At 42.7% G+C, this 72,089-nt stretch overlaps 1 protein-coding gene across 1 annotated transcript; it reads left to right on the forward strand.

Annotated features, from left to right (window-relative positions):
• Positions 1 to 7,067: 7,067 nt before the first annotated feature.
• PRAG1 (PEAK1 related, kinase-activating pseudokinase 1) lies at positions 7,068 to 38,898 on the forward strand. Its single transcript, XM_088465273.1, has 6 exons — positions 7,068 to 7,173; positions 17,782 to 18,192; positions 18,829 to 20,360; positions 26,619 to 26,788; positions 31,365 to 32,104; positions 36,000 to 38,898. Exons 2-6 carry the CDS (start codon positions 17,854 to 17,856, stop codon positions 37,032 to 37,034), a joined length of 3,816 nt encoding a protein of 1,271 aa, XP_088321399.1. The 5' UTR covers positions 7,068 to 7,173; positions 17,782 to 17,853; the 3' UTR covers positions 37,035 to 38,898.
• Positions 38,899 to 72,089: the final 33,191 nt, after the last annotated feature.

Here is a 72,089-nt window from a genome sequence, read left to right on the forward strand (position 1 = left end):
TCAGGGAAACAGGGCCTCAGTGAAGCAATTTGCTACAAATGGCATCATCAAGTTCTTGCCCACTTCACCTTTGCCTCTGATCCTGAGAACTCCCTTAATTTTGTTAAGCTCCCAGACATTCGGGAAGAATAGACAAGTATGCCTTTAGTGTACTGCTCTGCTAGATGAACAAGCAAGGGCACTTATAGCAAAAGCTGGTCATACACATAAAGATTATCTTTCCAACCATCCAACTAGTTGGTTGAAATTAAAATATGGTAATGTATGGGCACAAATGACAATTAACCATTTGCTCCCAAACACTGGAAAATTGATAAAAATGGTCATTCAGACAAATTGGTTAAATCAAATAGATTTAACTGATTTGTCTGCAAACATTTTTTCATCCATTTTCCAGTGTTTGCTGATTGTCATTTGCTCTCATACATTCCAACCAACTAGGGGGATGGTTAATCTTTAGGAGAATAGCCAACATTAGACAATTTTATTGTTCAGAAGGTATTACATCCACACATTCTAATATTTTAGTATCATTTGGCCAGTCAGTGGTATCTTACTGCCTACTGTAGGTACTTTTAACCCAGTAGAGGAACATTATCGCAAATTCCACCCACATTATTGAATACATAATACATGAAGGCCTAGGGAAGGCAAACACCTACCCTTGCTAGATGGAGGTGCAGTTACAGGTACACTTCTCAGGACAGTTTGCCCTGGTATTTATAGCTTTAGTTTTTTTAAAGGTAATTCATGCCGCTTATTGCCTTTAAGAAAATCACTGCTGTAAATCTTATTTAAAAACCCTGGTGTAAAATAACTGACCAGTAACTTTAGAGTTTAGATTTTTAAATACTTAATTCAACCTTGAAGTTGAGAATGAAGATCGATGTGTTCTCTCCACACTTCCTTAAGAATAATATTTATCTTCTTGGAGTCAGGTGGTTTCACCCAATCAGAACAATTACTTCTTACACCGTGATAAGCAGTATTTAGGGGTCTATTTTCTAAGCAGTGTTAGGAGACAGAGTGAAAAGTGATAAGAAAGTGATAAAGTGCCAGCCAATCAGCTCCCAACTGCCATCTCACAGGCTGTGTTTAAAAAATGACAGCTGGGAGCTGATTGGCTGGCACCTTATCACTTTCTTATCACTTTTCACTCTGTCTCCTAACACTGCTTAGTAAATAGACCCAATAGTCTTTGGTTCTGATTCAAGGCATCAGAAGTTTGCATCTCTCACATCTCAGTCCTTATTTTAAAAAAAAAGGTGTTACTACTGTTACATGGCTCTAGTGAAACCTCAGTTCAGGGAATATTCCGGCCTCCATCTTAGACCAAATTTACTTATAGTAAAATACAGTCTACAGATATACTTCATGCACAGTGTTCTGCCCCTGTTTGATACAATAGCTCATGATTTGCCCAAAAATCAGTCACTCCTCAAGCGTCCAGAGTGCGCAGCAATTCTCTAAACTGGACATACTTTGTGGCTTTTTAGAAAAAAATATAGAAATTATTTGAAAACTAAAGTAAACATAACAGAGATTATAGATTGTAGAAATTTATGGAATTATCTGTAGCAAAACTAGTGATGTGGATGGGAGCACAAATAGAATCCAGTAGATTATATTTTAGAAAACAAATGTAAATTCTGAAGTACAGCAATATCAGTAGAACATTATAGATCGATCCTACGTGGAAGTCTCAGTTCTATCATCCCTACTCCAGGCCCAGGTGTACCCCAATACACATATATGACATTTATCATTCTCATTATTGCAAAACACAACTAGGCACTCACAGTGGGCAGTCTAAGGATGGGATGTATCGAAGCCATTTTGCCGTAAACCTCGGAAAAATTGCAGTTTCAGAGGGTTTACCGCATCTATACACAACCCTATATGTAAGTACAGCGACCACAGCAGATATCGGCGGCACAGCAGTCCCCATACAATGTGCTCTCATGAAACAAGTTTAGGAAAGTGTACCTTTCCAAAGCTTGTTCCCGATAGCTAACACCATAATTGGATGATGTTAGCCATTATAGCCTATTGGTTACAATTCCGTAGAGTGGCTTGGCATTACATCACCTGGGTCATAAGCATGCAAGTGATAACACCGCTAGGACAGCTGGGTATCTTGGAGCTAGCTGAAAAAGAAGATTTTCCAGCTGGTAAGTAGGCGAAGTTATCCGTTGATCACATTATAAGTGAGGTCATATTATTCTCTCAATAAAACGACTGCCTTTATAGAGGAAACTGTATAGCATAGCATTTTATTTTTAAACACAAATATGGAAAATTAGCTAACCGGGCATAGATTTATTTATTGCAAGCATTATTGAAATATTGGGGCAAAAATGTTGCTATGTATTGAGAACATGGCAGTGAAAAACATATGTGCGAGCCATAGATTACCCATGCCTCTGATCTTAGTTTTAATTTTAATATTCAGTGCACTGCATGCTGGCAATAAGTAGGTTTAACTATTCCCAGATGCTACTGAGAGCAGTACCATTGCTTGCTTTCGAGCAACTTTGAGAAACAGATATTCTTTTATCCTAATCTATGGCTATGCTGGTATGGCACCTACAACAGCTGAGGGTGTCTAATGTGTCTAGTACAAGGTTCACTTGGAATATAGGGCCTGATTCAGAGTTGGGAATAGAGTGAGATATCTCTCTCAACTGTGAAACTGAACAAACCATGTTGCAATGCAAGGGGTGTAAATACATAAATTATTTTTACATGTGGGGTAAATACTGGCAGGGGCGTAGAGAGCCACGCGGGGCCCCGGTAAAGAGGGGGCATGGCCTAATAGCAGAAGACGTGGCAACGCCCCCTTGAAAAAAAAGTTGTGTTTTGCAGCGCCCCTCAGCCCGGCGCAAAGCCAGTGGGGGGCGCGATCAGTGTGATCGCTCCCCCCTTCAGGCATAGGAGATTGCTGTGGCTGCTGCTTAGCAGCCGCAAGCAATCTCCCACTGCAGCCCAACACACGCTGTGTGCTGGGCTGCTGCAGAGGGAGGGAGGGAGGAAGTGAGGGGGGGGGCAGCGCCAGACCCGGGCCCCCGCCGGGCCCCTCTGGAAGCCCGGGCCCGGGTAAACTGTAGCCGCCCCCCCCCCCTCTCGGCGCCCCTGAATACTTGCTGCTTTTGCATGTAGCCCACAAATACTGCACAGCTTTATTATTACTCTACAATTTAGATGTCAGTTTGGAAACACTCCTCCCAAATCTAAATCTCTCTGCACATTTTAAATCTGCCCCACCTGCTGTGCAGCATGGTTTCACCAAGATGACCAGTTGAGAGAGATATCTCACTCTGGGCCTGATTCAGATCCAGTCGCAAGCGCTGTGTGCTCGCAACCGGGTTGATGGTGGGCCAGTGCGCACGCGCGGCGCGCGCTCTGCGCGTGCGCGAGCCACGGAGCGAGCGCAAAAAGCGCTCGCTCCAGGACTCACAACAAAAGGGGCGGCTGTCGATGTTGATCGACAGCTCGACCCCTTTTGTGGCCGGGGGATGACTTCACAAACGGAGGCGTTCCCAAGCGAATGCCTGCCGTTTGTGGGCGGCCTCACTGGCATCACCAGTGATGTCAGTGAGAGAGCTTCCGGCTCTGTTAGAGCCGAAAGCTCTCTGGGGCTTGCGGCCACGAGACCCTACCACAAGGGTCTCATCGCAAGCCCAATGGTCGCGATGGTCTTGACCATCGCGACCATCATCATGGCCGCTCGCATAAGCTGTGGGTGGTAACCACAGCTATGCGAGCGGCCTAGAGGCCGCAACTTCAAAACCAAGCGCCCGCCCTGATTCAGAGCGAGCGCTCGCTTTTTGCGAGCACCTCTGAATCAGGCCCTCTATTCCCAAGTCTGAATCAGGCCCATAGCATTTTTGGTAGACCTCTACAATGTATTCCTGTATTCTACTTAGTCAAGTGAAACTTGAATTGCTGTACATAACAAAAGAATGAAAATACAAAATACTGGTATGTGTCACATTAGCTTTCTGTGGCCTTGAGGTAAAAGGAAACGGAAAAAGAGCAAAGAGAAAAAGGAAGCATTAGTAAATATGCAGATATTGCAATTATACCCTGGGGAAATGCTGACACTATTTCCCTTCCTGGATAGAAAGTACAGAGTTTATTGTATACATTAGTTCCTGTTTACATCATGAGACATTATAGTGGTTCACATCTATCACAGAAAAAAATCTCTATGGTGAGAAACTCCTGTGTCATTGTACTTTGATTGTACGAACATTTGGGAATATTCATATACGTATTCATATATTCAGTGACAATATATTGGAGAGATTGCTAATCCAACTTCCATTGTGAAACATTATTCTATATTATGGTGTGCCTTACAGTTTACATTTAGTAGTCCTAAAACTACCACATATGGGCACATTTTATAAATGATTGGGCCCTAGATCCGATAACTATCATTTCCTATCACCGTTATTCACAGCAATAGGACATTAATGATTGCCTGGGTGTACACCCACAGGGACATGGACTCCGAAAGGAGCCCGTCCCTGTGGTGTGTTAAAAGTGAACTAAACGTAAATTTTCCTTCGGGAGCTGGACGCACTACTGTGCATGCATGGTCTGCTGATGGTTCATGCATGGGTGGAGAGTGCCTACGGATTCCTCTTCCTGCAACTCTTGCAATCTCCAGCTCATAGACTAGTACAGTGGCTAACGCCATTTGGAGCTACCAGGGCCAAGCTCCAGAATGCATTGCAGTCACCACCTATCAACACCCAACACTTGGCCGCCCCATTTCTGATAGCAATTCTATCCTCCGGATCGCAATAGAATCATTGAGCGTATACTCTATATAACACATTGGTCATAGGGGTTGTCAGGACTTTTTGCACATGCGCAGTGGCAAATAATTGCTCAACTACATGAATATCGTCATTGTGTGCACCTCTGCCCATTCTGCGTAAATACATTCATAAGTATTAATAAGTAACTGATAAATAGTCCTCATAGATTAGAGCCATAGATTAGTATACAGGTTGCCAAACAGTGCATATTTTCCAGGTCTCCTTACAGAATCACGTTAAATAATTAGCTCCACCTGTGGATCTTTTAAAATGTGTCAGCGAGTAATGAATACACCTGTGCACCTGCTGAGTGACCTGGAAAAAGTGACCTGTGTGGGGTCCTGAGGAACGAGGGTCTGATTCAGAGCCGGACGCTCTGACAAGAGCGCTCGCTCTGAATCAGGGCCCTCCTACCTAAAATTGGAGCGGCCTCCTGGCTGCTCGCATAGCTGTGGGTGACCACCCACAGCTTATGCGAGCGGCCAAAAAGATGGTCGCGATGGGTCAAGACCATCGCGACCATCGGGCTTGCGATGAGACCCTGTGGTAGGGTCTCGCTGCCGCAAGCCCAGGAGTGCTTTTGGCTCTATCAGAGCCAAAAGCACTCCCACTGACATCACTAGTGATGTCAGTGGGGCCGGCCCCAGACGGTACGCCATTATTTGTACCATCGCCTCTGCTTTCTGGGGGTGGCGAGGACCGTGACTGCATCTTCCGACGTAAATTAACTCGCCTCGGCAGCGGAGATGAGGCGACCATTCTGACTAGACTTCAGCCCCGTACACACTGGACGATATTTATGAACGATAGCGATATATTTCAGCAATATATCGTTTTAATCTTCCAGTGTGTATGCACTTACCGACAAACGAAGCGCGCTCCCGCGGGTCGTTAACAATATCCCCACTCGTCTGTACATGCAGTCCAATCTGGAGATATCGTTAATGATGCCATGCTGCCGAATGCAGCAAGGTCCCCCCCCCACTGTCATTCGTCGTTGCCAGCATCTGCAAGTGTATATGCACTTGCCAATGCCAGTATACCCGCCGGATCCACCACATCCGACATCGCTGGGTACACACATCGTCCAGTGTGTACCCAGCATTCGGCACACTCAGATGACCGATGCTGCGATCATTGATCATGAGATAGATCCAATGCTGTGTCTTCGGATGCAGCCCTCGGATCTTGCAAGCCGCCAGTTCAAATCCCAATGAGAGAAACCCGACAGATGAAAATGCTGACGCCGGCTCGTAAGTATATTTAACCCCCCCTTCTCCCCACCTAACCCCCTCTTGGGGGTGCCCAACCATAAGACTCGGGGGGTGGTGCCTAACCCGAAGTCCCCCTCCCCCGTGGTGCCTAACCCTAACCCCCCTTCCCGCACCCTAAACCAAACCCTCCCGGGGGGGTGCCTAACGCTAACCCCCCCTTCCCCTAGCCTAACCCTCCGGTGGGGGGGGGGGTGCCTAACCCTAACTTCCCTCCGGTGGTGCCTAATCCCCCCTTCCCCTAGCCTAAACCTAACCCTCTGGGGGGGGGGTGCCTAACCCTAAGTCCCCCCAGGAGTGCCTAAACCTAACCCTCCCCCCCCCCCCGCAGATAACACGTCGTGACGCCCGGTTAACCTACATTCGGTATGCCGAGTGTCTGTATTTAGACACCTATCATTAGTCCCATGCAGGGCTTTCAGTGTCGGGATTCCGGCGGTCGGCATTTCGACCGCTGGCATCCTGACTACATCCCGATGCCGACACAGTATGCATCTTTTTACACTAGATTCCTCGCTAAAGTGTCCATCTCTGAATCAGGCCCTGAATTCTCCCCTATGATTGTAAACTGAAATGTCTCTTCTCTTTCACAGCAAATCCAATAGAAAGTCTGGAAGTGGAAGCGAGAACAAGTTATACGACGTTTGATGCAATTAAAGACACAGTAGGAGTTATTCCTCCTCCATCCTCTTTTATTTGAAATCCTTTTATTTATTTTTATTCATAAGTGACTATAATTACATTGAAATAAATTAGTTAATGCAAACACAAGTCTCAGAACGTTTCCCGGTGGGAGGAGGAGAGCACAGAGCAGGGAATAGAGCAGCAGCAAGGTCGGGGTGTGGAAGAGATGGTGCTGCTCCTCCCCAGTGTCTCCACCTCTGGGTCTAGTCACTAATAACCAGTCACACACAGTGTAGTGCTGCTGCTGCTGCTGCTGCTGAGTGTTAGCTCCCGGTCTCCTGGTGGCTGCGTGTAGTGCACTCTGACTGTGCCTCCTCCATTCAACCTCGTCTACGGTCTATTTTGTTCTTCTGTCGGTGCTTGGATCACTGTACAACTACTACAGACAGGTAATGCAGTAACTTTTCTGTGAATGATGTGCACATGGTAGAACGCATAGCCACATTGCCAGTTTCATAAATATGTACTTTCACTTCCAAACAGATTGGATTTGTATGGAGAACTTGCCTGAGCAACAACACTTTCCCCTGACACCTAGTCCTCACCCACCCCTTCCCCCGGGCTGCTGCTGACATGGGAGCAGTCAGAGGGTTACAGTGGGGCAGGTTTCTCTCAGTTACTGCTGCTTATCCTTAGGATGTGGGGGCAGGTCATGAAGGGAACTTTCCTCATATACTGAATTTCTGTAGAGGCCACTGATCAACTTTATACTGAGGATCCTGTTGAGAAAATATATTAAAAAAAACAAACCAGCAAACCCAGCTGGGTCATTAAGCTCAGACATGATAATCAGGTGATGTCTAAAAAGGTTTCCTTTATGAGGTTTACATGCTGTTGTATTGGGTGCACTCCAGGCACAGTGGGGTTATGGGGGACTGAGCTATTGCCCTCACCTTGGAAGTTTTTTATTGCCCTGACTTTATAGCCAGGGTGGTGAGTCTGCACTGTTATCACAGTAGGCACAGAGTCTGACTTTATAGACAGGGTGGTGAGTCTGCACTGTTATCACAGTAGGCACAGAGTCTGACTTTATAGCCAGGGTGGTGAGTCTGCACTGTTATCACAGTAGGCACAGAGTCTGACTTTATAGCCAGGGTGGTGAGTCTGCACGGTTATCACAGTAGGCACAGAGTCTGAACTTGGACACTTCTTATCACAATGTATTGAACGGTCAGTAAGAGAAGCCTTGAGATTTATCAGTGAAACAAAGTCTAATGTACAATTTAACATCTACACATTATTTTGGGGGGAGAAAAACGCTTTTACTCTAAAATGTCTATACATTAGGTAAGGTCTCACTCCCTGATTGTGGGCAGTTTACAGTGACTTGGAGAAATTGTTTCTATTTTCACTAATTGGGGTCTGAGTTGAACGTATGCCTCTTTGCGTAGCATAACCTGCTATTTTTCGCATTACGCATGAATTGGAACAATGAGTTTGCAAGTACAGACTATTCAGAGTTGTACACATTTCAGTCACACATACTTACTGAAGCAGTGTAACGGAGAGCTCTAGGAAAGTTCAGCAAGGGCATGTCAGCAGAACTGCAGACTATGCAGAGCTAAATGTAAGTCTAAATATGTTTATTGGGGGAACACGCACCATAAAATGTATAAAAATTTCCTTCAAAAATAAAATTTAAAGCAACAGTATGTAACAATATTTATTTTAATGATTAAGGGGTCTATGTACTAATAATCAGGGAACTGTGTCCATATCGCCAGGGATATTATCCCCACTGTGTACAGTTGGGAACTCGCACGGACAGCGGTTGCAGTAACCGCTGTGCCTGCGAGTTATTTCCCCCGGCATATTGTAGATGTCGTTCACAGTGGAAGCTGACCATGTGCATGTGCACAGTGTCCGCTTCCGGAGCTGCGATCTCTCTCCTGATCCTGGAGCCTACATAGGCTTAAAGCAGTTTACATCATCTGAAGATGGTGTAAACTACCAGTATCAAACTCCGAAAAGCTTTGATTTTTGGCGTTTAGTACATAGGGGTCAGATCATAGTCCCCATTGATAACTGACATCGATCTGAAGTGCTAGTTCGCACTTGCCAAAGATTTCTGTGTAATCTCCTGCATTGTGTCAATAGTAAATAGCTACAATACATAACATTATGCAGAAACTGCAGTTTCTACATCATTTTATGTAAAAAGAAAACCGCTTTATACATAGGCCCCTTATTCTAGTTTACGTTATGTGTTTGACTTAATTCCATATATCTCTGTGTTACCAGTGAGCCTAATTCAGTTTGATAGAAATTTTAATTACAAGACAGATTACTTGTGCTCTGCTGAGAATATCATGCATTGGCCTATTTCTGGTGTGGAATGCAGGATCCCACAAGAATGGGAATCTCCCCAGTACTTTATAACAAAGGCAGCAGTAGCAGTGCATAAAGACAGGAATGTGAACTGATCAGGGTCTGCAGATAGAGCTTCACAGGAATTCCAGTGCTGTTTTCACAGCAAGCCAGTGTCTGAAATAAACTGCCTGTGTTTACAATAAGCTTTATATTAGGCGTGATCTGTTTGCATATTGTGTTCCTGCTGTTGGTACAATTTTTGCATAGTCTGTGATCTTTTCAAAATTAAATTTTCTTAAACTGGGTACACACTGACAGATACATTGGCCGATCAATTGATCGGCCAATGTATCTGCTGCCCGTCGCGCAGTGTGTACCCGCGATATGTCGGTGAACGTCGGCGTTCACCGACAAAACGCATTGGCTGTGCTGCACAGCCGATGGACAGATATGTCTGCAGACAGCCCGTACACACACAGCGGCAGCCGCGAGGAGGGAGATGGGACACGCCCCCGATCTGGCCTCCAGGTTCCGCTCCCCAGCCGCCGGGACCCGAGGGCACAGGCAGATGATGGCAGTTCTGTATTTTTGAACAACCATCATCTGCAGATATATCTGTCAGGTGTGTACCCACCTATAGTCTTGCATTTGGTACTGTTACAACATACAGTTGAAGGAAAAGAAATTCAACAGCTTCTGAATTGCCTTGTTACTAATACATCAGTGATAACATCCATTGTCTGTCTCTGGTTTAAAGACTGATAACTGATTAAATTCCATCAAAATGACTTGCTTACATTTCCGGGTCTGACATACCAGAGCTGTTGTACAGGTTTCCATTTGGAATAATCAATTATTCCCTCTATACAATATTTAAATGAAACAGTCCTATCCTATCTGCTGTAATCGATTTTCCGTTGTTAAATACAATTATTGCCACCTGTAAACTTGGCATAGAATAACATTATGATGTGAGTAATTTTCAGAATTCTTATAGGTAAGTATTTAGGTGACATTTACAATTGTGTGCTGTCACCATATAGGTCTACTGAAGTGCACCGAAAACTTTAAAGGATTGGGCAATTCCATTTTAAAACAAATTACTTCCTTTAAACATATTTGGGTCAAACATATTTCAATACAGCATGGTACCTGTGAGCTTTAGCTTAGACTAACTTATGACATTCTCTAATGAAATATTGTTCTTTTTCTTTGGGTCTCGGGTATCTTGGTAGTATTTGGCACACCCTCTCACTCTTAAAACTTACCTTGGAACTATTCCCGTTTTGTCAGCACAGTCCCGATTTGAGGGGAGTGTCCTGTCATTGGGCATATTTGTCACTACTACCAGAAAGTTGGGTGGTGTGTCCTCACTCACTTTATTAAAAGCATTTTTGTTGGTAGGAAAGGGGGATTGGAGGCTAGGCATGGCCCTATTATGTATGTGGTGGAGCGCTCACGTTCTCCCAATTGTCTTCAGGACAATGTTAGTAGGTATGCTTAATTATGAACGGTTTTACTTTAGTGATGCTAACACATACTTGAAAAGCGAACCCCCCCCCCCCCCCCCACAAAGAGAGTCCCAGGGGGCAATCATGTCTGAGGTACAGGGGGAGTGGTGCTGCGATTGTTCATCATGGCAAGCCTCACGCCACTGTTCAAAGCTGCGATTCGTGGGCACTGGGGAGCGGGGACATGATTACACAATTTAATACAAATTGCATCACCAAACACCCAGGCCACCCTCTTCACTCGAGAAGTGAAAGGCATTCTGGAAAGTGGCCCACTCTTTCATGGGTGAAGGAGAGCCCACCGAAATTCAGGAGTGTCCTGGACATTCCAGAAGTGTTGGCAAGCATGTGTTTTAGCGGGCCTGGTCCAGATGCCGATGCTTACACAGGTCGAGTGATTGTTAGCCATTGCGCATGCATATAAGCCGCTCTGCGCACGTGCTGCGATTTCTTTTCAGTTAACTTCGCACAGAGGATTAATTCGCAGGTAGTCACCGTTTAAACTGTTGCATGGGCGTGTGTTTAAGACAGGTCAGTCTTACTCAGAATCTGTGTGGCTGCCAGATCTGTGTCAATGTTCCTGATGTTTACCCTGTACCCGCCGTTGGACGAATATGAGAAGGCAGCAGTGGGCGTCCCCAAGCTCGGGTAAGCTTTGGAGTCATTAGTAGAGTGAATTGTCCAGTGAATTAACGATTAAAGGATTTCTCATATTTAAGGGCACTGTGATACAACATAAAAACTATTTTGAGACGTGCCATCATTATTACTATGTATACTATTAAAATACATTTTTTGTTTAACGATTGAAGGAATAGTTAGAACTTTACAACCAAAAAAACAGGAGAGGTGTAGAGAGAAGTCAAGTAAATAAATAATATGACTTACAAAACATAGGGCCTGATTCAGAGTTGGGAATAGAGTAAAGCTGGGTACACACTGACAGATACATTGGCCGATCAATTGATCGGCCAATGTATCTGCTGCCCGTCGGGCAGTGTGTACCCGCGATATGTCGGTGAACGTTGGCGTTCACCGACATACCGCATTGGCTGTGCTGCACAGCCGATAGACAGATATGTCTGCAGACCGCCCGTACACACACAGCGGCAGCCACGAGGAGGGGGGCAGGACACGCCCCCGACCCGCCCCACAGGTCCCGGCCGCCGAGACCTGAGGGCACAGGCAGATGATGGCCGTTCAGTGTGTATGAACAACCATCATCTGCAGATCACTCAATCTGCAGATATATCTGTCAGGTGTGTACCCACCTTTAGAAATAGCTAGTGTGTACCTGTATAAACCGTGTTGCAATGTAAGGGGTGCAAGTGCATACATTTGTTTTGCATGCAGGGTAAATATTGGCTGCTTTTGCATGTAGCCCACAAATGCTGGACAGTTTTATTTTTACACTGCAATTTAGATGTCCCCTCCAAAATCTAATTCTCTCTGCACATTTTACATGTGCCCCACCTGCTGTATAGCATGATTTTACCAAGATGCACAGTTACTTGCTATATCCTGCTTTATTCCCAAAGCTGAATCAGGCCCATAGTCAAATAGATCTAATCTAAAGGCACACATCCACTTCTAGACATGAAAATGACTGCACGATTACGACATTGCAATTGTACAGTCGTTTGTCAGTCTGTGATGAGCCTGCACCGAACGAGCAGTCGGTCAGTGCAGGCTCATCAATCATCTGCAAACATGCTGAACCTGACGTTATCATCAGGTTGTCCAGCATGTTTGCCTGATGATAGATGTCTAAACGACCAGCGGGAGTGCACATTGCTGGTCTTTTTAGACATTTTTTTTAAACGATGTGCAAACGATTATTGACCGATAATGATATCGTTAGCGTTCAATCGCTCAATTTAATAGTCTAGTGGATGTGTGCCATAAGATTGTATGCACTAAAATTTGAAGATTACTGTATTGCACCTGAAAATGTTCATTCACTGGTGGTAGCGTTCCCGCTAGGCTATTTTAACAGGGTGCCACGCCCTACCCGATTTGGAAACGGAAAAATGCACCCTGCTGCTTTGGCGACGCCTTGCTGGCACCCTCCTGAAACAGCCTGCTGGAGGTGCCGGGTGTCATCCCCACCCACCGGCCACAGTGTCCCACACGGGGGGGGGGGGGGGATTGGGGTGCATCGCTCACCGCCGGTGAATAGATGCTATGCTTTTCTCATGGCCACGCCCCCTTTCCGACTCCCCCACGCCGGACCTAGAAGGAACACTATTGGTTCACTCACTGGCTGATTCACCCTATATTTTTGCTATTTTGATCCGTGAGAGATAGCAGCTGCAATGGTATTAGTGTCCGGATCTGAATCTGATGTATACTGTTATGCTGCCATACACTAGCGCACAGGTTCTCAAACTCGGTCCTCAGGACCCCAAACGGTGCATGTTTTCCAGGTCTCCTCACAGAATCACAAGAGAAATATATAGCTCCACCTGTTGAACCTTTAAAATGTGTCAGTGAGTAATGAATACACCTGTGCACCTGCTGAGTGACCTGGAAAATGTGAACTGTGTGGAGTCCTGAGGACCGACTTTGAGAACCTCTGCACTAGTACGATTTCGGGCCGAATGCCCAATTTGCAACGCGTTGTACAATGAATCGTGTCGAAATCGTGTAGGTAGGATACGATCCGATGCGCACTCCCGCCACTCTTAAAACGTATTGTATGATCAGATGTGCAGCCCATTATATCTATCGTAATCGTATGCAGATCGTGTTAAAAAGCACCAAACCGTGCTGTCGGGACTGCCGGGGAGTTCAAGGGAAAACGTACGATGAATCGCATTGTACTATATCGTACTAGTGTATGGCCAGCATTAGGACTCATGTACTCTTTGTATACTATATACTGTATATCATAGATAGAAAATTAATAACATTCTATTTTGCTTTCTCTTCACTGTAGGTGCATGATTTAATCCCTCTCTGTTAGAGCCTGAGCCTGGATATAGGTAGTTTGGTGATTAAGTCAGAGGAAAGAGACAGCCTTTAGGGGATGTAGTCAAAACATTGGCAATCACAATGTCGACACCACAATGTTGACAGTTGTGCTGATATCGGATGCATGTTGGCAATACACATTTACAATCATTGCACATAATAATGTGGTATGGTATCCCCTAGAATTTCATTTTGAAATGAAATACCTGCTGAAAACAGCTTATAGGGTTTATATCAACTCCTGACTTTATTATTGTGTATCAGGGGTCACAATAATAAAACAAAAACACAGGTGCATTTCTAATGCTGGCCATACACGCTACAATTATCGGGGCGATCCGCCTGATATCGGCGGATCGCCCCGATAATTGTAGCGTGTGTGCGGACGACCGAGGGTTAAATATTGCTCGGTTGGGCATGCAGGATTGTCCAGCATGCCCGTCCGATGCGATATTTACCCGGTAACTGTCGGCCGCATCGGGCAGTGTATGCCCAGCGCGGCCGACAGACAGACATTTCCTGTGTTCCTTCCTACGGAAGGAACAGGGAAATGTCTCCTCCCCCGGGGGCGCTGCGCGGATGTCGGGCTATACACTGTGGCAGCCGGCCAGATAAAATGTCTGTCGGTCTGACAGACATTTTATCTGGCTGTGTATGCCCAGCATAAGGAAAGTATTCTCTTTAGTTCTGCTTTTATTTAAAGATTGACTTTAAAGCTAGTGTACAGGGACTACCCAGGGAAAAAAAGAGCCCACATGCAGCAGCGAGTTCAGTTTGTTTGGCAGAAAAAGAGGGGTGATTTTCCCCCATCTATTAAAAGTGCCCGTCTGTAAGAGCAGCAGGAGGCCTGCAAGTCCTGGGTGGCAGTGCAGCTTTAAGCCAAGTAGGTCTGTCAGACATGTTACTGTAAGAAGCAGACCTCCAAATCCCACAGTGAAATATCTATTTCATTTATCCGTTTCTTAGAAGCGCTTTTTAGATCAGAAATAACAATGTTAGTATATCATGACTGCTTATTGTTAGTGTAATGGGAAAGTGCAGACCCATGAATTGCACTGTTTGGATTCAGTGTCAAGCTGAACGCCAGGTCCTGCTAACTAAATATGTTTTCAGTACAGCTGTAGTCACATGCAAGGCTTTTTATGTCTCCAATCCACTATCTAAACAGCCTAGGTGCGCCTTTTACCACTTTCATTTTAACATGTTTTTGGTATTCACAAAATGATAATCATAATACTTTTGGTGTGATCCTTTTTAGATCGTATTAATATATATTTCAGCCAGCCCTGTGCGAACATCTATATTGGTGTTTTCTTTATAATAACATTATACTAAGGGGTCCATTCATCATCACTTAATTTCAACAAAAGCAGGTGAAAAATAAAATTTTCACCTACTTTTGTAAAAATTAAGTATCGGGGCTATTCATTATAAAGGTATCACTGATATCTCCTGCTTACCTTTAAGTATTGAGTCCTAAATGCAAGCTCCGAAATCTAATTTTGACTACGGGAGCATATACCATTTAGATGTTCATAGACAATATGTGTCGGCTGTGCAGCACATCCGATGGTAGATATATCTGCATATCATGCTGTGTGTACAGGCTGCAGTTGTGAAAAACATTCACTTGCAATATATCGTTCATCAAACAAACTAACAATATATTGACAAGTGTGTACCCAGCTTAAAGCTGGAATAACATTTAAAAGGTTTTATACAGTGTACAGGGCGGGCTCTACTAAGCATCCCATCCGTGATGCTGTACATTCCTCCACTTAGCAGGTATATACATAATATTGCCGGTATGTACCTAGAAATCACAAAGGACCGCTCTTATCGAGAGAGAGACTGCCAGTTTTATGACCCAGAAGTCTCTCTAGCTTCCTTGTGTACATGTGCAGAAGGGCGTGTGCGCTGTGGGGGATGCTGGGAGGGATCCCTCTCAGGGGGAGTTCCGAATAGAAGCCCATAGGCTTCTATTGGGTAACGCCATGGCGTTACCCACTGAATCCAAGCTCCGGAGTGTATCGCATTCTGGAGCTTGGTACATATGCTGCTACATGTTCCTTCCTCCCCGTCTACCCCATCTGTGTCACACCTGTTTGTCTTTCCTGCCTTTTAGAATAAAAGCTCTTACGAGCAGGGCCCTCTACCCTCTTGTGCTTCTCCTTACATTACTTTCATCTACTTCTTACTCCCCACTAGGGCACCTAACATTGAGGCGCATATTCAATTAAGTGCGAAATGTTCCAAACTTTTCGCATGCTGGACTTTTAGCCGACATCGCTGGTTTTTCCATGCGGAAAAGTATCGCGCTCGTCCCCGCTTATCCCCGTATTTTATTAGAAATCGGCAAAAATGGGACCCGGTTAAGTCGGAACTGGCGAAAAGCCCTGTCAGATTTGGGGAAATCAGCCTGACACCCCCCAAAAGATGCACTGACATTGGGGATCATTATAGATACCCCTGAATAGGCCTGCTGAAGGTATTTGGGTTACTTAAATGATCTCAATAGCTGCCTATTAGCGTCTTTGCAAAAGTGCTGAAGAATAGCATTTAGCAGGTTTTTTTGCAGACAATAAGCAGTCCCAGCACATTTGGGGTCCACGAAAATGGGTGTTAGCATATTATAAAGTTGCTAAAGTGAAGTTTAAAAAAAAGGTAAATAAATCCACCTGCAGCAACCACCTGCAATCAAAAAACACCTGGGGCATAGTTGGGGACCCCCCTGGAGTCTATTTCGGTAGTTTAAGTTTTTTCCCCCAACTTTGTACTCTTTCGCCCCCTTTTTCAAAGTCATTCTGTACTTTTTTTCAACAGCTTTCATAGGCGAATCTTTTTCGCCTATTCTAATGCATTGACTTTCCGCACCAGCGAAAAGTCTTTGGAATTGATTACAGGGATAAGTTTTCGTCTGGCGAAATGACTTCGCCGGCGAAACTTTGCCGAAAACGGCTTTTCGCACCTAATTGAATACGGTGAATATGTGAGTGTTATGGTCGCTAATGTAGCAATGTCATTATCCATGACCTTGTCCTACATTGTATTGCATTGTACTGTAAGTCACTGGTCAGCTTTTTGTTTACGTACTTTGTAAGGCGCTGCAGAACACTTGTGGCGCCATATAAATAGATGATGATGATGATGATAAAATGGAAATGCTGCCAAAACTCTGAAAACTGTTTTTTTTTATTTTAGTTTTGACCGCATTTCACCCTTTAGTACATCCTACCCACAGTGTTCTGCACACACACTGCTCTTACTTACTAATTAATAACACTTAAAGGTCAGCACAGACCTGCTGGACAAGTTAACCTTTTCTTTAAAAGGGGCATTCTGCTGTACCTTTTTTATAGACCGGAATTGTACTTCTAGCAGTGCATCTGATATACAGGTATAAATATATAGAAGCTAAACATCGTGTAACAAAAAATGAACAGTAATAAACAAAGAACCAGTTTGTGCAGGATTTCTTGTTTGAAGCGTGTAATTGCAAAATCAATCAGACTGGAGCAGCTGTGAAATGGGAAAGCACACTTTTGATATGGTAAATGTTCAAGGTGTCACTTCTAATTGTCATTAAGCTGAGAATGGAAATGACTATTAAGAGACTGGAATGAATGGTTTGGTTACAGAACCTTAAAGAGAAGTGAGGAGCATGTAGATTGTACGCCGATACTTTACAGAATCAGAATCCCTTTAGCGTGACAATGCAAGACGTGACTATAGGGAGGATTCATGTTGGCAGAACGTATCCTATACTGAGTAATCATTCTATCAGATGACACAGCGAGTAAGGGTGATTCATAGGCACAGCATGCATCTACCATTCTGGATGCAGTTACTGTTAAGCCAAATGATCATTTTGGCTTCCATTCCTATATGTCTACAGTACTTGCATGAATCACATAAATGGTATCTTTTCAAGTTGTTTGCAAACCTTAGCCTTTTGTGTCCTCTGTTAGACGCCATATATATGGTGCACATTGGTATATATTCTACTACAATTATATTACATGTCAGGGTATACCAAAAACACTGGCCCAATACTTTTTTTTTTTTCTACAATAAAAAAAAGAGAGAAACATTTATTGATCTGTGTATAAATTTGGTTCATGCAGAAATACTTTTTTTAACATAAAAACAAACAAAAAAACACACTTGTTCAATAATTATATTATTTTTTTTATTCTAATCTAGACTTGTGAAGGAGCCACGATTTTTCCTGCACATTGCTGAGCACAAGATGAGAGAGGTGATCCTGGTCCTAACATGCACCGGGGCATCCTACTAACCAATCAGGGCTTGAGAATGTCTGTGTGCAACGAATTTGTGGAACATATTTGGAAACCTGGATCCTGCAAAAACTGCTTTCACCCGAAGAGTGACCACCGGAAGCTTCAAACATCCTCTGATGGAAAAGTGGGCAACCTGCCAGTCTTGCCAAGTCTTAATGGGATTAGGATCAAGTCTGAGAACACAAACCAAGATGATGAGATTGTAACTGCTGCTCTGTATTCCAAGCCCACCATAGCAGTAAAACCAACCATGATTACATCAGATACTGCTGAGGAGTGGGCAGATCTGAACAGCACTGAAACACCAATGCAGGTACGTACATCTGACACTACATTAATAGTTTTGAACATATGAACGCATCCTATTACCCTTTATTTGTGCATGCAGTCACCAACCACTGGATGCATGTGATCTAACTTGAAACTGAAATTACCATAAAATGGCCTCTTCTTATGAAACTTATATTCCATGTGACACATGTACTGTCATTTCTTACCAGGTTCCATGGTTATTCACAACCAATTGAAATTTTGTAAGTTGTCAAGCAACAGCATAGAATAAATTTTCAAATATTTCAATCTTGCTTCAAAGATATGTAGAAATTTTGCATTGTAATTATAAACTCCTAAATGTTTAACCGGTCTATTCATTGTATACTACCTTATCAGCCTATTTTTAGATTTCACTTGGAAACTCTAGACTGAGTTTATATAAAGGAAGCACTTCTAGTCCTTTGTAATAACCATACACCTTCTCGCTTCAGTGACCAAGGGGCATATTAAACCTAGCCGGTTTCCCTTCGTGAAAGGGATTTTTCGAATGTGATGAAAGGACTATTTTACACCACTTAGGGTAAATTGAAATGAAAAGTAGGTTTTCTCTGTCTAGTTTTTTTACCATATATTTATTTCTGCAATATTATAAAACAAACCCATTATTTTTTCCCAGGTCAGCTGGAAAGTATCTTCAATGAGCAATTCCATCCTGAAATCTGGGGATATTTCAATGGCTATCTTAGATAACTTCAGCAAACATTTCAGCCATGATTATTGCTCCTCTAGTGATACATCCAAATATATACTCAATGGAATGCTAAGTCCTGATAAGAAGATTGAGATAAATGCTGTGAATAATTTAACGTATGTCAGTCACTTTGATGTTCAGGCTGACAAAGCTGTATTTCTCAAAGATAAGTTGCCAGCACCCCAGGAGGAAGATTCCCAGGAATCAAAACAAAATGATGGTGATACTGAGAAACTGATCAACCTCCGAGAAGAATCTGCCTTGCTTTCTTTAAAGAGTAGCAGTGGTTACTGCTCAGGAACCAGACCTGCTCCAGATAGACCATCTCCTAATAGAAGTTGTCTTAACAGAGACAGTGCGGTTCGTGAGCCTCCTGTCAAAACAGGATTGTACAAAGAAGCAATGTCTGCAAATGATAATACAAACTGTTATAACTCAGATGTGAGATCTAGTAAAAACATGTACGTCAGTAGAACTAAAGTATCGCTTCATTCTGAGTCAGATAACCTGCCAGAGACTCTGTCATGTATCGGTATTAAAGATAGTCTTGCATCACCAACTATTGCAGATTCCCAGACTAAGTTTCACACATCTACAGTACCTGCTGATGGAGGAAATAATGAACCTATATATGCTGAAAGTACTAAAAGAAAATGTGTTTCAGGGACTAAAACAGCATGGCACAGGGAGAACACTAGTGCTAAACAGGAGGGGAATCCGTGCTCATTAAGCAATAACAGGATGATACAAGAATCCACAACACATGTTGCAGCTAGGATAACCGTCATGGCTGCCCATACAGAAGAAGACAACCGAACAATTTACCTGAGTAGCCCAGACTCTGCAGTTGGGGTTGAATGGACATGCAGCAGTCCTTCATCTGCAGAGAATGTAAGTTTGTCACCTACTTTTCGATGGGGAGAAAGGAACCAAGGGAAATCTGTTGATGTGAATAAAAAGTACCAGACTTCCTTATCACATAAATACCAATGTACCACCAGCCTTGTTGTGCCCCCCAAAATTACCCAATCAGAGGAGTTGAATAACTTGCCGCTGATCTCGCCAACACACACTACTGGAATCTTATCCTCCATCTCTCCTAAAAAGGACTCACTAGAGCTGAATGACAGGTGCCTGCCAACTGGAGACCGTAGGCAGAGGCTCAACCATGCAATATGGAGCCGACAGTGCAGGATTGATGAGGAAGAAGAGGAAGAGGTGTCATCTAGCTCAACACAGTCAAGTACTAGTGCTGTAGGCAATGGGCAGTCTGTTTCATCCATCACTACTAATTGTACCTATGAGGAAAGAGACAAGTTGGATGATCTGAGAGGTCAAAAAGGTATGAGTAAATCCGCCTCCTGTCCTGTTGAACTCTCAAAAATAAATAAGGAAGTTGATGTCTCCAGTCAACCACCACCACCACCACCACCTCCTCCACCGAAAAAACAGCCCAGGTAAGAACTGATCAAGATACTTATTTTACCATCATTCACACTCCTGAAGTTTCAAAAGTATTAGGAGACTTTTGGAATATGCTTTAATAACTGTTCTACTTTTTTGGCACCTCCAATACATGGGGTAGATTTACACAATCAATGTTAAGTTACACATATTACAGATTACAAGAGCGTAACTGCTGGAAAGTAAAAGCTGGGTGTGCTTATAAATACATTCTTCTAAGTACCCGTATAATTATCCTGTTCTCCTAACTCATTGGGGGCTATTCAGTTGTTTTGTGGGTGACCAAACATAATTGGTGCCTACTGGTGCAATTGAATTGTTCCTCCCCATAGGCGCGTGTGGCGCCCAAAAGCATCAGGTTTAGCCACACAAAGCGGCTAAACCAGTCTAAAGTACTGCTTTGGGCAGCCAAACTCCCGACTTATCGCACATTTCTGCTCGCCACCTTGGCAGGCTGCAAGCAGAAATGTGTGCTTCCGCGGATATTCGCACCCGAGCGGAGCAACAATTGAATTGCTCCGTCGGGCGTCCAAAATAGCCGCAGAAGTAAACAATTGAATTGCCCCAATGAGTATAAAGTATGCTTGAGACGATTGCAATACATTAGTAAAGAGCACTCAATGAAAGCGCATGTCTGCTTGTTCCGAGTTACCATTTTTTTTGCACATTGTTAGAAAATAACAACCTGTCTCTGTATCTAGTTGGTATACATTCAGAATTAATGACAAACACTCTACAGAGTCTTGCACTAGCCTGCCATTTCTTGCAATTAATGAAAAAGAATAATATATATAATAATAATATAAAGAATACAATATGCGCCCTTCTGCAGTGGCATGTGACGTTGTCAGGTTTGATGAGCTGCACCACATCAAACCGGACGATATCGCAAGCAGACCTATTCATGTTAATGAAGGACGAAACGAGTGGTCGTTCTGTGTTTCATAACATCGCTCTAATGTGTACGCGCGGTACGATATGTCGGGTCGACATATTCCGTTACATGCCGTGCGTGCAGTGTGTGCCTAGCTTTACCTATCATTTTAGTACTCATTCTAATAAGATTATTATTTTGAACTACACCTTAAAGTGTTGAAGAAATTCAAGAATTCTGAGGTCCTGTCATTTTTTTTTATATGAAAGGGAAATTTCTAACACACGTGATGTTTACAACTTTTTTAGCTTTTGATTTAAAATGTGTATTCCTGTCTTTACTAGTAGATGGTTGGTAATCACAAGGCATAAGAAAGTTGAATGCTGCCAGTAAACAGCTACTTTTTCCCCTTATAATCATAGGAATGTGGCCTATACTAATTTCTTCAGTATTTATAGCCTGGGGTTTTAAAATGTTTCTTTTATTTTTTATTGTTGTTTTTTCCCCATTACAAGATCATACTAGTCTAATGGAAGTTTAGACTGTACCAACATCCTAGAATAGGCAGGAAATTAATCCAGTCGTTTTATTTATATGCTGTCTATGATTTTATGTAATGTCATTTTTGCATTTTCATTGAGATGGATATATACAAATGTTAATGTTCAAAGCCATCTAGCTTTAAAGCTTTGCTAAAGTCTGCAATGAAGTTCAGAAAATCATTGCTGATGGGGAGAGGGGGGATGGTCCGCACAGTTGATCTACAGATGAAGCAGGCTTTATTTAACCGCTTGGTGCGATACCTTAAGAAGGGTTGGGGATAGGAGCCAGGTACTCAGGATTTCGGTTGTCAAAAGGCCGGTAGAATCCCAATGCTGAGAATCCCGACAAGGGACATGTATGTACCCTAACCTTCCCTCCTTCACCCCCTAACCCTCCTGTTCTGCACCCTAACCGTAACCCTCTCTACACCGCAGCCTAGCCCTCTCCGTTGGTGCCTAAACTTAACCCTCCACCCTTAGTGCCTAACCCCCCCCCTGTCCGTAGCCTAACCCTAACCTTCCCTCTCCTGCAGCCTAACGTTAAACCTCTGGGGTACCTAAACATGTGTCCTGTGCCGTGGTTTTGTCAGCCGGTATCCTGATGGTTGGTAATTTAACTACATCCCCTTAAGAACTGATTGCATTGCTCATGTGAAATATTCCATTTCCTGACTTTGTGCCTCTGTGGATGAATTGTTGTAATGAGACCTGCTCCACTTGTAGCGATGATTAATATATAAAGTATTGTGGCCGATGATCGTTTAACTACGTACTTTATTAGTTTTAGTTATTTTTTAAATCAGTGGTTCCCAAACTTTTTTGAACCATGCCGCCCTAGAGTATCAGCATGGTTTTCACGGTGCCCATAAGCTAAAGTTTGTTATTGAGAAATTCAGAAAAAATGCAGTAAAGTGAAGTAAATTGTGATTACCTGTCATCCTTAGGTTCAATTATGTGGTGGTGGACAGGTTTGCGCTTGTTTGTCCACATATTTACATGACATTGAGCATAAATAATTTGATATGCTGCTGGACCACCAACCTGAGGCACCCCTGCAAGTGTTCCGAGGCACCCAGGGTGCCACGGCTTATAGTTTGGTAACCACTGGTTTTTATATGTTAAGGTTTCAGAACACTATTCTAGAAGGTCATACCACTTCATTGTCGTCATATGAACGGCTGATACTGTTGATGTTCCTTTTTTTTTTGGGGGGGGATATATTCTTGTCTTCTTGAGGTTAATTATATGTAGGCATTCATCATTGCATCTTTGATCATGCACAGGCTTTACAACCATAAATTAACTTGGGTATACAGAGTTAGCCTAATACTTATAAATAAACCTCTCGGTTACATAATTCATAAGCTCCACTTTTCCTTTCCACTAGAAGCTTGTTCCTGCTAAGTCTCTAATGCTGTGTAATACGTAGAAGGTCACTTCACCTTAATGATCTGGGTAACTTTTTGTTTGATAGCAATTATCATCAACCTCTTCCCAGCAGTCCTCACAATTATTTCCTGAAGGCATTATGCAGCAAGACAACTCTAACTGCACACCCTATACAAGTGTGTGACTTGATAGCTCCTGTCACTGGCCTGTGTTATAAGATGAATGAGATCATTGACTCTGGACACACAAAAGGTTGTCTGTTTGGTTAGATCCACACATGACTGTGAACATTTATCTCTAGTTCTCACATCCCTCACACAGAAGATAATGATCATTTTCTTAAAATACAGCATTTTGCAGAAATCGCATTTTATGACTTAGCATACTAGGAATAAGACACAATTAAAGCAAGTTTTTGAGTATATTCTGAACTCTGACATCTGTTCAATTACATTTGTAAATTAGGATGACCTTGCACCACTTTCCAAACTAATATCCACATGTAGTTATAAAATACACATTTTTTTTTTAACCTTTTACTGAAAACATTACTTGTACAGATGTGCCCTCTTATACCTATTGTCTGTGTGCCATATGGCACAAGACGCTCACCGCGTCTGAGTCACTCTGAGAGATGTAGTGCACCGTCGTTTTCTTTAAATTTTGCGTCTCATCTGCATCAGATGCAGTGAGAAGCCGCGAATAGTGTACCAGAAACGCTAGGCTGTGACTTTCACCGCACAGAATTAGTTTTACACACGTGCAAAGTCGCAGATGAAGTGTGAGAAAGTCGCAGATCATAGTGTGAGAAAAAGCCACAGCTGCTATTTCGTATCACTTCAGATGCAGATACTCATTCACACACAGATATTAGGGATGTGCAGGCTCGGATTAGTTCGGATTTGCGCGCTGGGTTCGGATTTTTCCCTCCAAAAAACGGGGCTCAGAAAAAGGCAAAAAGTCATCTTTCATGGACAATCATCATCATTTATGGACTTCCTAACAATATACAGATGTCGCACATTAAATTGATCAGTGTAATCTAGCAGAGTAGTTTTGTCACTTGCAGGTGTCTTATTTATCCAACTAAGAGGCACATTTTGAATGAAAAGATGTGTGGCAGAGTCGCCCAGGATTTGGCGCACCGAGAGGGGCTGTTTTGCGTGGCTGAAGCCAGTGTATGTGGACACGTCTGTAAATCTCTTGCAGAATGTGTATTTTCTAGCTTTAACTGCATTTTAAGCCTTCAAAGATTGAGAAACATATTTATCATGAACTGATTACTCTAATAATGAGAATTTATTATGCAGATGCCTCAATTCAAATGTTTCAGTTTGAGTTCCGTTGGCAGCGCTGTCTTCACAAGATAAAATATTTATTTGCCAGCGGTACCAGTTATTTTTGTATTATAACCCATTTCTCTATGTAAATTATCAAATAAGCAGTGCTTAATTATTAAATCAAAAAGTAGAATGCGAAAGCGAATGGAGAACATTAAATAAATTCTCTTTAAACATTATAGCCCTTCAGTACAATTATTTTAGTGTTGGTGGCCACGGACGTATCTCCGGCAACTGGAGACCACCAACACCACTAATTTTCCCTTGCACCCCAAGAGCTGCACAGGAAAATCTGCAATGTTGGGGTACTGTAATAAGTTCATTAAGTAGACCCTTATGAGGCAAAAAAAGTGTGTTGGAAATGCGTTCCTGTGCCTTCCAGCACAAATGTATCCCTGTGTATGAGTCACATTTAGATGTGCTAGGCTACTATGGAGATGGTATGTGACCTACTCACTCCGTGCCAGGAAACAGTGTATAACATTTTCGGAGACTGGACCTGTTTTAGTTATAGGGTTCAGACAGTTTTTTTGGTTTTGTTTGTTTGACCAGACTTCAAAGCCTTACATGACATTTTGTTTTTAAATTCTCAATAGCAGAGCTGCGTAAGAGGGGCTTTAAGTTATGCAAAGAATTTCTTGTGCCCTTGAATCCAGAGACTGAGTCACAAAATGACATGCTACCTTCTGTATGGACTCTGCCACCTATTTCCCACAGCCTCCATGGTGAAGTACTGGAGTGAGGCCTAGTCACATTCCATTCCGAATCCCTGAGCCATCCAGTATTGTGACTGTTATTCAGTAACTGCTTACAAAAGGCGTCATCCTTACAGCCCAAAAGCCAAAGAGTAGACAAGAAGAGAAAATTAAACTCAACACTGACCAATTCACCAGTATTGTTTTGCATTCCACCGCAGAACATGTAAATATGGAAAGGAGAGGAATGAGGTTAATGATTGTTAATGTTCCAAGGAGAACAAACATTCACCATCACAATGTCTTCTTTCAGAGACATTTCTGTTAATTATACTAAGTTGCTTTTCCACATATTTCTGGAGAGATTCTAGCTTTTATCTTTTTATTTTGTACCTGCTCCAAGTCTAATCACCTAGAAATATGTACACCGCTAGCCAAGCACAGCTACACTATGGGGAGGGATCTGAAGTACACAAAAGGTTGTTGTGTCTGCATTTTTTTGCCTTTCACTTCTTCATCTAGCGTTAACATTAACAATATTGAAAAATATCTGGATGCCTTTAGCTAAAGAAAGTTCTAAAAAAAAAAAGTTTTTAATTCCATGCAAAATGTACTTTTCAAGATATACAACACAGGATTATTATTTTTGCCTAACATTTATCTTGCATGCAATGCATACATTTGCACATGCAGCCACTAGATATAAACACCTCGTGGCCAGATCTAGATCCAATTTGGCTATACATATGGACACATTGGAATATGCTCTACATTGGCACTCAGGCCAAAGGGATGGATTGTGTACGGTACAGACCTTGTCTCAACACTCATCCCACTGGATCTTATGTCTGATTTCATCAAAATGGATGAGATCCAGATCAAATGTAGATCTGTATTTACTGTGCATATGTACTCTTGTATGTGGTGAGCTGTCTCACAACTCTGTAATTTCACTGTAAATGAATATTAACTGTGTTTGCATAGGGAGGTACAAAAAACAGTGCTTTCTGCTTCATTTGAAAAGCGGATTTTTGAGGAAAGAATAACCTGTTTTACTGCTCTTTGTAACATGAGTTCTAGCACGGGAAACAGGAAGTGTCAGTTGTGAATCCTGCTCTGTTAATAATAATTTGTATTATACTACTACTAAAATGTTTTTGTTTATTTTTTTAGCTGGTGCCTTCTTCCTAGAAAATATGTTATTCCATCATATTGAAAAGTAGCAAGTTGTCTTTGTCATTTTATTTATTTATTTTTTTTGTTTGTTTTTTTTCAAATAGGCAAATTTTATTGTGCTTTTTTTTTAAAACCACTTTAATGCTTTAGTAAATGTGAAATAATTGTCTATTTTTAACCAGTATTGCAAAGATATTTTTTTTCTCTTGATAGTTTTGTCTATTATTTTCTTAAGGCACCATAAAATGAACAAGAGTAGCCCTGAACTGGATAATATGAGCTCAGTGGAGAGTCTTGGAGAGTCTTTCAAGGCTACAAATGTCAGCAGCTCAAACATGAACACCAGTGTCAGCTTCAGTACTGGTTCCATGGATAGTCTGGATTCCAGGACGTGCAGCGAAGGAGGTAATTTTGCACATCTACTTATCAAGAGCTTTGACCGGCTGAAACTATTGTCAGAAATGCTGCTATGGGTAGACTGTGAGGTACAATTCACTAATCATTGTGTAATACACCTTCTTGTGCTCCACGTCTAATATTATATTAAATATATCTACAATAGTTATAAGGAGGTCAAAGTAGGATAATATGGGGCAAATTATCCTATTGAAAAGGAATAGAGCTATACACTTTACAGCTATACACTTAACAGTTACTAATTAGCAATGTCCTCTGTGACAACTATATGGAGCAGTAGAGTGTTTGAAGACTGTTTTGTGTGGAAGAATGGGCCAAAATGAACCTGAGCAATGCATGCAACTAGTTTCTCCATACGGGAGGCGTCTTAAAGCTGTCATTACCAACAAAGACTTTTCTACAAAGTATTAAATAGATTTCAGTACGCATGTTCAATACACTTTCCCTGTGTCATTTCACATTATTACGCATAACTTAATTTATGGACATCTATGGTCTGATTACTTTGCATTTGTGGATTGCGTGGGTCGTTGCTGACATTTTGTGAAAATTTTATTACAATAGCCCCATCACAAATATATTTATAAAATATATAAAATGTTGATGTGTTCAACACTTATTGTACCCGCTGCATGTGTGTGTGTGTAGATAGATAGATAGATAGATAGATAGAGATATATATATATATATATTCTAGGTCGGGCACCAGACCCAGAAAGGGACGCCCAAAAAGGGCGTGGCCACGAGAAAAGGGGACTTGTCCTTAAGACGCACCCCCTTTTCATCACTCTTGGGGGCGTGCGCCCGTCATCCATTTAAAAGCGGTGACCGCTGCACTGCTATTTTCCCCACCTGCGGGACCCTGCGGAGAACCCGCAGGCTGTTTTAGCGGGGGGCTGCTAAGAGGGGCAGGGTGCATTCTACGTGAGTATAGCGGGCAGGATAGCTGTTAGCCGCAGGGGGAGAGGGTTAGGTTTAGGCACCACCGGGAGGTTAGAGTCAGGCTGCGTGGGGGGGGAGGTTAAAGTTAGGGTTAGGCTGCAGGCAGGCAGGGTTAAGTTTAGGCACCTCAGGGGGGGTTAGGCACTAAGTGGGGAGGGTTAGGTTTAGGCACTAACAGGAGGAGGGGGTAATTGTTAGGATGCAAGGAGGGAGGGTTACTATACTTACTATGCCCCTGTTGGGATTCTCAGCATCAGGATGATGCTGACGGTATTTTGACAGCTGGCATCCTGACTGCTGGTCTCCCATACCCAACCCATGCAGACAATTGAAGAGCTCCGGGCACTCATTCCTGGCGCTATTTAACATCACATTTAATTGAAATCCCCCTAGAATCCAACTTAGTATGGAAGTTTAGGAACCATTTAACTGACAGCAGAGAGGTTACAATACACCAAAATATCCTTGCAGCACCAAAACAACCTGTCCAGGCGACCCTGTGCCAACCCTGCCCCCTAGGCACATGACTTCATCATACAAAGGGGAAGTACAGCACCGCGGGAGCGTCCCGAGGTTACGCAGATAGGGCCGGTGCAGCTTTTCTCAGCATCAGGCAAAACTACTGCCTCCTGTCTTCTTTCCCCCAATACCCACTCTTCAGCCACTGGTGAAAGTGTGGAGATGGCATCTTAGACGTTCCACAGCCGCCGCTGTCAAATAGAAAAGTGCCCCCATAAAAAAAAAATGTAAAAAAGCACTCACACACACTCACTCCCCCCCCCCCCCTCCTCTCTCCCACTAACCCCTGGCATGTTGTAGGGTAGGGGGACACAGTTCCTTATATATAGGTATATATGGAGCTGGGAGTATTTATATAGAGAGAGATGGGGGTGTGTGTATAGGTTTGTGTATGTATGTGTAATATATATATTTATTGAGCTAGGGGGTCTCTGGCAGTACTCACCCCAGAGGAAACAGATGCAGGGGGCCCCAAGCAGGCTAATCAGGGTGTTGATCACGATTTGGGCTTTCCTTCTACGGCTTCTGCCACCTCACCCGGACACCTGCCCATCTCTCAGCCGGCAGCGGGTTTCCTCCTCTGGAACCTCAAAGTGCAAAGGAGGGGGTAAAATCTGGAGGAGAGGGGGCTTAAAAATTATTAATAAAAAATACACTAGTCATGGGGGAGGAGGGGGTGTGTAAAGTGATTTATAATGGGGGTCTATGGACACGGGGGATTTTTAAAAATACTTTTTAAAGTATATTACAAGAAAAAAAATGGCAATTTCTGACCGGTTTTGACGTTAAAAAATCTTCAGTTAAGTGGTTAATTGTGCAAAGAACAAAAAATAGGGTAAGGGTGTTGTAGTGTACACATTTGTCTTCTTTTAAATGACCTTTGAAAAGATATGTCTTTCAAATAATAAATGTTCCTCCTTTATAAGTTACAATGATAGTTGCTCTACAAATGTAAGGGCACTTATAAACATTCTCTCTTTGAGATACCTGCATAATGCTTGTAAAATGAGCAAAGTCCACCTGGTGTGTCAGTTAGTGGTAGGAGGGTGAATGCAAATGTGACGGGGCTTTCTCTGCATGTCTGGAGGGGAGTATTACAATATGGAATTGGTAACATCATTGCTCTTTGACCTCTGGACATAATACAATTTATAATCAGGGGTTGCACTTTGATCAGGTTAAATTATATTGCACACAGCAATAATACCTAGGAGCAGACTATCTACGTGATTGGTGCTAAACAATTCTCTCTGATCTGAATATAACACTTTCAACTCTTGCCCAGGTGAGTACTCTGTATAGACCTCTAATCCAAGCATATAATTGTTTTGCTAGCCGACTTGAAGTTTACAGCTTGGAAACCTTTCTTTAGACTGGTTTTCTCATTATTGTGCAAAGTCAAGTCAGTTGAAAAAAAATACTTATAGGAGTTCGCATTGTTTTTGTTTTTTTTGTTTTTTTTAAAGCAAGATCCTCTAAGCCACTGTTAAGGCTATTGCAACATCTGGTCTCTGCTCAGAATATACGCTTAAAATAAATTTAAGCTGCCAAGATCGGTGTTCAGCAAGGTGCCACTCCCTGTCTCTGTTTATAATCCAATTCCAATGAGCTCTTGTCACAAAGCAGCTTTGGAATGTATTTTACTCTCTCTACCTGAGCAACGCAAACAAAATGCAGTACTGGCACAAAAGTCATTTGCAACAGGTTTACTGGTTATCGCTAACCGATAAGGATTACAGAAACTCTGCTGTCATAGTGAATTACAAAGTTCACTATTGTTATATTGACCAGATCTAGACTGAAACTATATTTCTGTATCCTAGTTGTATCACAGCTAGGTAAGATAGTTTATATAAATGTATATAAAAGGCTATGCAAAAATACTCTTAAGGCAATAATGCAAAATTGGTGCTTAATCCTGTCAACTTTACATATTAGTTAATATCCAATCTTCCTTAAGATGGGTACATGCTGCAAACCTACTGTACCTCTACAGATCGAGTGATCTTTAGCTATATCTGTAGATGATAGTCCTTCATATACACTGAACGACCATCATCTTCCAGGCAGCTGCGCATCCCGCTGGCTGCCGCTGCATGTGTACGGACAATCGGCTTGCCGATGAACAGATCTGTCTGCAGATATTTCTGTCCATCGGTTGTGCAGCACAGTCGACGGGATATGTCTGCAAACGATGTCGTTCACAGACATATTGCTGGTACACACTGGCCGACGGGTACCCGATATATTGGCAATTGATCGCCCAATATATCTGTCAGTGTGTACCCAGCATAAAACACCTAGGCAGACACATGGGTGTAATTCCAGTTAACCTGAAAATAGAGATAAAAATGGTCACAAGGATTTTAAAGTGCTCAAAAACCAGATGTACAGTTTGTGTGTGTGTGTGTGTGTGTGTGTGTGTGTGTGTGTGTGTGTGTGTGTGTGTACATACGTATGTATGTGGACAGATCTGTTGGTCCAGATACACGAAAAAAGATGAACCCGTATTTTCCTTTGTAATAACTTGACAGTGACAAAATTAATTAGCATCCATCATTGTTTATTCAAGACTTTGCATTTTCTTTTTGATTTAACAGAATATTTTAAATAATAAAACAAATGAAAATGGCATGGAAAAAAATGTTGGGACCCTTAACCTTATATTTTGCTGCACAACCTTTAGAGGCAATCACTGCAATTAAGTGATTTCTGTAACTCTCAATGAGTTTTATGCAGCTGTCAACAGGTAGTTTGGCCCTCTCTTCCTGAGCATACTGCTCCAGCTGCCTCAGGTTTGATGGGTGTCTTCTCCATACTTCATTTTTAAGCTGTTTCCATAGATGTTCGATAGGATTCGGATCCAATGTTTTGTTGTTATCGGTTCTTGGGCACTTTTTAGCATGGAAAATGTATCTGAGCAGTAATGTGACATTTAATGGTGGTTTAATTAAGGTTCTGCTATCTTTCATCTTGCTATTGGACTAAATGTTTAGTACACTGTCATATATAATCATTTAACAGATAATGTTTCATTTTGGATACATTTTCAATAGTAAAGATCACAAGGAAAGTTATTTTAATGAATCCATCTTGTTTGCAGGTCAGTCATGTGAAGCTGTTCATTCACCAACTGTTTCATCTGGAGGTGAGAGAAAACATTTTGCCCAAGTTTCATTCTCTGTGGACTCCGGAATGGAAGGTCAGCATAGACCTGGACAGCCACCACCATTGCCTGCCAAGAAGTCTATGAATAGGGCTGTATCAGCTCCAGACAACTCTGCATGGGGTAGGGCTTTCCCATCCAGGGCAGGGATTGGTCCAAAAAGTCCTACGCTCAATCTGAGTCAGTCAGAAAATAATGTATGTGGGGATGAGACCACACTGCGAAGCTATCCTTTAAGTCCAGTGGACCGACAGGTCATGTTTTCCTCCTCTGAGTCTTTAGAGACCTGTTGCAGAGCAACTAGTCATAGAAATGAGATTAGGAGCAGGAACTGTGTTCAAAGCAGAGGAGCCCCAGCCCTATCTACTTCACAGCTAAATATTCACAGTCATACTTCCTCTGCATCAAGTCTGCAGCTCCATCACCTTCTTAGCAACATTGACAGCAAAGAAGGCATGTACGCCAAGCTCAGTGGTCTTTACGCACAGTCCACAAGGCGGTTGATGAATAAATGTGAGGATTACTTCATGCGGGAACAAAGGAAGGAACAACATTTCAATGAGAACAATTGGTCACTCTTTAAACTAACAAGCAACAAACCGTGCTGCAATGCTGGGGATGCCATTTATTATTGTGCAACGTGTGCCAAGGACCCTTCCAATAACTATGCCGTCAAGGTAAATTTGAAACTGATTTAAATTTGTCATTCGCTAGGTTGAACCAATTGTGCTTTCTACTGATACAAGGTGTATTATCATCCTTTATTTGTTGGGGATGTAGTTTGGAAGCCGACGGTCTAAGTGCCGACTGCCGGCTTCCAGACTTTCTAATCCCGGCGTGGTACTAACGACAGGCGTCAAACACGACGCCTGTCATTAACCATACGCCGGAAGACTGACGCCTGGCATACTGAACGAAGGTAAACCGGGAGCAGACAGCCGCGGGGGGGGAGGGTTAGGTTTAGGGCACCCGGGGGGACTTAGGGTTAGGCAACCCCCCCAGGAGGGTTGGATTTAGGCTGGGGGAAGGGGGGGTTATGGTTAGGCACCCCTGGGGGTAGGTTAGGGTCAGGAACCCCCCGGGGGACTTAGGTTCAGGCTGCGGGGAAGGGGTGGTTAGGTTTAGGCACTTGGGGGGGAGGTTAGGGGGGGAATTAGGTTAGCGACACTTACCTTAGGGACGGTGGTAATACCTACTACACCCATTTGTTAGCTCGCGCACACATCACACAGTGCTTTAGAGAATATTTCAGTCATTCACATTAGTCACTGTCCCAGTGAAGCTTACAATCTATATTTAGTTATCACATGGACGCACATGCACACTAAGGTTATTTTTTGTTATAAAAAAAAGTAATTTGCCAGCATGTTTTTGGAGTGTGGGTGGAAATGGGAAAACACGGAGCAAACCCAGGCAAACAAATGGATAACGTACAAACACCAAACAGATCAGCCATGACTGGGAATTGAACTCATGACCTCAGTGCTGTGAGACCATAATGCTAATCAGTATGCCTCCGTGCTGCCCCGTCCGGCATCTTCTTGCCATATAACATTTAGACTGTAAAACTTTAGATTCAGAGGGCCAATGTAATAGCTTCTGATTTGCCAAAAGTAAAATTTTTTCTGCTGGATTTAAAACAGCAATTGTTTTAAATGCAAAACCAACATGGGTTTGTCTTTTTAAATAAAACAAAGTTACTGCTTTAAATCCATCAGAAAAATTGTCACTTTCCAGTAGCAAAATAGCTGAAAAATCAGAACATTTTCAAATCAGAAACTATTCAATTTGTCCCAGAATGTATGATTGAATGGTGCAATTGGTTTAGTTAGAGAAGTGCTCATGTTTAAATATATATTATTTATATGTCTTTAAATGACCCATCCACCTCTTAAATAGTAGGTGGAGCTACCCTTCTATGGAGAGATTTAGGGGCATATGTATCAAGCCATTTTTTACATAAAATTATGCTGAAACTGCAGTTTCTGCATAATTTTATGTATCGATCCTATGTACTAAAGGCACAATGCAGGAGATTTCACAGAAATCTAATTAGCACTTCAGATCGCAGTCCCCATTATTATCAATGGGGACTACGGTTTGACCCCATGTAATAAACTCCAAAAAGCGATGCTTTTCTTCAGATGGTGTAAACTACTGTTTGTCTACGGGGGCTCTCTGTGCAGGAGAGAGATCTTTCCCCCTACAGCCCCCGGCCAGTAAAGCTGACGCTGGAAGCTGACACTGTGCGCAGGCGCAGTGTCAGCTTCCCCCAGGGGAAGTCATTCACTTCAGTAAAAGTCTTCTCCGAAATGCCGGGGATATAACTCGTGGGGACAGCGGTTACCGCAACTGCTGTCCCTGCGAGTTCCCGTAAGTACATAGCCAGGATATTTTTATTAAAAAATCCCCGGCGAGTTGGAACGTTAATTATTGCGGCAGTACCGAGATTATTAATACATAGACCCCCTTTGTCTATAAACAACATTTTATAGCATTACAGACAGGCTGTTTTGCGAATATTATCTTTGTGTCAAAGTATAACTACTTAAATAACATGATACATACAACTTCAAAACAAATTGTGCAGTTAGAGGAAATGCCCGTGTGTGGCTGGGTTAGGTATACAAGAGAGAAGTTTGCACTGCAGTGCACTAGAACAGTGTTTCCCAAATCCAGTCCTCAGGGACCCCTAAAACTGGCCACAAACTAGACCAACTTTCATCCAACCATCCAACTTGTTGATTGGTTGGAATGAAAATCTGGTAATGTATGGGAGTAAATGACAATCAGCAATTTGCTCCTAAATGCCAGAAAACAGATGAAAATTGTCGTCAGACAAGTTTGTTAAATGTTTGATCTAAACAATTTGTTCAAACAACAGTTTTTGTCAATTTTCCGGCGTTTGGGAGCAAATTGCTGATTGTCATTTGCTTTCATTACTTACCAGATTTTCATTCCAACCAATAAACAAGTTGGATGGTTGGATGTAAGTTGGTCTAGTGTGTGGCCAGCTTAACAGTGCAGGTCTTACAGATCTCCTCAGTATCACAAGTGAAATAATTGGCTCCACTTATGGATCTTTTATAATGATTACTCCTGACAACAATCAAGGTCTTCATCTGCCTGTGAGCTGGGTGTTTTTCTTAAGTGCTGCATCTGCCATAAGTTCCAGTATGAGTTGTGTGTCATATACACTCAGTGGCCACTTTAGTAGGTGCACCTTCCTTCATGGCATAGATTGAATTATGTGCTGGAAACAACATTTTAGAGATTCTTGTCGATGTGTACATAATGGCATCACACAGTTGCTGTAAATTTGTCGGCTGCGCATTCATGTGGCAAATCTTCTTTTCTATCACATCACAATGGTGCGCTATTGGATTGACATCTGGGGCTAAATTGACTAAGTGGCACTTTTCAAAAGCCACTGGATCTTCAGTGGTTTCAGTCTCTGGATTTAAAGATTTAATAGTTTTTTCCCCTTTAGGTCCAGCAACCAAAACTGCCAAAGACACGTCGGCTTAGAAAAGCGCTGATTAGTAAATTTAGCCCCTGGTGACTGTGGAGGCCATTGGAGTACACCAGACCCTCCATCATGACTCCTTCCATCAGGTACAAAATGCTCGGCTCCTGGATTTCCCACCAAATATCATTGTAGTCACCTGTGTTGAACTAGTTAATGGATGAGAGAGGTGTTTCACACAGGTGGCTGCAATCATAAATTAAAAGGGACGTCCAGGAGCAGAGCATTTTGTACCTGATGGAAGGGGTCATGTTGGAGGGTCTGGTACACTGAACTCATTGTCATGTTCACGGTGGTATTTGGACAATGCTCAATGAGTATTACGTGGCTTAATGTATCCCACTAAAACATTCCCTATACCATTACACCACCAGCCTGAACCATTGATACAAAGCAGGATAAATCCATGGGTTCATGTTTACGCCAATTCTGACCCTGCCATCTTAATGTCACAGGAGAAATTATCTGGTCTGTCGCTGTAGCCCATCCACTTCAAGGTTCATCGTGCTGTCCATTTAGAGATGCTTTTCTGCATAGCACTGCTGTAAAGCATAGTGATTTGTGTGACTGTCACCTTCCTGTCAGCTTGAACCAGTCTGGCCATTGCCCTCTGACTTCTCTCATTGACGTGGCTTTTTTTCCCACAGAACTGCTGCTCTAGATCATGTCTGTATCCGTGTATGCAGTTATTGCTACAGTATCAGCATTAACGAGCATATTCTATTTTAGTTCTCAAATGTTTTACACTATTTATACTTTGGTACTAGATATTTTCAAATTGGTAAATAAAAGATCATTTTAATCATAGAAAACTCTTGTCTTAAAATGTTGACAGTTATTTATGGGGCCAAACAAATTACTTAATTTAGTTTATGTAATTGTATTTTTTTTAATCATCACTTTTTAATGCTATCACATGTGAGTCAATGTTTTTTACTTGTATTTTGTAATTGTACAAAATTTTAAATAGAATGGTATTTTTTTAAGGGATCATTAAGTATTATTCACATACTATCGTTATAATTTGTATTTGTTTTTATTTGCAGATGTGTAGGACAGAGGACACAAAAACTCCACTGTATTGTAACCTCTCGCTTCCAGTCCACTTCAATATACAACAAGACTGTGGACATTTTTTGGCCACTGTTCCTTCAAGTTTGCTACATCCCTCAGAAATATCCAAAGGTTCTTCAACTTCTGAATCATCACAGGTTTCTGGGGTGTCAAATGAAGAGGACTGTGTGGTGGTTATCACTCGGGAGGTACCTTACTGCACAGCTGCCTACTTTGTCAAGGAATCTGTATCCAGTCATAAAACCCAACCAGAGATTTATGAGCGACAGGTTTGCCTTCTTTTACTACAGCTCTGTAATGGCTTGGAGCACTTGAAGGAACATGCCATCATCCACCGAGACCTCTGCTTGGAAAACCTGCTTCTTGTCCACTGCCAAACCTCACCTGATAAGGTTAAAGATGGTAAGTATATACCAAGACTTATTGTGAGCAACTTTTCCAAAGCCAAGCAGAGACCTGGCTCTGAGGACTTCAAACTCCGAAGAGATAAGACCAGATTAGCACCTGAGATTATGGCCGCCTCTCAGTACAAAAAGTTTGATGAGTTCCAGACAGGGATACTTATTTATGAACTACTACACCAACCCAACCCATTTGAGGTCCGCACAAGCCTTCATGAGCATGAGTACAGCCAGAAAGACCTTCCTCCACTTCCTAGCTTATCCGTTTACTCTCGTGGGCTGCAGCATCTCGCCCATTTGTTGTTGGAAGCTGATCCAATCAAACGTATCCGCATTTCTGAAGCAAAACGCATTCTTCAGTGTCTGTTGTGGGGTCCAAGGAAAGACTTAACAGATCAGCCATTTAGCCATGAGGAGGCTTTGCACTGTGCCCTTCAAAATTGGATTGACATGAAGCGAGCCCTTCTGATGATGAAGTTTGCAGAGCGCGCTTTGGAGCCCAAGTATAACATTTCTCTTGAGGATTGGCTGTGCTGCCAGTACCTAGCATCTGCAGATCCATGCTACCTTTATAAAACATTGAAACTCATTAAACTTATTACATGATCTGTGTTAAATAACAGAAGCCATTTGTAACGGCTGCAGAGAGGACTTGTAGAGTTCCTTGACGCTGACCTTGAGAAACATAGATCACGATGGCCATTTCACTCGTAAAAATAAGACCACAAGGTTTGCTTCACATATTGTTACAAACATGTGAGAAATGCAATATTTTAGATGCAGTTGAGAATTTGCAAAGTTATCATTGATCACTATGACCATTTCATTTTGATGGGCATAATAATCCTGCAGCCAGTGCACATATATATATATTACACGTGTTTGTTAATAATATTTGAAGAATACACGTGATTGTTAATAATATTTGAAGAATACTGAAAAAGCTGCTGTCCCTTGAATATAAGTACTGTAGACAAGCATTTGCTGACTTTTAACAATGAAAGCCAATATAAATTGATGTATTGTGCCACTCCCTGTCCTATACATTTTTTTTTTTTTTTAATTATTCCATTTTGGGTAATTAGTCCCTTTACCAAAATACATTCTTTTACTACTATTTTATGCAAGTAAAAGCATGACCTGGTATGGCAATAGACCCATTGGTCCAAATAATTCCATACCCGCAAGTACTTGCACTTTCATTTAGGGGCTTTTGCATTGCTCCTGGATGACACCTGCTTCATTTACTTGCAAGTGAAAACAATTGTCACTGTATATCAAAAGCATTTGCACTTGATCTCCAGCATCACTGGTGATTTAATATCACACCAGTGGTTTATATGCATTTGTACATCTGGTGCTAATAATATTTGTACAGGCTATGGGGCCTATGTCTCAAAGCTGGGAGAGAGATAAAATTGTAACAAATTACCAATCAATTACAACTTTATCTTTCTCCCAGATTTGATACATAGGCCCCTTTTATCTATGAAATCTTCCTCTTTTGTGCATTTTGTCAAAATATATATAAAAAAAAAAAAAGTGCGCACAATTATTTAAACTTTAAATCCTGACCTACATTGTCATTTTTTTATTTAAATCTGTGATTTTCCAGCCTGATCTTTCTCAGGAATCCCAGCTGAAGTTCATTAGCAATGGAACAGAATGAACTATAAATCATATCCTTGGTGTCTATAACTACTACTAATCTGCACTTTCCCGCACAACATTATATGAGCTAAACACCCCTAAGAATAATTAATAATTATTGTGACACTTAGTATATTATTTTCTCTTTTTACTCTATGCACACCAAATATCCTGTATGTAAACCAATACAGGAAACCTTACATAATAAAACATTATTGCTGTAATTTAGGCATAATACTTTTGTTATATTTCACTTTTTTTTTTTTAGGGGGTTCATGTCTCCACAGCCTTGTTTCTTTACCATCTCCCTGTTGTATACATCCCTGAAGGAAATTAACAAATGGCTGCTGTATATTGTATAGTCCACCCAGAATTTACTATGTATATACTGTACAAAAAAACATAAGTAGCCAGGGGTGCTGCTATAGTTTACACATACCTATTGTTAATATAGAACAAAGCAGTGGTATAACTTACTATATATTCCAGCATTTCTGTATGATAGATGTATATTTGTTATATAAAATTAACATGTAATACATTTTTTGTCAAGGGATCCTAATCACATTGCAGTGCAATGGTTTGTTAGCTTCAAAGTTTTTTTTTATTCTTTTTTTTATACTGTTAACTTACAGCTTTTTCATATTCTAGAAGGATATTGAAAATGTTAATTTTATGTTCTTCTGTTTTCTACTTTCATGTGCTGTTTTAGATTTAAAATAACGTTGCAAATAAAAAAGAAAACATTTGAAATATATGTGTGTGTGACCAGTATTTCAATCATTTACCAACTATTTTTACATTGTGATTCACTATCCGCTGTTTACATTTTCCCATGACTTGCTAAAGTTTAACATTTGGCAATAAAATCTGAATCCACAAGAAAATTGTAAGTATTTGTCAAATGCTTTAACTTAACAATGTGGAAGTATGGCAAAACCACTGTATACTATTAAAATAATTACTAAAATACTATACAATTCTGGGATTTATTATTCTAAATGTTTTGTACTTGGGGTGGCTATTTTTTATCATTTTTATTATTTTGAGCATCAATGACCCCAGTTTTGTATTTATTATTAAATCATTTTATTATTTATTATTACCAGTTATTTATATAGCGCACACATATTCCGCAGCGCTTTACAGAGAATATCATTTAAACTGTTCTTACATTAACTGAACTAGGACACACTCTGAGTCATACTTGCCTACTGTCCCGGAACGGCCGGGAGGCTCACAAAAATTGTGTGGCACTCCCGGCCGCCTGGAAAAGCAGGCAAGTCCCCTGGCCGGCCGTCTACCCCCTGACCTCCACACACACCCCAGCATCATCATGGTCCCGCCCCTGCTCCTTTTTTTTTTTTTTTTCTAACTATTTTTTTTTTATTGAGACCAAAATTCAGATACAAACATGTAATCAGATTACATATAATAACACAGTATACATAGTTTGATGGTGAAACAAAGTTGGCATATCAGAATATGGATGCATAAATCACAATTGTTGAATTTAATTTGAAGAGACGTTTGTTAATTTGAATTGCCATATAGTGAAAGATACAGAAGGAAATGCTAGTTTCATTTCAGATTTGCCTAATAATATAGAACAAAAGGTGCAACCGGTATAAACCACTGTATAAAATTCAGAAATATGTTCTACAAGAGTAGAGAAGTCTCATATTTTATATTTTTTGAAAATAAAATAAAAAAGTTAAGTTAAATCATACTTGAAGAATGGGGGAGAAATACAAATTAAAAATGGAAAGAAAGAAGGGGGAGGAGGGGGGAGTGGCCGAGCCAGAGCATGAGGGGCACTGTATCCCCAGCAGCCAGTCACACATCATGGATAAATTATCAAGGCGTATGTTTCATGCCTGAGGCAGGGCGTCAGCATAAGTAGTATACGACTGCAGCCATTGTGTTGATCTAAAACATCTAGATATCATATTTTTAATATCGTTAGGTTGAGAAGCTATATATTTCCCCCACACATTGAAGAAACGTTTAACTCGAAGTTCCTTCCGAAGAGAGGCCTCCATCCAGTCCATTTTAAAAATGAAAAACAGCTTCTCAAACAATTTAAGGGAAGGAGGGGAGTGAGGATATCCATTGCTGCAGGATACTCTTATGTGCCACATTGGATATTATGGTGAGGATTTTCCTATTTTCTGGAGGTGGAAGGTGATCAGACCCTAAAAAACCCCAAACCGCCCATTCCGGGGTTAGTACAAACGATTGGGTAAAATTAATATTTATATATTGCGTAATTTGTGTCCAAAACATCTGGATTGGGGTACAGTTCCAGAGGTAATGAAAGAGTGTAGCTGGAGAATGGCCACATTTGGGGCATGATGGGGAGTCCAACAACCCCACCGCACTCGCCCGAGAGGGAGATATATATCCCCTGCAAAATATTTTGTATATCATTTCTCTATATGTGGTTGCTGGTATGGTATTCAGTAAATAGGGAAGAGCGGTTATAATATCTGAAATTTGGAGATGTGGAAATTGTTGCTGCCATGCCGATATGCCTGTAAGATGTGGTTTGGAGAAACAAGGTGAACGTACTAGTGAGTAGAAATGGGAAATCGATTTAGACGTTTGGCCTGGTCTAAGAAATGACTGATCCATTTTGTTGATCCAGTCATTATCTGATAGATTATGTAAAGACGTGTTTGCATAGTGTTGCGATTGAAAATAGACAAAAATATGATTATTGAGAAACCCGAATTTTTAAATCTCATTTTGAACAGATAGCGGTTTTCGAGATGAAGTATCCATGATATATCTAAGCGAAGAAAGCCCATTTCTGGACCAGGAGCAGAAGGGATAGTTGGTGCTGCCATTTTGAAAGGCTGGGTTCCCACAACCCCCTGCTTCTTAATTCCGGTAATATTGGCATTGTGTAGCAGGGTCGGGGCCACGATCATGCATACACTCCCCCGCTCCACTCCCTAATGCCGGGTAATGTCCCTGTCCACTACCCCCCTCCCCGTTATGTCAGCTTGGCTGCCCCCTTCCGGAGGTTTTATGGTATTGCTTCAGCGCAGTTCTTTTGCAAATACTAATTTATGGGGGGTCTTGTTTTGGAAAGATATACACCGATAAGCCATAAAATTACAATCACTGACTGGTGAAGTGAATAACATTTGAAGATCTCTTTATAATGGCGCCTGTCATGGGGTGCGATATATAAGGCAGCAAGTGAACAGTCAGTTCTTGAAGTTGATGTGTTTAAAAACGGGGATAATGGGCAGGTGTAAGGATCTGAGCGACTTCGGTAAGAGCCAAATTGGGATGGCTAGATGACTGGGTCAGAGAGTGCCAAAATAGCAGGTCTTATGGGGTTTGCAGGGTTAGTACCTACCAAAGGTGGTTCAAGCAAGGACAACCAATGAAACTGCAATAGGGTTATGGGTGCCCAAAGTTCATTGATGAGCATGGAGAGTGAAGCATTGCCCATCTGGTTTTATCCCACAGAAGGGCTACTGTAGCACTAATTGCTTAAAAAGTTAATGTTGGCTATGATAGAAAAGAGTCAGAGTACACAGTGCATTGGAGCTTGCTGAGTTCCCAGGCTGATCCCTGTCCACTGCTGAAAGCTCCTGCAATGGGCACTTGCACGTCAGAACTCGACAATGTAGCAATGGAAGAAGGTGGCCTGGTCTGAAGGCAATCCGGCGGAGGCAGTGTGATGCTCTTTTAATGTTCTGCTCGCAAACATTCATGTGAATGTTACTTTGACACTTACTGCCTACCTAAACATTATTGCAGAACAAGTACACCCCTTTATGGCAACGGTATTCCATGAAGACAGTGGCCTCTTCCAGCAGGATAATGTGCCCTGCCGCACTGCAAACATTGTTTGGGAATAGCTTGAGGAGCATGACAAAGAGTTCAAGGTGTTGACTCCAAATTCCCCAGATCTCAATCCGATTGAGCATCTGTGGGATGTGCTGTAAAAACAAGTCATAGGCATGGAGGCCCCACCTCCCAACTTACAGGACTTAGAGGATCCGCTGTAAACGTTTTGGTGCCAGATGCCACAGGAAACCTTCAGGAGTCTTCTGGTGTCCATACCTTGGAGGGTCAAAGCTGTATTGGTGGCACAAGGTGGACCTACACAATATTAGGCAGGTGGTTTTAATGTTATGGCTGATCGGTGTATGTTCCTTTTAAATATTTCACGCACATCAGATAAACTTGCTTTTATTATTTTTAAGTTTGCAATTGACTTCTTTAATTAAATTTCTGATTTTTACAGTACATGCTGCATGTTGAGCACTCACAAAACACACAACACAGGAATAGCGCTTATAGCATAGTAGTAATTAAAAAAGTTGTAAAGTTCTGCATACTTTAGTAAAATTCTTTAAGGCTTATCTGAGATCCAAGGTGGTACTTCTCCATTATATCAGATTTAGATGGTGTAAATGTTTTCTGTAATTATAACTCAACACCAAATACACCCAAATTTGGGCCAAGATCAGTAGGTGTGTAGCATTTTGAATTTATTGTTCACAGTTAGAGATTAAACACTAGTACATAAAATAAATATTCAGAATGCATATCACAAAAGACATGGAAATAGCAGGATTGTTTAGCAGCTCCAATGGGTTGGGTATGGAATCCCGGTGGTCGGGATTCCACTGGTCAAAATACTGACATCGGCATCCTGATAGTCAGAATCCCGACACCCTTAGGTAAGTAGGGTAAGACTAACCCTTACCCCTAACTGTCCGTCCCCGGTGCCTAACCCTAACCTCCCCCTGCCCGGTGCCTAACCCAACCTCACCCTTTGGTGCCCAATCCTAACCTTCCCCTGCCTGGTGCCTAACCCTCCCACTAACCCCCGATATTCACCTTTGAGAGTGTCTGGATTCCGGCGCTGGTATGCTGACTACATCCCGCTCCAATCGCTGGTCCAGACTTTTCCTCAGAGTTTGTGGCTGCTTTCAACAGTGTAAAGCAGGAACCAGATGACCTATTTCATTAAAGTTGTTCAACTTACTCAAGATTTTTTGCACGCCACTGTTGTCCCTATTTATAAACAATAAACGTTTGAAAAATGACAATTGGGAGCTGATTGGCTGGAGCACCATTTATCATATGCAATGAGTTTTATCACTTCTTGTGAATGATAAAACTCATTAATAAACGAGGCCCTATGTGTTTGTGTGTAATAGACTGGTAAGCTTATGTAATAGGTTGCAACTTGCAGCCATTACAGGAACTCCAGCGAATCTTTCCGTAATTTTAAAGTGGCATTCATTTTAAAGGCATACTCATCTGGTTTTGCCTTTAAAATGATTGCCGGTTTAAAAATATGGGAAGACTTGCAGGAGTTCCCACAGTGGCATCAAGTCGCAACCTATTATACAATCCCTCCAGTCTCTCTGAAACGTTGGAAATAAATCAGATTTTTTACTTTGTTTACAGCCTCCACGTGCCGCCTCGTCTGTCGGCACCAGAGCTGTTGTTTGCAGACACAAGGGTGTTGTACCCAGGTACTTATATATAATTTTAGTATCAAGAAGTCAACATTCATAATGTCATCATAATACAAGTGTCGCTATTAAGTGTTGACATTGTGGCTGTGTTGATTTGTTACAAGTCAACATTGCGCATGTCGACATGATAAACATTTCAACATAATGTAGGTGACCTGCTGTATATTGACATTTTGATCGCTGACATAAATTATGTATCCCATATAATGTACAGTATGTGTATGTTGAAATTTGCATCAGCTGGAGGAAAAGTCTGGACAAGTGAAACTGGGGGACAGATAGGAATTATACCCACAGGGATAACAAGTCCAGAACTAGTGGTGTCCTATGGTCATGGGATCCCTCTCCCCGGTGGGCTGGATTGACAGCAATGTCCAAGTCTGAACCCGCGAATAAAGGAACAGCCTAAACTAGCACATATTGCTGATTGCTGTGTCCAAGCGACTTCACTTTGGTACATGTCCCTACAAAAGTATCCCGAATTGCCACAATATGTGGCTATAAGGATTGTTAAAATCTGAATTTTTTATAAATATGCCCAAATATGTCTTAGCTATCTGAGCAGGAGATTCACTCACCTGCTTGGGTTGCCCTTGTTTTAGGGTTACAGGGTTATTGTTACAAGTGGATACTTTAGTAACAAGCAAATACTCTGTTACCAGTCATTTTATATAATTTTTCAGAGACCCGTTACAGATCGACAGAAGGAGATTAGGGATTAGTGAAGACTTTTAATAGGCAGCCAAATATTTTATTGTCTAATCTGCTCTAAAATCCTTTTTTATGCAAAGATTGAAGCATTCACTTACTATGCCAAACCTGAGCTAAATATAGAAGACTTTAAGTAAACTCTTAGTTCAATGGTTCCCAAACTTTCTTAAATCACAGCGTCCTAGAGTATCAGCATTTTTATACACTGCACCCCTAGGTCAAATGTTTCTAATTGAGAAATTCTGCAAAAATTAAGTAAATTGTGTTTACTTGTGATCCTTCGGTTATGTGGTGGAGGACAGGGTTGTGCTTCTGTTCGTCCACATATTTTATGATGGGCAGCCTATCACATGGTCCATAAATAATTTGATTTGGTCCTCTGACCACAACCCCTGCAAGTGCCCCAAGCACCCTGTTTGGGAAGCACCGTCTTAGTTAATTAACCTTTACAAAAGCACCTTCAGACTATACAATACATACACAGAAAAAAGAAAATTGCCCTCACGCACACTGCAGATAAATCAAAAATACTTGAATCCTACATGATAATAGAAATTCAGAGGTATTGGTTTACATACATTTGCAAATATATGAATAAGCGCTGGGCCGTCGTCAAGGCTCCTCTATTCCAGCGTCCCTAAAATTAAGGGGTTCACGTCCGAGAAGCAAGGCACCCCAAAAAATTCCAGCCAAGGACCACCCCCAGGGCATCACACGAAAAGGGGAAAAAAAGGTGATAGTGAAGTGTTAAAGGATAGGTGTGTAAAGATAAATCAATAAGTGTTAATGAGATGTAAAAGAATTAAAATGACATAAATAATACACAAACGCATAGAAAAGTGAAAAAATATTCTATGTGAATTAAGTGGTGATGCCATGAGCAAGGTCCAGCCAGAACAATCCCGGGGGCCCCACTCCCAAACGCTCACCCCAAAATAATTATTGCTACATAATAGTAGCACCCACTCTGGGTCATATAATAACAAATTGATGTACTGCATGATAACAGTATATGTATGAGCTGAGAGCTAACTTACCTTGGAGGTACCCCAAAAAACCTCCACATGGCACTATAAGGATCAGCACCTCCTCCTAATGCTGACTCCTTTCATGCCTCCAAACTGCAAGCAAAAAAATATGGTAGTTGCTCAATCAGCTTAATATACTACAGGTGCTTGTAAAGAGCGGGGTGTACACTGAACACAGAAAAAAGAAAATTGCCCTCCAGCACACTGCAGATAAATCAAAAATACTTGAATCCTACATGATAATAGAAATTCAGAGGTATTGGTTTACATACATTTGCAAATATATGAATAAGCGCTGGGCCATCATCAAGGCTCCTCTATACCAGCGTCCCTAAAATTAAGGGGTTCACGTCCGAGAAGCAAGGCACCCCAAAAAATTCCAGCCAAGGACCACCCCCAGGGCATCAATATATGTATGAGCTCTCAGCTCATACATGTAGTGTTATCATGCAGTACATCAATTTGTTATTATATGACCCAGAGTGGGTGCTACTATTATGTAGCAATAATTATTTTGGGGTGAGCGTTTGGGAGTGGGGCACTCGGGATTGTTCTGGCTGGACCTTGCTCATGGCATCACCACTTAATTCATATAGAATATTTTTTCACTTTTCTATGCGTTTGTGTATTATTTATGTCATTTTAAATCTTTTACATCTCATTAACACTTATTGATTTATCTTTACACACCTATCCTTTAACACTTCACTATCACCTTTTTTCCCCTTTTCATGTGATGCCCTGGGGGTGGTCCTTGGCTCTTGTTAGTAACGAACTAGGCTTTACAGCAAGTGTATTCTGGTCCTTGGGTAGGCGGCAATATGACAAGATCTCCGAAGGATATTAGGCCCTGTAGTTCTGTGGTGCATTTTCCTTGTGAGGCGGGCATTAAGCCAGAGGTGGTATGGGCGTTAGGCCCTATAGCTTGTTTAGGAGGCCCCAGTTAGTGCATCAGCCCCATTCATGGCAAAGATCCCATGGTAAGTCACTTTGTCATTGCATCTCCCGCAGTCAGGCCCCCATTAAAAGTAGGTTGTTGGTAGGGTACTACTGGCCTGTTGCATTGTGTTGTAAGTGTACTCTTGCATTGTTTTGGAACTATTGTGCCTGGTTTGATAAATGTACCACTGTGGAGTATAGGAGTAGCATGGTGATAAAGAGCGCACTACTCCCAGCCTGTATCATGGTTGTTCTGGCCCCTAAATTGTGAACATGTAGCTAGGCTGTTGTAGGTGGCCCATACACACTTAGAGAAAAGGATAGTTTAGTGCAGCTATGTGGGTGGGCTGTTGTCTTGTAATTATTTGCAGGAACTGAGATCATGACCGTTCAACCTGCAAAGGGACAAGTGTGCGTTCGGTGAGCAGAATCTTTGTTTTTGTGTTATCCTTACCCCCTTCCTTTTGGGTGAATTTGATCAGTTGCATCTCGGTGCTTGGGCATTGAGGTGTAACAAAGTTTGAGGCCAAAAGTGCCAATGATGACCTTTGACTGACCCCAGTCATCAATGGCCTAAAGGTGATAGCGAGTGGTGCAAGGTGAGTGTCCAACTACTCCTGCACCACAGCAGGATTGGCCCTGTAGCCACCCCTTTTGTACCTGTACAAGACTCCAATGTCACGTATACAATAATTATCTTTCTGGACACTATACTATTTATTCATTCTAAAATTTGTTTACAGTCAGTTATAAATATATTTGATTTGACTTTATCATAAGTTGTTATAAATAAAGACTCCTTTATGATTCATAAGCTGATGTTCAATTTCTTCTATTTGTTTCTTTAATTCATCTACCCTACCTATAGCGCTGCCTGCAGTTAGTGCTGTAATATAAAGGTGTTGATCGTCGGAGAATGAAGGGCAGGCTGGGTGTTTTGGAGAATGAACGGCAGGCAGGGTGTTGTGGAGAATGAACAGTTATGTCAGTGGTCCTGTAGTGAAAATAACAGGACATTCTTCTTTAACCCCTTGAGTAGAGATATTTAGTTATGGGGGTATGTTTACTAAAGTGAAAGTTTTTAGAACTGAGACCAGATCTTAAAATTAATATCGAGCGACGCCATCTTGCGTCGGCAGCATGAAACCATGGTGTGTGATGCTAATATGCTATTAGTAGCATTGTGCGATCGCATTACCACTGCATTCTGTTTACAATCCTATCATACCCCATATGCACGGATACACATATAAATATATATATTTAAAGACTTCATATATTCAGTGATGACAGACTTGTCTTATAGACATGTCTGTGACAAATAATCAAGAATACACAAAGATACTGTGAGTGTTTACTTCAAATATATACACAGTATGTCTGTGGCAATTGAAATGTCTGGCAATTGTTTATTGTTTATAAATCCAATGTGTAGCTATTGTTAACAAATGTAGGCCTTGTATCCAATGCTGATGTATTTAAGTAGAATTAACAGCTGTATTAGGAGAGCCTTTTGTTAAAATTATCAGATTGTTTGCCAAAGCTTGCTCCATCCATGAACAGGACAAAACCCCATTGTCTGTCATTCTTTTAGTTCAGACAGAAGTAAAATAAATAAATAACCAGTTTGAGGATATATATATGTGGATGTGTATATACAGAAACCAGAAGACCCGGCACTCTCATAAAGGGGATACAAAATGATACTTGCTAGGGTGCCTCTCCAGAGGTGCAAGCTGCTATCTCCATGTAGTAGTGGAAGAAAGGATGGCACTCCATAGACTTGCAATGTGATGTAAAAGCAGTCCTTTATTGATAAAGGACTGCTTTTACATCACAATGCAAGTCTATGGAGTGCCATCCTTTCTTCCACTACTGGATGTGTATATATATATATATATATATATTTACACACTTAAACGATCACATGGGTATCCACAATGCGTGCACACACATATATACAGTTGCAATTATAAATAGAAACACACAGCACACCTTTTCCACTGCATGCAGAGACACAACGCATACTTACATATAATCATAAATATACACGCACTCATAAAAGGTTCCTGCACATTATGGTTTATATTAAAGTTATTAATTATGATGTAAAATGCATGTATTTAATATTTATGGTATACAACATGATAGACATGGCATGTTTGGTACTAAACTGACACACTGTTTATTTCCAGATATCTGAACCTATCAGCGAGGGAGTCTTGCGTTCGATGGTTATGGAATATAGGAAATTATTGGTTAGAATGTATACACTATAATGTAGTGTCTCTATCTAATTTAAATCAATTAAAGAACGACAATGTAATCTGGAGAATTGGGACATACCCCTAGTGAACTGTCCTATGAACTACAGCGTACTACAAAGACCAAGAGCAAGAACCAATGGAATTATGTTTGTCTGTCTACATTGTTGTTATCATGATCTGTTAGGCTATATAACCTGTGTCCCGGTCCCAGTTAGTATCCATTTTTTTGATGACCACAGACCTCTGGATTGATGACTGTAACTGGGACCGGTGCGCTTGCGTAATGTATCGACTATACCTTGTTTATGTATAACCTTTTGCGCTAATTGTATTTAGATCACAGCGTGTAACTAAATGCTTTTTATGTGAATAATATCTTTTTGTGCTTTGGAACCACACTCAAAGTCTGGAAAGCAATTATATCTTGGGCGACTTAAAATGCTAAATAGCGACATTTAAGTATATAGATCATTAGGAATTCATAAATGGGGGCTCATTGAGTGAAATCACGCTACCAATTTACTCGGTAACACCCTGTTATCAGTCTCTCACCAAAAGGGTGGGCGGCGCCATAAGCAGGAAAGAACGCTTTGCCTTCGAATACCTGCTACCACTTTGTTGCTGAGAGACCGCTACCCGTTATTGTGTGAGTTCAAGGAGCGCTGACTAGAACCAGGGATGAGGAAGGAAAAGTGTGTTTTCCTTCGTTGTTAAAGTTTTGTGTTAGGAGGCGTCGCACAATAGCGTCCGCGTATTTCCTGTATTGCTGACACATTTTCAAACGGTCATTGTATTCATAGCGTGATTGCTTGTTAAAAAAACAAAAAACTCTGAATTATACTGCTTTATTTAGGGAAAAAGGTTTTGTTTTCTGCGCATGAAAAGGTATATGTAAATTGAAATGTGTGATTGTGAAGGCTACTGTCTGTTAAGCCTAAATAGTGGAGGTTACTGTCTGTTAAACCTCAGTGAAAACTCGGTAGGTGCCTGAAGGGGCAGTACAAACTACTGGGCCAGTGTACAAAGCAGGTACATTGTGGTTTAGGTTATCGAGAAACTAAGGGGTTTCTTGGTCCGGCACCCATTAATCGCAAAGTCCATTGATCAGTTAGGTTCTTTGGGCAATGCGATCGAACCGCATGGTTATATAAACCGTGATTGTGAAGTAGGTTGTCGTCGGAGTGAAACTGCTGGCAAGGTTAAGAGTTATTGGAAGTTCTAGATGCTACCAGCGGGAGTAAACTCAAAGTAGGAAGCAAGCGACGGAAGCTTGAGTTAATATCGTTGCAAGTAGAATAATTTGCAATAGGTGGTTATTCTGCTCCTCGTTATACAAGCCGACTAACACCAGGCGGGTTTGTTGTGTATAACGGGAGGGAGTGCGTGAACGTAGCTCACTGAAAATCGTTCACCAATCGAAATTCTCTAGAAATTGCTAAGCGTTTACTCAGATGGGTGCAAGGCAATCTCTAGTAATGGTCGATGATGTGCTGGTGGAAGGGCCGCTTGGATCAGCCAGGTATGTTATGTTTAAAAAGTATGGTGCATACTCTACTGCGTACTGCGACATATGGGTCAAAATTACCAAGAAATGGAGAACACCTTTTCCCAAGATTGGTAGCTTTGATTCAGAGGTTCTGAACAATCGGTATATGTTTAATGAAGTCTCTGAAGAAAAGGGTAACATTTAATGATTGCTTGAAGTTATGGCAGCACGAGGGGAACATGTGGCTTAGCGGTGTGCACGTGACGCTAACTAGCGTCATGCCCACGACTCAAAAGAGCGCGCGCACACAACAAGGTAGCGTTGCGGAAGGTATTGTTAGTAGCGCATGCTCACCACCTCCACCCTATGTGGATGGGGGTCAAGGTATAGTCGATCTCAAAAATCATAAAAATTTAACAAATAACTTGTACCCTCTTCTAAGTAACTATAAGCAACATGTTTTGATGCAGATGATGAACCTGTTGTGTTGTCCGCTCTGTCCCATGTTGCACAAATGTTAAATGTACCACCACAGCAAGCACAGGTAGCTGCCCCGCTAGTACCAGAAATGGAGGTAGCCCCACCAGTGCAGGAAGTATTAACACCCACTGTAACAGTAGCGGAGACTACTAATACCATACGCAGTAGTAGGCTGAACCCTCAACCAGGTAATCAGGCCAAAGGTAGCAGTGTGGCAGGCATCCATCCCATCTGGACAATAACTGTTCCCAATGGGAATCCATGGTGTAGTGGCCACAAGGAATGTACCGATGCATTGTCCATGGATAAGAGCAGAACTACGTTCCATATTGACAGATTTCCCCGAGACCCTAGGAAAGAACTAGCAAAGTGCCAGAGATTTGTAAATGATTTAGGTAATGCTCATGAGCCAACCAATAAAGATTGGCGAGTGGTATTACGGGCATGTCTTCCACACAATACCAACGTGAAAAATGTTATCACAGCCTGTGTATTGGATGGAGATAGTCCCATAATTGATGCAGGTACAAGACAATATAACCCATATGGTCACCCAATTGGCTGTATTTTTCCCATTAATTGTTAACTGGAGTAAAATCTTCACGATTAAACAGAAAGAGAGTGAGTCTGCAGCAGATTATTTTACCAGAGCGCTGCAGACTATTACCCAATACACAGGCATAGAGGATATAAAAGACAACACCCATCACAGGGAAATGACAATCACAGTGCTTATGGATGGTCTTTAGGCCACTCTAAAGGCCAGGGTTCAGACCTCACTTCCTGGTTGGAGGGGAGTTACGGTAGACACACTCAGGGAATCTGCAATTAAACAGGACAAAAACATCTTTAGGAAGAGAGAAATGCAGAGCAAAAAACTAATGGCTGTTAGTATTCAAGTTCTGGAAGGAATGCAAATAACACCGCAGCACTGTTATCACACACAGTCGCACACTCAAAACATATAAAAGGACTATTGACAGCCAGAGGTGCAGCATGTGGCCAGGGTGCCCGGAGCAAGAGCGTGCTGCCGCGCCTCCCCCCCCCCCCCAAAAAAAGTGTGTGTGCTATATAATACAACCGCTACATATATACACATACATACATGGCTGGGTCACACATACAAACATATACATATAGGAATGGTCACACATACATACATACACACAGACATACATATGCAGGCAGGGTCACACATTCCAACATACATAGACACCCAGGCAGGGTCACATACATACATATACACACAGATAGATGCACACATACATACACATACAGGCAGGAAGGGTCACACATACAGTACATACATACATACATACATACATACATACAGGCATTAAGAGTCACACATACAGTACATACAGGCAGGGGGGTGATAGACATAACTACTGGGGTATAACCTCTCTTACCTTAATGTGGACCCTGCAGCTTCTTCCTCAACATGCTCCTGTAGCCCCAACCCTGCTGGGGTTAGATGAACATGTGCTGAGCTCCACCAATCAGGTCTCAGCACAAGCTCCTCTAGTGACCAGGAGTTTCTCACTAGAGCAGGAAGGCAGGACAGGACACTGCTGTTGCTGCTGCGGATTTGGCAAGCTGTCAGCCACTTGACAGCTGCACCGTAGTCCGACTGCAGGGCGCCCTCTGGTAAGTAAGGTGCCTGGAGCTCATGCCCCAGTAGAACCGCCCTCCCTACGCCCCTGTTGACAGCTATCCAAATGCCTAAGGCAGTAGCCATCATTAAGTGTAAAGCCCATACATGTGAAGCTGATCCGGTGTCAATGGGCAATAACAGGGCAGACGAAGCTGCCAAATGTGCAGCAGGTTTAAGAGTAAATATGCCAATTAATTAAATGATGATGGTTATCCAAACGATTGATATGCAGACATTAATTGAGATGCAAAATTTGTGTTCCATTCAGGAAAAGGCAGTCTGGAGATCTAAGGGATGTGGGCAAGAGTCCTCTGGACTCTGGAGAGATGGACAAGGTAAGCCGGTGGCACCCAAGGCATACTACCCAAGCTTGGTTGAGGCAGCACATGGTCTGACTCACTTGGGAAAGCAAGGTATGTGCAAGTTGGTCAGGGGGTATTGGTGTGCACCAGGTTTATCTTCCCAAGCCGAAAAGAGGGCAATGTCCTGTTTGACATACTTGAAGAACGTTGGAAAAACAATACCAACCGAGCCATCCCACGTTCCTCCGACAGACGGACCTTTTCAGGTAATACAAATTGATTTCATCCAATTACCACCCTACAGGAATATCAAGTATGTATTAGTTTGTACAGATGTATTTTCTAACTGGGTAGAGGCATACCCAGCTGCCACTAATTCTGCTGCGTTTACTGCTAAAAAGATTGTTCAGGAGTTTGTATGCAGATACGATATCCCTAGAATTATTGAAAGTGATAGGGGTACTCATTTCACAGGTGATGTCTTCCAGAACATGTGTAAGTTGCTGGGTATTAATAGTAGACTTCACACCCCTTACCGACCGCAAGCCAGTGTAAAGGTGGAGAGGATGAACGGTACTATTAAAAATAAATTAAGTAAGATCATGGCAGAAATTGGACTGGGGTGGCCAGAAGCATTACCACTAGTCCTTCATAGCATCAGGACAACTCCCAGACTCCCTCTTAATCTGTCCCCCTTTGAAATACTGTTTGGTAGACAACCTCATTTGATTATAAGCCCACAGGAAGATTTGAAAAGTAACAACGAGGTAACTGTATGGTATCTTATAACAATGAGTAAACAGTTGAAGCAGCAACAGAAGAAACTGAAATTGTTTTCACATGATATGCCAGAAACAAACTGTCATGATGTTGAACCTGGAGAATTTGTTATGATCAGAAATTTCTTGCGTTCAGGTTGTTTGACAGATCGGTGGGAAGGTCTGTATCAAATGATGCTGACGAGTACAACTTCCTTGAAGGTGGCAGAGAGAGATACCTGGGTCCATTCCACTTGCTGTAAGAAGGTCAACCAAACGGTGGAGAGACAAGGCGGAATCGAGGTAGATAACGTAGACCTGTCAATTGCGAGTCTGTTCCGGGAGGGTTAAAGGTTACAGTGAGATACCTGAGCTAAAGAAATTTGTAGATCGTTGTTTTCAGCAATGGAGTGGCCTGCTGTGGTTATCTTTGTGTTTTCTCCCAGAGTTTTCATCATCCTGGGTTGTTTTCGGGATTTCTGGCTTCTGTGATGGAGGACAGATAATGGAGAGGGGAGCTAATGTCGATATCGATGGAGTGGAGTTGGGAGAAGGAGCTCCTAACCAATTTGAGGATTATCTGACCAAACCCAGTACAGTAATTGCTAAGAGATCTGTTTTGCCTGAAACTCGGAGACAGTGTGAAGGTCTATCATCTGAGGATTATTGTATGTGTGAGTTTTGTGGGTCCCTAGTCGATGAGAGATGCATCCAACGGTGCCAGCCTAAGTATAACCTGTATTGGGGTGGGTATCCTTTAGAGGATATCATACCATGGTGGGCAAAGTTTTAAACCAAACTGAGTGTTGGGTATGCTCTCACGTGCCTCAAGGACAACATAATGTAGGATTAGTGCCATTCCCATTGAATGTCTCTGAGGTTTTAGAATTGCAAAGAGGGGATGCACTGGATAGAAAATGTCTTAAGTCCAAACCACCTCATTTTAAACTCCACCAGTACCAAGTAGATAGATCACTTTTATGTTTGAACATCACCAACTTCAATAAACCAGGAAGTTGGGAGGTGACTGGGAATAACCAGATGATGACCTTCTCACTAAGAGCTGATAATGAGCCTATAGATTTTGAACTGTTACGCACAATTAGGTTAAATGGGAGACACTCCCGGTATCGATATACACTAAGTTCCACCAAAGAAATGGTTGGTAGGGTACCAGAAGGATATTGTGCCAAGGTATTACAATCAGAAACGTGTATGGATCAGATGGGAGAACCGGAAATAGGATCACTTGCTAGAGAAGTGTGTTTAACGATTATGATGTTTTCTATCCCTTATGTTCTCCCCGATGATGTATATTTTATATGTGGAAGGAAAGCGTATAAGTAGCTCTCTCCGAGTTAGGAAGGTTTATGTTATTTGGGAAGGATACTTCCAGAGGTTATGACCCTTACATATGGTGAAATGCTTGGTATCCATAAAAACACACCATCTCCATATCTTCATACGCATAATGAACACTAGTGACCCCAGGGAGGTGATAGAGCTGAAGATGGATGAAATTCTGCAGCTGAAATGGGAATTTCAAAAGAACCATAATGCTTCACTGATTGAAGTTGAGGAAAAGATAGAAGAGTGGTAAACTTGGTTGAACCCTGTGAAATGGTTCTCCGGTCTAGGAGAGTGGGTCCAGGAACTGGTTGCTACTGTGGGTAAACTCCTGATCCTTATACTGATTGTCATCTTAGTAATTGGCTTATGTGTCAGTTGTGTTTATAATGTATTGAAGTGTGGAAAATGTACAAGGGCAAACAGAGAAACTGAGATGATGGTGATGAGCAATGATATTATGGATACCAAGGTCAAAGAAGAACTGTATTACAATCCTGAATTAGAGTGTACCATCAGATGATGTGTAGATTTAGCATCAAATGTATTTTGAAATGTTATTTTAAACATCTTAAATAATGTAAGTCCCTATCCCCTTCAAGACTTCCTTTATAGGTTAGGTGCATCCCCACATCTTTCCCATGATCTTCCAAGATCCGCAGTGTGCGTATAAGGGTAGTTTTATTTCCCTCCCAGAGACACATTATTGATGGTTTAATGACCACATTGTGCCATCCCATGATATAACATTAAATAATATCCCATAGTGTAAGACTAAAAATAAAAAAAATAAGACCAGAGTGTGATAGCGTGTTGTTTTCTATCAAAGGGTGGACTGTCGAAGCTGGATGATTGACTGAGACCAGATCTTAAAATTAATATCGAGCGACGCCATCTTGCGTCGGCAGCATGAAACCATGGTGTGTGATACTAATATGCTATTAGTAGCATTGTGCGATCGCATTACCACTGCATTCTGTTTACAATCCTATCATACCCCATATGCACGGATACACATATAAATATATATATTTAAAGACTTCATATATTCAGTGATGACAGACTTGTCTTGTAGACATGTCTGTGACATATAATCAAGAATACACAAAGATACTGTGAGTGTTTACTTCAAATATATACACAGTATGTCTGTGGCAATTGAAATGTTGGATTTATAAACAACTGCCAGATGTGTAGCTAGTGTTAACAAATGTAGGCCTTGTATCCAATGCTGATGTATTCAGGTAGAATTAACAGCTGTATTAGGAGAGCCTTTTGTTAAAATTATCAGATTGTTTGCCAAAGCTTGCTCCATCCATGAACAGGACAAAACCCCATTGTCTGTCATTCTTTTAGTTCAGACTGAAGTAAAATAAATAATAACCAGTTTGAGGATATACAGTGTATATATATGTGGATGTGTACACTTAAATGAACACATGGGTATCCACAATGCGTGCACACATATATATACAGTTGCAATTATAGATAGAAACACACAGCGCGCCTTTTCCCCTGCATGAAGACACACAATGCATACTTACATATAATCATAAATATACACGCACTCATAAAAGGTTCCTGCACATTATGGTTTATATTAAAGTTATTATTTATGATGTAAAATGCATGTATTTAATATTTATGGTATACAACATGATAGACATGGCATGTTTGGTGCTAAACTGACACACTGTTTATTTCCAGATATCTGAACCTATCAGTGAGGGAGTCTTGCGTTCGATGGTTATGGAATATAGGAAATTATTGGTTAGAATGTATACACTGTAATGTGGTGTCTCTATCTTATTTAAATTAATTAAATCTGGAGAATTGGGACATACCCCTAGTGAACTGTCCTATAAACTACAGCATACTACAAAGACCAAGAGCAAGAACCAATGGAATTATGTTTGTCTGTCTACATTGTTGTTATCATGATCTGTTAGGGTATATAGCCTGCAGGGCCGGATTAAAGCCCACATGGGCCTGGAGCTGAAAATGTTTAAAGGCCTATACTGAGAAGGGAAAGAGCTGTGATTGGTGCTGTGTGAGCATGTTCAGAGTCACCTTGGTGTGTACACCCCCTACACTATGAACACTAACTATATAGAAATAGAAGATTTGCATCATTTTTATATATTTTTTTTTTGGGGGGGGGGGATTAGAAAACTATTTAAATACTGGCCAGTTAGGCAGCTGGTAATCATGCTGTCATGTTGATGGGCCTATATTTATGTGGAGGCCTGGAGCTGTAGCTCCGTCTGCCCCAATTTTTAATCGGGTCCTGATAGCCTGTATTCCGGTCCCAGTTAGTAGCCGTTCTCTTGGATGACCACAGACCTCTGGATTGATGACTGTAACTGGGACCGGTGCGCTTGCGTAATGTATCGACTATACCTTGTTTATGAATAACCTTTTGCGCTAATTGTATTTAGATCACAGCATGTAACTAAATGCTTTTTATGTGAATAATATCTTTTTGTGCTTAAGTATTTAGGTATATAGATCATTAGGAATTCATATAATTTTCTTGGGGTGGGTAATTAGTGCTCCCCCAAGCTATTGTAGAACTACACATCCCAGCATGCCCCGTAACAGTTTTGCTATTTGATCATGCTAAAACTGTTGCAAGGCATGCTGGGATTTGTAGTTCAACAGCTGGATGGCCGCTGATTGCCCACCCCTGTTCTAGAAGGTGCTAGTTAAATGTTAAGTAGAATCTAATTGGTTGCTATGGGCAACATCTCCACTTCTAAAAACGCTCACTTTAGTAAATATACCCCATGGTGTCTACTTACTAAATTGCAATATGCAGTGTGTTGCCACTGAATTACAGATATCATGTTTTTGTAAATCTAAATAACAAATTGCAATTTATCGCAGAATGTTTTCACTACAGTGCCTTTGCCCATATATATTAAGCTGTGATGGCCAGCAATTAGGCCTGATACTCACACATAACAGCTTGGGATCATTAAAAAAAAAATCCCCACCTTTAGGTTCTTTATGTCTTGTGTTAGTGGTAGAGCCACTGAAATAGCACTCTTCTATAATCCCTAAAACAGCCACCATCTAATGATAGAGCAGTAATTGTTTAAAAATAATTAACACTGAACAGTCAATTAATCAGTCTGTCCCTATACTGAGGGGTACCTGGGGGGTGTAACTAGAACTTTGTGGGCCTTATAGCAACATTTTTAAGTGCCCCCCAAAATGACGTCTCCACAGGAGTGGGTATGGCTAGTGCCGCACTAGAGGCGTGGTTAGTGTTGCCTATCATTTTAAGTAATTTTAACATGCTCACATAGAGCCTGATTCATTACGGATCACAACTGCAAATGCAGTAGAGATTACGCACACAGTTCAACTGCGATAGTGTCAGGGCTCAGCCGGGGATCGGCTCCCGCTTACCGCGCCGCCGGCTTCCCCTGTCATCCTGGGTGGTCGGGCAGCTTGCGCGACGGCGGGGGAGAAGCTGAGTATTCTCCCCGTATGCAGTGGCTTCCTGGTGGGCTGGTGTCCGGCATCGCAAGTCCGGACATTGGCGCCGCCATGACAGTCGGCCCATGTGACTGTATCCTTCTCCCTGATAGGTCCGTGATCAGCTGATGCTGTGCACCTGTCTAAGGGTTCCCCTGGGTATAAAACTGTTCCACAGGTTCCAGGAAATTGCCTGAACAACGGTTGTCTCCTAGCGTGCTATAGTGAGTTCCCGGTCCAGGTTCCTAACCTTCCTTGTAGCAGCAGTGTTATCATCTCTACCTGTGTGCCTTCCGTCTCTGTAACATCCGTGCAGCAGTGTATACCATCTCTACCTGTGTGCCTCCCGTCTCTTGTGAATACCCGTGCAGCAGTGTTACCACCTTTACCTGTGTGCCTATACGTCTCTGGTGAATATCCGTGCAGCAGTGTTACCACCTTTACCTGTGTGCCTATACGTCTCTGGTGAATACCCGTGCCATCCCCACCTGTGTGCCTTACGTCTCCAGTGAACATCCGTGCTACAACGTATACCACCTCTACCCGTGTGCCTTCTATCTCTGGTGACGTCTCAAGTAACCGTGAGTTGCTGCCCACTTGAAATCCTTATTGACATTTGATCCTCGTGTCAAGGTGTTTTTCTATACAGTGTTTTAAGGGACTGTTTGGTGCCTTGCAGGCATATCCTCGCTGGGCCACGGGTGTAGTGTCTCTATCCCTGCAGGGCTTGGGTACCTGGTCAAAGGACCGCGACCTGCTCACGGGGTGCAGCTAAGCCCATATCCCAATTGGGGGGGTCACTGGCGAACACCATCCTGTGGGTTAGACTCCGCACCTTTGCCCAGGTCTCGCCAACACTCAAGACCTGTGGATGAGGAGAACGTACATCCAGGCCCTTCGTCTCCGCTTCTTTCCCCAACTTAGGCCCACCACGTCCTCTTCTCTAGTCTCAGACGTGACAGATAGTATGCTAATTCATTGCGATGCTATGCCATCGCAGCACAACATAAGGACGCCCACTTTACCTTACATACATACGTAATGTTTAGAAAGACTGCGAAAACATTGGTACAATCGATTACCATCGCAGCTTCACGCACACTTGCACAAGCATTTCGGCACTTCGACGCCTGTCATTAGACACTTGCCGGGATTAGACAGTCGGGATGTCGACGGTCGGCATTTAGAATGTCGGCATACCGAATAAAGAAGAGAAGAACATAAAAGGGATAAAAAAGAGAAAAGGAAAGAAGAGAGAAAAAGAAAAAGTAAAACGGGGGGAAGGAAAGATCCTCGAGGTGGGTCCCAAAACTGAAAATAAATAACTACATATATACATATATACATATACATATCCCAGGAATATACCTAGATAATTATACATATGCCAATATAAATTACTGTTACAGGGTAAAAGGGGAAGGGGCAGATTGAGAAGCTAACCATGGGCTCCAAATTTTATCAAAAGATTTACAAGAATGGTTAATAATACTAGTCATATATTCCATGCGATAAGTATACCAGATGCGAGATAGAATAGAGGGAGAATCAAGCTTTTTCCTATCCGAAGCTAACTGACATTTTGTTGTATTAACAATATGGCACATCAATTTGTTTTGGTGTCTAGTCAGCGTAGGAAGGTCTAAAGGGAGAAGAATATACTTAGGATCATAAGGAATAGCTATAGTGAGTAAACGGTTTACAAGACGAATGACTGCCTTCCAAAGACCTACTATCTTAGGACAAGTCCACCAGATATGGAGAAAGGTGCCCTCAGTGGCACAACCTCTCCAGCAGCTATCTGACATACCAGGATACATTTTACTCAATCGAGAGGTAACATAGGAGCTCATTCAGACCCGCTTGCTAAATGCGTTCGCTTGCATCACTGTCTTGGCGTGCGATCACTTAGTGTATGCAGACGCCCACCAGCCATTCTTAAGACACCCACTTGCGCATGTCATCTCCTGGAAATGCATGAAAACATTGGTACATTGAGCACCATTGGATGCGAATGCCAGGGCCGACCCTAGCCCAAATTTTTTGGTAAGCGAGTATATTTTTTGGCGCCCCCCTATGCAGTGCCCCTTTTACAGTGCCACCGGTAGTGGTCCCCCCTGTGCAGTGCCCCTTGTGCCCCCAGTAGTATTCCCCTTATATAGTGCCCCCAGTAGTAGTCCCCCTATGCAGTGCCCCCAGTAGTGGTACCCCTATGCAGTGCCCCTTTTACAGTGCCCCCGGTAGTGGTCCCCCCTGTGCAGTGCCCCTTGTGGCGCCAGTAGTGTTCCCCTTATATAGTGCCCCCAGTAGTAGTCCCCTTATGTAGTGCCCCCAGTAGTAGTCCCCCTATGCAGTGCCCCCAGTAGTGGTACCCCCTATGAAGTGCAACCGGTAGTGGTCCCCCCTGTGCAGTGCCCCTTGTGTCACCAGTAGTATTCCCCTTATATAGTGCCCCCAGTAGTAGTCCCCCTATGCAGTGCCCCCAGTAGTGGTACCCCTATGCAGTGCCCCTTTTACAGTGCCCCCGGTAGTGGTCCCCCCTGTGCAGTGTCCCTTGTGCCCCCAGTAGTAAGCCCCTTATATAGTGCCCCAGTAGTACTCCCCCCCTATGCAGTGCCCCCAGTAGTGGTACCCCCTATGCAGTGCCCTTCATATAGTGCCCCCAGGAGTGATCCCCCCCTTTTGTAGTGCCCCTAGTAGTAGTCCCCCCCTTGTAGTGCCCCCAGTAGTAGCCCCCCTTGTAGTGCCCCCAGTAGTAATCCCCCTTGTAGTGCCCCCAGTAGTAATCCCCCCTTTGTAGTGCACCCAGCAGTATTTCCCCCCCTTGTAGTGCCCCCAGTAGTATTCCCCCCCTTGTAGTGCCCCCAGTAGGGATCCCCCCTTGTAGTGCCCCCAGTAGTAGCCCCCCTGTAGTGCTCCCAGTAGTAGCCCACCCTTGTAGTGTCCCCAGTAGTAGTCCCCTCCCCCAGTAGAAATGTAATAAAAAAAAAAAACACTACCTGAAACCTGCTCCTGTTCCTGGTCCCACCAGCCGATATCAGCTCCTCCGTCCGCCACTTTGCATTATCGGAGTGACGTCACTCCCATTACCCACTGCAGGAGCCGGAAGATGTCCGGCTCTGGCAGTGGGAGCAGCAGCCGATGAGAGTCTGTCTGACTCTCATCAGCTGCTAAAGCAAACACACAGCTGCCGGAGCCGCAGCTGAGGCGCCCTTCATTATGTGACGCCTTACGCAGCTGCATATCATGCGTAACGGGAGAACTGGCCCTGGCGATCGCAGCACTTGAGGTTGACTATACCCTTCCGCAAGCACTGCAATCACTTCCGAGTGAAATCCCACCAAGTGACGTGTACTATGATGCTGTCTTTTAATTATGCATGCCTCTGAAATGGCGTTGAGACGCTCAGGTCCGCCTGCATTCGCACCTCCACTCCCCCGTTTCCAGTGGCCAGCCCCTGTCACTACCCACAAACGGCTTCTCCTGTCACTTACTCTGCAGGGCTGTCTATGCGCAGTGAGCAAACGCATCCCGATCTCTCGCACTGATTTGCGCACGCACATTGCGATGCATACCATGCGCAGATTGCAAATATCGGCCAGCTACGAGTGTTCGCATCATAGCGAGCGGGTCTGAACCATCTCCATAGTACCATCTATATAATAGCTTGTATGTGTTCTCTTTGATTTTAACACAAATTGAGCTAGAGGCAGCATTATCCCAGACCTCGGCCCATTCCTCATCATCTAAAGAAGTACCCAAATATACCTCCCAAGCCTTTTCATGAAAATCACGTTGTGGAGACAGCTCCTCAACAAGCATTATATATAGGGAGGAAATTAAACCTCTGGTTGAGGAGTGTCTGAAGCATAAAGCCTCGAAGTTGGAAAGGGGTCTATTAATTGGAAGGTGTTTAACTTTTGAGTGGAAATGCCTAAGCTTCAAAAATTGGAAAAAAAATTAGAGGGAAGAACTACAACCTCCTGAATCTGAGAGAATTGGGGAAAACTTGAATCTCTAGTGATTTCATTTAAAAAGAAAATGTTCCTCTCCTTCCATGAATAAAAATTTTTTTTTACCTGGAGGGAAATTGGGATTGTGAAAAATTGGAATAACGGGAGAAAGGCTGGGGGCCAGACCAAATTTCCTATTAGCATAATCCCAGACAGATAGCGAGCGGGAAACAATCGGATGAGAGGCGACGTTCTTAGGTCGACATGGCCTTGGAAGCCAGAGGAGAGAAGAAACCATGGAGAGATCCAATTCTGCAGCCTCAATAGCAACCCAGACCTTCCCAGCACCAGGCTTACACCACTGCACACAGTGAGCAGGTGGCTAAATAGTAATGTTTAAAATCAGGTATACCCAACCCCCCACTATGCATAGGACGTTGCAGTAATTTTAATCGTACCCTAGGCTGTTTGTTTGCCCAAATAAATCGTGGGGTATGGAACTGTAAAAGTTTTAAAATATAGGGAGGAATAAAAATCGGGAGAGTCTGAAAAAGGTAGAGTATCCGAGGGAGCACATTCATTTTAACAGAGTTCACTCTGCCTATCTATGAAATAATGTGACCAGACCAAGAATTCAAGTCTGACTTTATCTGATCTAAAATACGGGGAAAATTCGCCTGGAATAACTGGTGGTGGCGATATGAGTAAATTTTTTTGTGTATGCCAATTAAATGGAAAGATGTCTCCAGAAGGATTTTTATTGACCCAGGAATATAGAAGTCAAGCACTCGTTTTACTCGTATTAATTTTGTAGCCTGAATAACCGGAATAAAGGTCAATTTCATCGAGGAGAGGCTGCAACGATTGAGCTGGGTTCCCAAGAGATATTATGACGTCATCCGCATATAATGCAATTTTATGCTCTGAGGAACCAGCTTTTATACCGACAATTTTTGGATTGTGACGCATCCTCGCTGCCAAAGGTTCCATGACTAGAGCAAAGATCAAAGGGAAAAGCGGGCATCTTTGTCTGGTACCATTGGCAATTGCAAAAGGGGAAGAAGATAAAAATATTCTTAATAACTGTTCACAGATAAATGTACAAGAAATGGCTTCTCTGTTACTAATAGATGCAGGCCAGGGTCGGTGTAAGATCTCTCTGCACCCTAGGCAAAGCTTCAGCCTAGCCCCCCCCTTCCCCTTCCACCTACACACTCCTGGAGGGAGATGCAGGTGGCCACTAGGTGGGTTGGGGTATATATATATATATATTAGGGATGTGCAGGCTCGGATAGGTTCGAGTTTGCACGTGGAGTTCGGATTTTTCCCTCCAAAAAAACGGAACTCAGAACGAGGCAAAACGTCATCTTACATGGACGAACATCATCATTCCTGGTCTTTTGTCCAGGAATGATGATGTTCGTCCATGTAAGATGACGTTTTGCCTCGTTCTGAGTTCCGTTTTTTTGGAGGGAAAAATCCGAACTCCACGTGCAAACTCGAACCTATCCGAGCCTGCACATCCCTAATATATATATATATAATATATATATATATATATGACCCCAATTTTTTAATGACCACACTCCTACTCCTTACATATATTGAATGTCTGAGCTCCCCTCTACCTCTTTTTTCTTACCTACTCCTCCGATATTCCTTCTTTCTGTCCTCTTCTTTTCTTTTGCATCTGCTGAAATACTTCTGTCTTTATTTTTTTAATTTCTCTGGTCTGGGGCTGGTCTCTGGCTGGCTGGGGAGGCTGCAGTCCCAGGCCTTACAGCAACATTCCAGGTGTGACTCAGGGGTGTCTGTCTCTTTAATAGCCTCCAATATATAGAATATATACATATGAGTAGGGGCAGTGGCGGATTTAGGGGGGGGGGCACCCAGGCACGTGCCACCCCTGTCGTTTAGGAGTTTGGCTTTTTTACTTAAATTTCAGCTGCACGGCTGCCATGAGAATGAGGCTGCTGCCGTCAGCCTTCCCCGGGCCGTGCAGCTATTTTGTTGTGCGTGCGCGTCTGCCAGTGAGCAAATAAAGTTTTTTTTTTTTTCCCAAGACCCGGTGCACGTGACGTCCTGATGTCATCGCGCGCCGCTGAAGTGGGGAGATGACGGAGGAGCCGCAGCCGCTTGCCTTGAGCAGCAAGGTAAGACGGGCTGCACAGAAGAGAACCTGTTGGGGAGTGGGGACATAGAAGGGAGCTGGCTAGGGAGTAGGGACATAGAAAGAGGGCTGCTCAGGAGTGGAGACATTAAACGCTGGGGCTGGCTGGGCAATAGGGATGTAGAAAGTGGGCTGCTGAGGAGTGGGAACCAAAGGTTGGGGAGTGGGGACATAGAAGGAGGGCTGCTGAGGATTGGGGACATAAAAGACTGGGGTTGGCTGGGGAGTTGTGGCATAGAAGGTGCGCTGCTGGGGCTGGCTCTGGACACAGAGGGGGGGTTGCTGGGGCTGGGGACACAGAAGACGGACTGCTGGGGCTATAGAAGCGGGGCTGCTGGGGAAACTGAAAAGGGGCTGGCTGGGCATATAGAAGGAAGGGAGGCTGCTGGAGGCTGGCTATGGACACAGAAGGGGGGTTGCTGGATCTAGGAACACCGAAGGGCTGCTGGACATGGCTATGGACTTAAAAGGGGTGCTGCTGGGGACACTGGGTGGGGGTGAGGGCGGCTGGGACACAGAAGGGGGACTGCTGGGGCTGGGGACACAGAAAGAGGGCCTACTGGGACTGCCTGGGGACACAGAAAGAGGACCTACTGAGACTGCCTGGGGACACATTCAGGGGGCTGGCTGTAGACACAGAAGGGGTCCACTGGGGATGGGGACACGGAAGGGGGCTGGATGTGGATAAGGATGCTGAAGGAGGGCTGGTGGTGCTGGCTCTGGACACAGAAGGGGACTGCTGGGGGTGGAGATGCAGAAGGGCAGCTGCTGGAGCTGGGGACACAGAAGGGGGCTGGCTTGGGGACACAGAAGGATGACTGCTGGCGATGGAGACACAGAAGTGGGGCTGCTGGAGTTGGGGACAGAGAAGGGGGGGCTGGCTGCAGGGCTGGATTTGCAGAAACACGGGTGGGGGCTCTGCCCTGTATTTATTACACTTATAACACATTCTGAGCAGCCAAGCAGCTCCGCCTTCCTTAGCTCCTCTCTTCCTCAGCAGTGTCACGTCAGGGCAGGCTGCTGTGGGTGATACTGCAGGGGCGTTAGTTCAAAGGTAAGCAGCTTGCTGGTGCTGCCCGTGGCGTTGTGAATATTGAGGGAAGGGTTAGGGTGCTATGATGTGAATAATGAAGGAAGGGGGAAGGGGTGCTGTGATATGATGAAGGGAGAGAGTGCATTGAAGTGGGAAAGTGCTGTGAGAGGAGAACATTGGAGGGGAGGAGAGGGGAAGGGATGCTGTGTCCAGACCTGCTTACTGTCTTTCGCACTGTCACCCTTATCATCTGCCCCACATACCCTATCACCTACCAGACCTGTCCTCGCACACTTGCCCTGTCACCTACCAGACCTGTCCCCGCACACTCACCATACCCGACTCCGCATACTCACCCTGTCATTCACCAGACCTGTATCCAAAGACTCTCTGACCCTGCCAAACACCAGACCTGTGCCGTCCACGGCTTCTGCTACTAACTATGATCTATTATTTTTTTTCCTGTGTGTTTTATTCTTGTGGGGCCAATTTCTTTATCCTATGGGGCAAATGTGTTTTATTTTTTTCCCGTGAGGAGCAATCTGGGGGTGCTGCTTGGTGGCCAATGAAAGGGACAGCGAGTGCTCTGAGGTGGACACTGGATGCTGTTAGGGGGGCAGTAAGGGAGTCAATGAGTGAGAGGTGAGAGTTATTTGGAAGGAACTGGTAGTGAGACAGCTATGAAAGGGGCAATCAGGGAGATATGCAAGGGTAATGAAAACAATGGAGGGGGCAATCAGCGATATGATGGGAAGTGGCGATGAGACGGCTCTGGAGGGGGCAGAAATAAAGATATGGGCAGGGAGAGGGCAATGTGAGAGATCCATGCATTCTAATGCTTTATGTTAGCTGGCAGTTGCAGATTCAGGGGGAGGGATCTAAATTATTTGACACTTTTAAATGTAGGTATTTATTCCCCATCTCTTTTCCAGACAGGTTTGAAACTTTCCAAGATTTAGACAACTACCAATGGATCTTAGCTGGCAGGTAGGACACAAATTGTCTTGGCTTTGGTTATTGTATGTATTCCATGCCCCCAGCGTGCTGAAAACAAGGACGTGACTCGTGGGTATGGCAATCCCTGTGAGGCCACGCCCTTTGCTTAGAGGGCACACCCACTTTTCCAGGGACTTGTGCACCTACGGCGCGTTCAAAAACCACCCGCCCCCACCTTCCCCATAGTGTGGTGCCCCCCCTGTCAGTTTATTCTGGATCCGCCCCTGAGTAGGGGACATACCCGCAGCAATAGCTGGGGGAGACGCTGGTCACTGTTGTGTTTACTCCACAGTATACTAGACTGAGTAGGAAGAGGTGCGGCCGGGATAGGAATGGGGGTATGGTCTTGGACAGTTGCAGGGGTGGGGCATAGACTGTCGGCAGTAGCGGGCGGGGCCGTGGATTGCTTTGGTGGTCCGATTAGCAACATAGGTGTCCCCCACCCTGCGAGAGAGGATGTTCTAGGACACCATTAAGCCATCCCAGGTGGATGTCCCTTGTTCCCCAATCCACCCTGAGGGCTGGTGCCCTTATGCAGCTTCCTAATCGTAGCACTGGCCCTGAATAGATTATTTATTATACTAACACATACATCTAAAAATGTAGACCGTGTGTAGCTGCTACAAATGCTGTGGATATATTCAATATATTGGATACTAAGTAACCAGTATCAAGTGAAATGGATTATAAATTTAGAGAAACTTGCCAAGTACTGGGAAGAGAATGTCCAGAATAAATGTATAAACTCTTAGCTGAGAGATTTTAGCCCAATCCCCAAAGTATTGACAGTATCTGTTATTTGTATCCCAAATGGGATGTTGGTAGTTGGGGTATGTTGTTATGACAGCCTTGTGGAAGGCAGAGGTACCGTAATTGTATAGCACTGTATACCGCCTGATGCTGGTTAGGTAATCTCACCGCAAGGTGTAGCGGTCCTCATAGGACCGTAGCAGTGAGAAAAGGTTAGATGCAGTTCTGGCTCCGGAAGACCAACTGGCTGCGGCAGGACGCGCTATCTCGGATGGTGGATCTCTCGTCAAGGAGACGCAGGCAATTGGAAACCTTGGAGAGTGCACAGCAGACAAACAGCAGTCCATCCACCGTGACCCTCTATAGCAGCGCTGCGGAGAGAGACTCCGAAGCGCTGCCTAGGAATCAGCCAGCGTCAGCTCTAGGACTAAACAGGTGTGGTGCGGTGCAGTGGGTTGGTTGCTTAGTCGGTGGGCCCCATAGCAATTGCACCCACTATAGTTACACCAGTGGGGGTACCCAGACTCTTTAGGGGATGGGTGATTTTCTCCTGGCCCCATCTGATAGGGGAAAACTAACGCTTCCAGCCTAGTACTGTATATGGTTAGGGGAGAAGGTTTCGGATTGTAATAAGGGTTAAGCAACCTGTGACTCTTCAATTTCTGTGTCACAGGGCAGGCTGGGACTTGTTGTTCCGCAAAACAGCTGGAGAGTTGCAGGTTAGCTAAACCTAGATTACAGTTAAATAAATTAAATTGGCTCTCAGCCAATCAGCGCTTCCCCATTCAGTCCTATGTGAGTGACCGTCAGTAACCTGCTGTCATTATGTGTTTGCACTTTAGACTGTACAGTGCGTGTATGTGGGGTCTCGCTCACTTTATTATTTTCCAAAGACCAGTGGACTTCTACTTGGACCATGGATTTGGTCAGTATAACTTTATTTTATTTTTTAATAAAATACTACCCCCTTCGTTGTGTGCGTCCTTTGGGGCAGGCTTGCTGGTACCTATAGTCTGTCTGTAAAGAACAATATTATAGTTTTTACACCATTAACCGCCATACACCATTAACTATTCCCACCGCCACCAGGGGTGCTGGGAATAGCCCCGGGCTGAAACTTCCTCGGGAGGGAAGATCCCTTTTATTTTTGGGGTCCCGAGAAAATCCATCCCTGGGCTGACCAGTTTGAGTCTGGTTCAGTCTGGTGCTACTTATTGGAAACTAGGGGGAATTCCACGCCATTTTCCCCCTATTTTACAGGACCAGCCCATTCTGAGAGGTCAGGGGCTAGTTATGGACTTGGGGAGGACCCCACATATTTAAAAAAACAAAAACAAAACTTAACCCTTTAATTATATTTTAACCTAACAAAGCCTGCACAGATCATAGCGGTCTGTGCAGTGCTCTTCCAAAACTTGTCTGCCACAGGCAAGTCTATTGTTTGTGTGGGTTTGTCGTCATTTTGCCATCAGGTTTTTGTTCACATTTCCACCGGTTTTGACTTTAAGAAATATTGATCAATTATACATACGCCACGGTTGGTAGTCACAAAATTGTGCCAGTGTAGTTTAGGCACAGTAATTGCTAACCATTATTTATTGCATTACACATGCTTTCAAGACTTTCGTTTTGTTGGTTCTAGTCATGTATTGGAATTCTGGCTTGTGACAAAGTATTTGTCCACGTCCTGTGGGAATTCCTGTGGGAATTCTAAATTGTGAATAACACAGCAGGATGCTGAGATAGAAAGTTATGGAAAGGGGGTTCCTGTGGGTGTAATAGCGTATAGTCACAGTTGAATACATTTCCTTCCAGTCCATTGTACATGTGCAAAGTCATTAAAATGTAGAAAGACGAGTCAGAAATTCCTTTACATTATCTGAAAAGTCTGTTCTATCTTCTTGCTGTATACTTCGTTGCCAATATGTTTCCATGGGACACATAGCACACATTTTAACCTTTCCATCTCTCTCTTCCCTAAAGCTTCCTACACAAATTCCTTAGTGAATCACTCCACCGAACAAATAAAGTGCGCAGATGAAATGTTTCACAGTCCCCAGAGCTATGTAAAGGTAAAGTATTTAGCTTAATACACACTATACAGGTAAACAGGTACTACCTATGGTGGGTGTGATAAATCAATTAGACATAATGTGCTTGTGTAATTTATATATATTCATATACATACATACACACATATACAGAACATAGCCCTATTTAAGGTATTCCCATTCAGAGCTAACTATTAGGCAAAATGCCACCAAATTTTATAAATATACCGTTCAAGGCATGGTGAAAGGGATTCTGTGAAAAACTGAAAGCAATTTCTGCTCTAGAATAATGATTGTCACATCAAACATCAATTTCCTCATCAGCAATATCATTGAACATTGTGAGTGAACTGTGACTATGGCCCAAATGTAATTGGGTGAAAGTTTAGAAAATGTGAGAATTTAGCAGTAAAACTGTCACACTATCAAAGCTTGATGTGAGATAAAATTGTGAGATATATATCACCAACCAATCAGCTCCTAACTATCATATTTTAAACAGCCTGCAAAATGTAATTTAGAAGCCGATTGGTTGGTCAAATTTATCTCACAAATTTATCTCACGTCAAGCTTTGATACATATGCTTATACATTTTAAGAGTTTTTTGAGTCTGAAAAACATGTGAGTTTGCTCTGTTCTGTTCTTCGACTTTATTACATTGGCTGAGTTTAAAAATGTGACAGTTTTCTCTCACATTTTCTAAACTCTCAGCCTATTACATTTGACCCTATATATCAGATTAATTTTCTGTTTTTACAAAGAAGTAAAATAAAAATGTAAGTTTAGGTTTATTAGTTATTTATTCTTTTGTATAATTTCAAGCATTTTACCTTGTATGGCACCACATTTTCCCCAATGGGCAGATTTTAGAACTTCTAAGGGTATTTTGCATGGTCGCACCCAGATCGTGCAGTATGTACGGCAGCCCAATATATCCTTCTATCAGACTTCGGGCTGGCTGGGATACACGTCATTCTGATGTGTACCCGGCCTAAGACAACACAAGGTAAAGTACAGTAACCAATACATTATATTAGACAAATAACAATTTGTTTCACAAGTTCAATACACAATACAGCTACAAGTGGGATGTTCAGAGTAGGCTGAAACCTGTACCCATTAGAGTGGGCACAACTAACAGGGTTAGAGCCACAGGAAGATGAAAAAGCAAAGAAGGAGTGGAGTACGGGGAGGAGAGCTCAAGGAAGGAGGTGTAGAGTGTAGATGGTGTGCAAGAGAAAAAGTTGTGAAAACAGGTGCGAGGAAGACCCCACTACTAGCTAATAGAAGGTGATTTTAGGTAATCCCAAACTGGTATCTTGTACAATATTACTGATTGTAGGAAAAGTGAAATGGTACTTTATCGCCCAAGGCAATTCAATTAGGCTCCCTTTTTCACCTGATACCTTTGTTAATGCCCATTAGATTGACGTGTTAACAGGGGATAACGGGCGTTAACACACAGAATCCGTGAAAAGTTCAGGGATTCATGCGTTATCAGGGTCACGGCACCCGTTAACCATTTTGTTATCGGGAATTCTTTTTCACTGGCTGTCCGGTGCTGCCGATGGCCTCACTTCGGGGCTAATTGGATAGTCCCGAGGGATCAATTAGCCTGCGATAAATTACCACGGCTAATTGAATTCCCCCTTAGTCAGAATGTAATCTTCACTAGGCTTCTATAATGTAGAAACCACTATTATAGACTATTACAGTTGAGGAAACTGATTTTTATTTAGATCCTCTACGTATGTCATTTTTCTCCTCCCATTTCCTGCTGCCTGGAACAATTGCTTAAAAGTAACTTATTAACAGCCACCCATGATTTGGGGGGGGGGGGGGTGAGGAAAAGCATTTTCCAACAGTTTCCTATCTGGTTAGTTTGCAGGTAGGCACAACTAATAATAATTGCAATGCTAACTAAAATTCAGGCTAACTCTGCACATCAGCTTGTACAGGTGACAGGGTGCTGCCCATAATTCATGAACTGTGCACATTACTTTCAGATAACTGACAGATGAGTCACAGTATGAATTACGCAGATAGCTCACAAAAAAAAGATTGGAAAAAAAGCCTCATTTCCTACCAGCTGCATTTATGTGCAATGAGATTGATTGGGAATTATTTAATTTAATTAATTTATCAAATGCCTACTGACCTTCGATCCATTGGCTTGTCACTGTGTATGTATGAAAAAGAGACAGTACAATTGATCTTTAACGCAGACTATGAAGTCTCATTATTAAATAAGAGGTTACCTTCATCCCTACAGTTAAAGCTGAGATACAATAGTTGTGAATAGCTATAGATCATTTCATGATAGGTAGAATATTATGTTTAATGCAACCCACCATAGCTAACCAGGGTAAGACAGATGGTGAGAGGAAGAACTGATTATGTTCTACCGGATTATTACATTTAGTAAAAAATAACAAGATGTTTGATCATGTATTTGTGGACGAGCAGAGATCACTGAAACAACATGAAATGAATGATAATATTGTGAGCCACCCCATCCACAAAGTAGGGACAACTGTAATACAAAATGTAAGGGATTCCAATATAGAAGTAAGAAGACAGCTCTCTGATCAATTGATTGTGATCTAATGATGGTGATAAAGAAATAGGTTGATGCGACAGTCAAGAGATTTTGGGTCTGGATGGGTTGATAAAAGCACTTGTCATTTTTTGAGTAGGAATTATCCATACTGTCTGTTGTCAGGGGCAGCTAAAGGGGAGGACTGACAGGGCCAACGCCTGGAGCACTGTCTGGCGGGAGGCGGGCTCCATACAGTACCTCTCTGTGCTCCTTCTCGTCCCGGTGCCCTGCATCATGAGCCATTCTGCCATCTCTATCAGCCGGGCTCTGCTGTCACAATATGTCATGACATGACCTAAAGAGCACTGCCTTTCTATCCTCACTGGAGAAGGCTCACTGTGACAGCTGACAAGGGAGCAGCACTGGCGCATTGACCGATGTGGAGTAGCACAGATAGCCGCCTACCAGGGTCACATCAGCAGGATGGGACCAGGACAATTGATCCAGTTGGCCTGGATCAAGGTCAGAAGACTAGGGACATGAGAGCCTG

The sequence above is a fragment of the Taudactylus pleione genome, unplaced genomic scaffold (genome assembly GCF_031769625.1).
Source record: "Taudactylus pleione unplaced genomic scaffold, aTauple2 ptg001954l, whole genome shotgun sequence".
In the NCBI taxonomy this organism is placed as follows: Eukaryota; Metazoa; Chordata; class Amphibia; order Anura; family Myobatrachidae; genus Taudactylus; species Taudactylus pleione.

Excerpts from the sequence above, each read along its gene's own strand:
- PRAG1 (XM_088465273.1), top strand. The coding sequence starts at position 17,854 with ATGCACCGGGGCATCCTACTAACCAATCAGGGCTTGAGAATGTCTGTG. Across the intron at positions 20,361-26,618 it reads CCACCGAAAAAACAGCCCAG|GCACCATAAAATGAACAAGA; the intron begins GTAAGAACTGAT and ends TATTTTCTTAAG. Across the intron at positions 26,789-31,364 it reads CAGGACGTGCAGCGAAGGAG|GTCAGTCATGTGAAGCTGTT; the intron begins GTAATTTTGCAC and ends TCTTGTTTGCAG.